The following is a 72,089-nucleotide window of genomic DNA, read 5'->3' as shown; positions in this document are numbered from 1 at the left end:
ATGATATTAAAAGCCAAGATCTCATTCAATTCCAATTCTTGATTATTCATATCCTAAGTTTGGCCAGCATTATTAATTAGAGTTAAAGGTTGAATAACTAGCCAGTTGGATTGATACTAATGATTTTATAAGATCTCTCATTAACTAATTTGAATTTTAGATTGTTGACTATGTTACAGTAGATTTTATAATAAAAAATTCCACAACCATGTTTGGTGCTAAAAGGTTATGGAACAAAAGTGTTGTTATACACAGGAGAAGTAATCTAATCCCTCCAAAAGTCTAGTTAATGGTAGAATGCATCTAAAGTATTAAGAAATATGAAACATTAAACTAAATAATTAGTAATATAATCATATCTTTACCTTTTTAGTGAAGCTATGACAGTCAATAACCTAATATCTCTTTATTTGTTGTGACATGAATATAATCTTGTTAACACCTAATTTAGACAATATTGAAAGGAAATTATGATCCAGTTGGATATTGGTGGCCACCTGCCAAGTCCACTTGGACCCCACCATTGTTTCTTTCAGTTTTTCAGTTTCCTTAATTGTAGCATAGTTTACTATGTTTAGCAGTTTTTTGGGTCCTGAACTTCCGAAGTCGTTTTGAGGCCCTAAACAATGTTTTTTGGTAAAATTGGGAGCAACATGGGTCTTCCAAAGTTGTAGTTCCCGGATAGATATTTCTAACGAGATATTGTGCGCGTCAAATGGAGATCGTATGCCAAAGTTACGACCCCGGGAAGTTGACGTACCAATTTACCCAAACGGGGCCCACAGTTTGGCGTTTCATCTTCTAGGGTTAGGTTTTTGGATGTTTAGGGTTTTCTATTGTTTTTCAACAATAAATAGGCCTTCGAGCCTCATTGTAACACATTTCAGAGGCATGTAGCTGCCACATCTCTTCTCAGAGATAAGCTACCATCACCCTAACTGGTTTATTTCCATTGCTATTTGTAAGCATATTTCAGTATTTTACATTAATGAAATGATGTATTATTTCCACTACATCTCTGTATTTATGGTTATCTCTATGATTTGTTGTGTTCCTATTTAAATCTGGATCAGTGGTACCAGAGCGGTTTGCTTTTTCTCTTTTTTTCTTTGCATGTCCCCAACGAGGTTAGGATATAAGGAGTTAGGGCTTGAACTGGTCGAACCTTTGCAAGACTAGCCTCGCAAATCCTGACGGCCTCCCATGGCGGATGAAAAGAAAGAAGAGAGGGCAGGAGATCCTATCAAAATCTTGCTCGAAGAAGCCCTCAAGCGACAAAGGAACGCGTTGATGGACAACTTTTCCTAGATCCTCCAGTGGCTACCCAGGGGCGACGCATTGGCTTCCAACAGCTACTCTGGAAACGCCACACCATTTAAGGTACAAGTTAATTTGGAAATCCCCATATTCAAGGGTTAGATAGACGCAGAAGTCGTCGATAATTGGTTAAATCCGCTAGAGGGTTATTTTTCTATTCATGATTTTTCCAATCGAGAAAAGATTATTTTCGCTGTTCTCAAAGAAACCCCCCACGTCAAGGACTGGTGGGAAACCTACTGCGAGCAAAAGGATGAAAGTACAGGTTCACTATTTTCAACCGCACCACTTGGGATTCATTCCTGGATGCCATCAAGGAGCAGTACTACCCTGTCGGAAGCTATGAGGATCAATACATAAAGTGGACCACACTGCGGCAGGGAAGGGACCAAGACGTGCTGGAGTTTACCAATATTTTCCATACCCTTCGCACAAAGTTGGGTATCAAGGATCCAGAGCAGCATTTGGTACTCAAATATTGTGGCTGCCTGCACAAGTACATCCAGGAAGAAATAGAATACCCGAACATCCCCCCGCTCGGCGCGGCATATCGATATGTCGTCAAGGTCGAGCAAAAGTTTAAATAGAAGAAGCAAGACTTTGGATCTGCGAATCTGAAGCAAGGGAAAGGTGCCCCCAAACTGTAGAACAAAGAAAAAAGCCAAGGCGGGGTGGCCCAAGACAACCCACCAAAGCTGCAAGCAAAGAACAGCGCAGTGAAGCCGAAAAAGGACATGGGAAAGTGGTATGAGTTCCATAAGAGCTCCACTCACAACACAAGTGAGTGTCGGGCCAAGCAGTCACGGGTGGCCGAGCTAAAGGTTTCAGGATTAGATGCATGTTCCGACTCTGAGTTAGAACCTGACAAGGGGAATGACAAAGGGAAGCAGATTATCAATGTGGAGCCCAATGCCACCGTTGCCACCACAAAGATCCGGAAGGAGGAACCCGAAGATCCAGAGGAGGAGGTGCATCTCTTCCACTCCCAGATGTGGGTAAAGGGCTCCCCGCTACAGTTCATCATCAACAACGGGAGCCAAAAGAACCTGATTTTGGCAAAGGTCATGAAGCGGCTGGGCTTATCGACCACAACACATCCACAACCGTACACCATCGGGTGCCTTCACCAAGGAAGAGATCTTTGCGTGAGCCATCAGTGTCGCCTTCCATACAACATCAAGCCCTTCAAGGATGAGGTATTGTGTGACATTTCTCCCATTGAATTTTGTGATGTATTATTAGAACAACCATACTTGTGGAAGCGACATGCTGTGTATAAATCAAGGCCTCGTGCTATTATTGTTACTTTGGGAATTAAGTTGTGCAGGATACCAGGTAGCACCGCCTACCGCCATCTCTTTGGTTACTGCAAAACAATGCAGTAAGCTCGTTTCCAAAACTGGGAAATTTGTTTTCCTGATGATACGCCCTTAAGGAAAGAAGAAGATGGTGGCCACGACCTCCAGATAGGGCCCCTCCGCACAACAACTACAGATGGACAAGGTCGTGGAAGAGTACGAGGACATCTTCACCTTCCCCGTAGGGGTTCCTTTGCACTGTCAGGTCAATCACTCCATCGATCTGGCCCTAGGTGTGTCACGGCCCAATGGACCAATCTATCGGTGCTCCGTTATGGAGAATGATGAAATTAAGAGGCAGATTCAAGAGCTGCTGCAGAAAGGTCACATCCATTCGAGTTCATCGCCCTGTGGGAGCCCGATCGAGTTGGTACAGAAGAAGGATGGGACTTGGAGACTCTGTATTGACTATCGGGTGTTGAACAAGATCATTGTCCGTAATAGGTACCCGATCCCATGGATTGATGACCTCCTGGACCAATTGAAGGGGGAAAAATATTTCAGCAAGATCGATTTGAAGTCAGGATATCACCAAGTACCAATCAAACCCTCCAATGTGTGGAAGACTACCTTCAAGGCTAAGGAGGGCCTTTTCGAATGGTTGGTTATGCCTTTCGGATTGACGAATGCTCCTGCAACCTTCATGAGGCTAATGGATGACATCTTGTGGCCATTCACCAACTCATTTGTAGTGGTATACTTGGATGACATCCTGATCTTCAGCCAGAGTTGGGAAGAGAACCTCCACCACATTCGACAAGTTCTCCAAACACTGCGGCAACACAAGTTATGTGCCAATTTCGAGAAATGCACTTTTGGCATGACTCAGGTTCAGTATCTGGGATACATTATTGATGAACAGGGGGTGCATGTTGATCCAGCCAAGATCCAAGTCATTCGAGATTGGCCATCTCCAACCACTCTGACAGAGCTCCACAACTTTCTAGGTCTTGCCAACTTCTACTGTAGGTTCGTGTTGGGATTTTCTCATATCACTTGGCCCTTGAATCAAGTTACCAAGGGAGGAGCGAAAGAAAAATTCTTTTGGTCTGAATCTCAATAGAAGGCATTCACAGAGTTGAAAGATCGCCTCTGCACGACACCATTGCTCGCATTACCAGACTTGCAACAACCATTTGAGGTCGAGACAGATGCCTTTGACTATGCTATTAGGGCAGTCCTTACTCAACACGGGCATCCAGTGGCATATCACAGTGAGACACTTTCAAACACAGTTTGGAAGTATCCCACTTATGACAAAGAGATGTATTCCATTGTGCAGGCCTGCCGACAATGGAAGCATTACATTTTGGGGAAGGAAACGGTCATCCAAATAGACCACCGACCCCTGCAGTTCATACAGACCCAAGGGAAATTGCAGAATGATCGCCATTAGAAGTGGTCCACATACCTGCAACAGTTCCATTTGAATATCAAGTATAAGAAGGGTAGCACCAATAATGTTGCAGATTGCCTCAGTCAACCACCGATCATGGCATTAACCACTGTGTTCAACTCTTGTAGGCACAAGACTTCTGATTAGCCACTTCTCTACAAAAACGACCTAGAATTCGGCCACACATACTAGACACTCTTGGAGGGTTAACATGTTCTAGCTTTTCACCTCAAGGATGTCATGTTATGCCACCTGGGTCACCTTTGTGTTCCTTCAAGCGAGCGTGCCAAGATGATTTGGGAAGCACACTACAGTCGAGCTGCTGGGCATTTCGGGGTCGAGAAAACGGTGGCAGTACTATAGAAGTATTTCTATTGGCTGAATCTTCGACAGGATGTCGGGAAGTACATCAAATCATGCACTACCTGTGCCATTGCCAAATCGACCATCAAGAAGCAAGGCCTTTATACCCCGCTACCTACCCCTAATCGACCTTGGGAATCCATCTCCATGGATTACATATCAGGCCTTCCTTCCACTAAGCATGGAAATGACTGTGTTTTTGTGGTCATCGACAGGTTCTCGAAGATGGCCATTATGGCGTCCTGCAAGAAGAATATCACAACAGAAGCCACTGCTAAAATCTTCTTTGAACGAGTGTGGGTACACTTTTGGATCCCACAGTCTATCATCTCAGATCGGGACAACAAGTTCCTCAGTACATTTTGGTCTAATCTCTGGTCGATGCTCGACACCAAACTCACTAAGTCCATAGCCTTCCATCCTAAAACTGATGGCCAGACAGAGGTTGTCAACGGGATGATCGTACACATTTTGCACATGTACAACTCAAAGCATCCACGCACATGGGACGAGAGCCTCCCCTATGTTCAATACAGCTACAACCGAGCTCTCCACAGCTCGACTGGCCACAACCATTTTCAGGTGGGCTTGGGATTCCAGCCACTATGTCCCATTGATGTGGCCATGCCATTTGCAGCTACTCACGCAGATTTGGCTCATGTCCAGTCCGAAACAAATAAGGCAAACAACTTCATTAAGCACATCCAACATATTCTCCAGCAGGTCCATGACATTCTAGAGAAATCAAATGCCAAGTACAAGCAACGACATGATCAACATCGGGTTCCACATAAGTTTCAGGTGGGCGACAAAGTCTGGTTGCATTTGCAAAAGGAACGCCTTACCTGAGCCTATCAGAAACTCAAACCACTCTGATATGGTCCTTACACCATTACCAAGGCTGTGGGAGACAATGTATTTGACCTCAGCATTCCCCCATTCCTTGGCCTGCACCCAGCGTTCAATGTGGACCACCTTCGGCCATACTTTCCACCATTACTAGACACATATGACATTGTAGAACAACTCACACCCACATAGTTAAATCCAGATTGCATGGAACAAGCTACAACTAATCGGATCATGGACACACAGATCAAGCACACTCGCCAGTAGAATATCCAACTGTATCGAGTTTTCAAAGCAGGCCAACTCCTTCACCAGGGCAAGTGGCTTACTAGGGACCAAGTTCAGCAAAAGTTTCCTCATCTCATGGAGGAACTCAATGCAATTGGGACCATTGCTTCCTAAGGGAGGAGGAATGATCTAGGTGGATATTGGTGGCCACCTACCAAGACCATTTGGACCCCCACCATTGATTCTTTCAGCTTTTCATTTTCCTTAATTGTAGCACAATTTACTATTTTTAGCAGTTTTTCGGGCCCTGAACTTCCGGAGCCGTTTTGAGGCCCTAAACAAGATATTGTGTGTGTCAAACACAGATCGTATGCCAAAGTTACGACCCCGGGAAGTTGATGTACCAATTACCCAAACGGGGCCCACAGTTTGGCGTTTCATCTTCTAGGGTTAGGTTTTTGGATGTTTAGGGTTTTCCATTGTTTCTCAACAATAAATAGGCCTTTGAGCCTCATTGTAACACAGTTCAGAGGCATGTAGCCGCCACATCTCTTCTCAGAGATAAGCTACCATCGCCCTAGCTAGTTTATTTCAATTGTTGTTTGTAAGCATATTTCAGTGTTTTACATTAATGAAATGAAGTATTATTTCCGCTACATCTCTGTATTTATGGTTATCTTTGTAATTTGTTGTGTTCCTGTTTAATCCAGATCAAATTAGTTAGAGATTCCTTTTATAAAATCAAATTTAAGATCTTGTCATAATCTTTGAAACTATTTAAACATAAAAAATTTCCAAATCCTTTAACATTTCTAAAATAAAATATCAAATAACTTAAAATTTAAATTATAAAAATGTAAATACCAAACTAAATAACCTAAAAATTAAATTATAAAAATGTAAACAACAAACTGGAATAATAATTCCTGCACTTAATCCATGCTAAAGAAAATTGAATATCTGGATTTCCCACAAAAGTAGATGATAGAAAAGATAGGCATTTAGTCGTGTAGATATGTCATGGAATCGATTCAAAGGCATCAAACATCATAATGATTATGAATATGATAATGTTGTACAATGATTTGATAGTTGGGTTTATATATATTAGATGGGTCTTGGAATCTATTTAAAAGCATTAAAGATGACAATAATTATGAATATTATAATATTGTACACTGATTTGATAGTTTGGGTAGTTATATATATAAGTTAATGTATTTTTTTTAAGTTGAGAAAACTATTTTAATTATTTTGAGAAGGGAATTTAAGTAAATTTTAAAATATTTAAAATATAAGATTAGTTAGTTTTAGAACTTTATATTTTCTTAATATAATCCATAATGATTTTCTTTCTGATAAAAAAAGATTAATTAGTTCCACAAATAAGTTTATTTTAGAATAAATTTTATAAAATCTTAATTTAATTATTAAATGAATAGTAGAGATTTAATCTTCATGAAACATTCTAAAATATTTTTAGAAATAGTGGCATATGAAATGTCAATATTTATCTAAAAAATAGTTATGTTTTTTCTATCTTTTTAATTAAATTAATTCTCATATGAACATGTGTCATAGAAATATTAATATTGTTTTTTGAATATTTAATATTGGTTCATGGTATTGTAACAAAGTTTATTTATAAGTTAAAAAATTTCCATAATAAAATAAGAGTAAATTTAGATAACAAAAAATTAAATAAAATTAAAACTTATAAAATAGATTATAAGAAAACCCTAAAAAAAAAAGTCATTTCTCCAACAGCCCAACTTTAAAAATCTTCATACTCACACTAATTTAAAATCAACAGAATGCCCAACTTTAAAAATCTTCATACTCACACTAATTTAAAATCAACAGAATTTATCTCGAGCAATTTTCATAAAGCTCTATATTCTATGTAAAGGTAAAGAATTAACGTTGCCTTGGTTCTCTCTTTACCAATTTGATAAATGTGGACAACAACACAAACTTCAAATTTAACGTGGTACAGCTCCACCGTTTTGTACGCAAACATGTCTCTGTGAATCTGATATGTGGCCCCCGGGGTTCCCTCAGTAACAACTTGCACCTCCTGACAAGGCGGGATGCAAGGTGGAAATTGAACGTTCATAGCTGTGCACCATATTTGAGGAGTAACTTTAGGAATTGAATTGTGCGGGAACGTACGTGAATGCAGTACACTGTACTGCATTTCTATCAGTAGGAGTAAATCCGTACTATCAAGTCTGTAAGAATGGTAATAATTAATTTAATACACAATTCAGTAACCAGAGCGCAATTTTTCTTAAATCATACCATTCGCCAAAAATTGGTGGCGAGTTCTTGAAAGTAATGTTTATAATAAATAATAATAAAAAAGATGATACTTCAAAGCACACGCACGTGCTTCATCTTTCGATCAGGGAGAGATGATCAAAACAATTGAGTGCTTGGCCTAGTGTGTACTTCTTTAAGTCAAGCGTGAAATTAGGACCATTTTATTTATTTTTTATCGCGTAGTTTAACGAGGTTGAGGTGTTGCTTGGTTAAGGAAATTCTAGTTATATTTAGAGAATCTGGTAAGGATTTTTGTAAATCCAAGTTATAGTTGTCAAACTTCAAAATTTTAGGTGTTCTAGATATTTTTGATGGTGCTGAATCTATTTCCACCATCAAAAACACAATTCAAACACTGTCTCTACAAGATTTTTTGAAATTTTTTGACCTAGATCCCTGCTACTTTTGACTGTTCAGATAATTCCTCCACCTCGTTAGAAAACTCTATTTTTTATTATTTGAATCGAATTTTCTACGCACATTGTTAACTCGAGGCATGTTAAAATTGTGAGTGATAAGCCAACATGCAATTAATTTAATGTAATACTTTGACCATCTCGTAACCGAGGGACTCCGTGACAGCATTAACCAGACCCACAGAAAAATTTGATGGGAAGTGGGGTCAACTACAAAGTTAGTTAAAGAGCGGGATATTTATAATTTATTTTTTTAGTCATTAGTTTTAAATTACTAGTCATGTAGATAAAGTAGGTCAAGCATATTTATAAAATGGTTTTCTAAAGGTAAAGTTGTAAGTAAATTATTTGTCAAAAACCGAGATGTGTTAAACTTTTAGGGATATCGATATTTTACCTTTTAGAAATTACCTATTTAAGCCCTTTAAAAAATCTTAAAATAATATTAATTATATACAGATTTTTAAATTACCTCATCAAAACCATTTTAAATAAACCAATAGCCAACAAGGACCAACTAACCTCATCAACTTGATGTCAGAATGGTACCTGATGACCGCAGAATCTGATACCACGGGATTTTTTTGGTCAACAACTTGCAGACAGATTAATAGTGTGGAATGTGGGAACCACAGTAGCTTTAGCGTTCACGGAAATGTTCTAGAAGCTAGCGTTAACGTGAGAAAAGTGGAGGGTTAACATTTATGTGAGATGGAGATCTTCGACTTTAACGTGGGGTCCAATTGATGAGATCGCAGACCAAGTTGCAAAACCTCCTTGTTGCCGTAATTTTATTTATATATATATATCTGTGTGTGGGGGCTCCATTCCAATTCCAATGAATTGAATGATAGGCCACCTACGACCGGAGAAAAATCTGCCTTTCGACAAAATGCCACTTACTACGAAATTTCGACCACACCTTCCAAATCCGAAGGTGCTTCTATTCTTCTGGTAGAAAATTACCCCAAAAATGTCCTATAAAATCTAAACGACCTTTGCACAAAGAGGTCAGTAAGCTCTGAGTTTTATTCACCTTTGGCACTGAGCAGCGTAAAACAAGAAGTCGAATAAGCAGATATGAGTGCCTTGGATCGGATTCAGAGCCATTTACTCAGCGATTTTGAACCCCTGTTCTTCGGTACGGGAAATTGGGTGTCTGATTCCACAAGAAATTGTAGCCCCTAAGAAGAAAACTTCATCCAGACTGCACTCGCAGCGGACTCAGTGGACGACAGCAGACGGGAAATAAAGACGGAAACTCTGATCGCGGCCGTTAAGTTGTTGGGTATTTTAAATGCAAAATACCAAAAACAAACAATATGTTTACCACAGAGCCAATGCTCTATTTACTCTGTCCAGGATCTTTTGACAGAAAACCTCTTAGAAACAAAATGACTCAGATCAAACCATTAAACTGACACAAAACATTTCTATTCACAAATATATTTCCTCATACATATTCATCCTCTGTTACTGAGAGGGATTCACCACAAGAAAAACATTCAACAAAAAAAATTCACTGTGTTTTCACCTGAGAATTCACTGAGCTGGGTTTACTGCTGTAAAATAAAGACTTACATAAGATTACTGCTGTGAAAAACAAAATTACACAGGCTTACAAAAATTCACGCTCCACCATTTCCTTTATCCACTACTTGTCCAAAACCACACATGGTTTTCCTTCACCTCTGTTTTTCAATTCCCACAAAAAACATTACAACATATTTGTGCACTGCTGTGCATACACCCTCTGTTTTACAAAATCAACACCACCACCATTACAACCCACGAGCATATTTCTCCTTGGCTCGTTCATCTTCTTTTTAACTTGTGTCAATATTCTTTTTACATACCATTGCCCAAAAAAAATGGTCAACGCGTGAAACAAAAACTTATTACATACGATTTATGTTTTTAATACGTGCCGTATAAAAACATATATAAAAGAACATATAATAAAGTTTGCCCATACCCATATTAAAAGGGCCTCACCAAAACTTCGTAAATGCATTAAAGACCACAGCGTTTCCTCCACGGCAGTCAAACTGGAAAACCTTTCACTCCACCCAATGCATTGATTTGCTGCAGGCCCGTATGCACCTTACGCGATCGACGGTGGAGGATGAAGAAACAAATCCGACGGCGGTAATGAATATCGGAGGGCAGTTTGCAGCAGGGCTTTAACCCCCGAGAAGATGACGTTGCGTTACGTCAGGGCAATGACACGCGTCTGCACCAAATCCCATCGGAGCCGCATATACGGAAACAGCTTTTCGCTGGTAGGCGGTCCGAGAAAATTAAGCAGGTTTCCGGTTTTGCTTTGGCGGTTTTGGGTGAGTTACGCACGGAGTTGAAATTAGATTTCAACACTCCCCTTTAATTTCAACTGCTGTGCATTCGGTCATACCGAGACACTTTCTCAAAAATTCAAAGCTCTTCTGATCAAGTGGCTTTGTCAAGATGTCTGCTACCTGTTCTTGAGTCCTGCAATGTTCTAGGACAATTTCTCCATTGTTCACTAATTCTCTGATGTAGTGAAACCTTGTATCAATGTGTTTCGTTCTCTTATGAAACACTGAATTCTTTGACAAAGCAATAGCTGAGCTATTGTCACAAAAAATCACTGTCGCTTTTGCCTGCTCTTGGCCTAAGCTTCTCAACATTCTTCTCATCCACACTGCCTGACATGCTGCTGCTGTAGCTGCTACATATTCAGCCTCTGCTGTAGACAATGCTACAATGGACTGCTTCTTAGAAGCCCATGAAATGGCTCCTGAACCCATATTAAAAACATAACCGGAAGTGCTCTTCCGATCATCTACACTTCCAGCCCAATCGCTGTCTGTGTATCCAACCAAATCTGAATGTTCTGAGGCATGATATAAAATTCCAAACATTTTGGTGCCTTTGACATACCTCAAGATTCTCTTTGCTGCCTGCCAATGTGCCTCCTTTGGCCTCTCCATGAACCTGGAAATTAAACTAACAGCATACATTAAATCAGGCCTAGTTGCTGTTAAATACATAAGGCTGCCCACAATACTTTTATACAAGCTAGGATCAAAATCCTTGCTGCTGTCCTCTCTGCTGAGTTTTAATCCCATTACTGTGGGAGTGATGGCTGCCTTGCATTCTTGCATGTTAAATCTGTCCAAAACTTGATTTACATATCTTGCTTGAGATATAAAAATTCCTTTTTCATTTTGATCTACTTCTATGCCTAAGAAGTATCTCAAGAAACCCATGTCAGTCATTTCAAATTCATCCTTCATGACTGATTTAAAATTTTTAATGAGCTGATCATCATTACCTGTGAAAATCACATCATCAACATACAAAACAACAATTAAAATCTTACCATCCTTTTCCTTGATGTAGACTGTGGGTTCTCCTTCACACTTGTCAAATTCATTATCCAATAGATATGAATCTATCCTGCTGTACCATGCTCTTGGCGCTTGCTTCAGCCCATAAAGAGCTTTCTTCAATTTGCACACTTTGTGCTCTTCACCTTTCTTCTCATATCCGAGAGGTTGTTCCACATAAACCTCTTCCATTAACACTCCATTTAGGAATGCTGATTTCACATCCATTTGGTAGACTTTCCATTTGTTTTGAGCTGCTATGGACAGCACTGCTCTCACGGTTTCCATTCTTGCAACCGGGGCGAAAGTCTCCTCATAATCTCTTCCATACTGCTGCTTGTAGCCTTTGACAACCAGCCTTGCCTTGTGCCTTTCTATCTTGCCTTCAGCATTGCTCTTGGTCTTATAGACCCATTTCACACCAATGACTTCTTTGCCTTTTGGTAACTCAACCAAATCCCATGTTTTGTTTCTCTCTATGGCATTCATCTCCTCATCCATAGCTTCTATCCATTTCTTATCTTTAATAGCTTCTTCAAAATGAATAGGATCATCAACATGACAATACAAGGCAAATAAGGAATTCATTCCTTCTTCATAAATTTCACTTAGATTTCTAAACTTCTTACCTCGTTCACTTGGTGTGCAAGTGCTTGAAGATGCACTTGAATTTCCTCCTTGTGGTGTGCTTGGAGAAGCACTCTCATTGATCCTCAATGGTGTACCTTGCTGTCCTTGTGTTGGCGCTGCTGTTTGGGGATGCATTTCAGCCACTTCCTCTTCATCTTCATCATGAGACAAACAGTTCTTGACATTAACTGTTTTCTCTATGCTTCCATCCCAAGCTTCCTCTTCAATGAATTGAACATCCCTGCTGACAAAGAACTTCTTGGTAGATGGAATGTACAACCTGTAGGCTTTGGATTCATCACTGTATCCAATGAAGATGCATTTCTCCCCTTTGCTGTCCAACTTCCTCCTTAGCTGATCTGGTATGTGTGCATAGGCCACACACCCAAAAACTCTCATGTGGGTGACTCCTTGCTTTCTCCCACTCCATGCCTCTTCTGGCACCTTGTTCATGACTGCTTTTGTAGGACACCTGTTCAATATATAAACTGCACAATGTACAGCTTCAGCCCAATACTCATTTGGCAAATGTTTTGCCTTCAACATGCTCCTCGCCATATCCATGATGGTCCTGTTCTTCCTTTCAGCAACTCCATTTTGCTGTGGGGTGTACCGAGTTGTAAACTGTTTATGAATTCCATTTTCTCTACAAAATCTTAGGAATTCCTTGGAGATATACTCACCTCCTCTATCAGTTCTCAATACTTTTATGTGCAGCCCGCTTTGGTTCTCCACAAGTGCTTTGAAATTTTGGAATTTCTCAAAGACTTCACTTTTGTTTTTAAGGAAATATATCCAAGTCTTTCTTGTAAAATCATCAATGAATGTCAAGAAATATAGGCTGCCTGCTAATGATGGAGCTTGCATTGGTCCACACAAATCTGAGTGGATAATCTCTAAGGGTGTCTTTGCCCTTATGCTCTTCCCTGATGGAAAACTTTCTCTGTGTTGTTTTCCCAAAATGCAGCCTTCACATAGGCTGTCCGGTTTCTCTATCAATGGTAATCCTCTTACCATTCCTTTCCTACTCAACAAGTTTAGACCTCCAAAATTGAGATGACCAAATCTCAAGTGCCACAACCAATTTTCATCCTTTGGCACGCTTTGGAAGGCCTCTTGGGTAACTGCTGCAATTTCATTTTTGATTTTCAAATCTGCCCTGATCCTCAAGGGGAACATCCTGTTCCTTGTCATCTTCACTTCAGCAATGCATCTTTTGCTGGGTGGTATATCCATGATAGTGCATACATCATTTTTAAAGAAAACATTGTACCCCTTATGGACAAGCTGTCCAACACTCAAGAGGTTACATCTCATGCCAGGGACATAGTATACATCTGCTATGGTTTTCTTTTCTCCTTGCTTTGAAAGTATTTTTATTTCTCCTTTTCCCATAACAGACACTTTACTATCAGTTCCTAGTGTGACCTCTGATTTCACATTTTTATCTAGGGCAGAAAAGAAGGCAATGTTTCCGGTCATATGGTTGCTGCAACCTGAGTCTAAAAACCATATGTCCTCACTATGTGTTTCAGCCATGTTACAAGCTAGCAGGACATTGTCTTGACTGCTGTTTTCTCTTGTAACATTTGCATTTTGTCTACTGTTCATATCATGTTGTTTCTTTCTACAATCACTTGCATAATGTCCATACTTTTTGCAATAATAGCATTGAACATTAGATTTATCATACCTTTGTCCTTGAGCATGATGTTGTCCTCCTTGTTGGCTGCTGCCTTGGCCTTGGTTCTGATTTGGATTGTTGCCTCTTCCTTGTGCATTTGATGAGTTGTTCCTTCCACCTCTGTTCTGGCTTCTGCCTCTTCCTCTTTTGTTTCCTCTGCCTTGACCTCTGCCTCTTCCAAAGGACATCTGGGTCTTGAAGGCTTGCTCAAGAGATGAGTTTTCATTCCTACTCAACCTCTGCTCATGTGTTATCAGTGATGCATGCAGCTCATCAACTGAATAGCTTGAGAGATCCTTTGTCTCTTCAATGGTGGTGACTATGGCATCAAACCTTGAGGGTAAGACCCTCAATATTTTCTCCACAATTCTTCTGTCTTCAATGGTTTCTCCATGAGTTCTCATTTGTGTGATTACACCAATCACATGAGTGAAGAATGAGTCAATGTTATCTGACTCCTTCATGTTCAAGTTCTCAAAATCCTTTCTCAGCATTTGCAGCTTTGCTGTCTTCACTCTCTCCATGCCTTGATAAGCTGTTTTGAGGGTTTGCCATGCTTCATTTGCTGTCTTAGCTGCTGCTAACCTTGGAAACATACTCTGGTCTACTGCTAGATACAACAACACACGGGCTTTTGAGTCCTTCTTCCTATTGTTCTTCAGCAGATCCTTCTCTCCCTGAGTTAATGCATTGAACTCAGTTTCATCTGCTGGTTCTTCAAAACCTTCTTCAACTATTTCCCATAAATCTTGGGAAGCAAGCAGAGCTGTCATAGTTATTGACCAGTAGTCATAGTTCTTCCCATTAAACTGTGGGAGCTGGGTGTTAAACAAACCCATACCAGTGCTTGTGCTGGCCATTCCTTGACTGTGTATTTAAAACACTGACTGTCTCTTCAATAACAAACAAGATAGCTATGAAGAATACTTGAATCCTTTGTTGTCTGAGTCTTCTGTCTGCCTGAGAAGTTTTGCTGCAGCAACAACCTTCTCCCTTCAGCTTCTTTAACTTTTTTTAAAGAGCCTAAGCCTGCTCTGATACCACTGTTGGGTATTTTAAATGCAAAATACCAAAAACAAACAATATGTTTACCACAGAGCCAATGCTCTATTTACTCTGTCCAGGATCTTTTGACAGAAAACCTCTTAGAAACAAAATGACTCAGATCAAACCATTAAACTGACACAAAACATTTCTATTCACAAATATATTTCCTCATACATATTCATCCTCTGTTACTGAGAGGGATTCACCACAAGAAAAACATTCAACAAAAAAAATTCACTGTGTTTTCACCTGAGAATTCACTGAGCTGGGTTTACTGCTGTAAAATAAAGACTTACATAAGATTACTGCTGTGAAAAACAAAATTACACAGGCTTACAAAAATTCACGCTCCACCATTTCCTTTATCCACTACTTGTCCAAAACCACACATGGTTTTCCTTCACCTCTGTTTTTCAATTCCCACAAAAAACATTACAACATATTTGTGCACTGCTGTGCATACACCCTCTGTTTTACAAAATCAACACCACCACCATTACAACCCACGAGCATATTTCTCCTTGGCTCGTTCATCTTCTTTTTAACTTGTGTCAATATTCTTTTTACATACCATTGCCCAAAAAAAATGGTCAACGCGTGAAACAAAAACTTATTACATACGATTTATGTTTTTAATACGTGCCGTATAAAAACATATATAAAAGAACATATAATAAAGTTTGCCCATACCCATATTAAAAGGGCCTCACCAAAACTTCGTAAATGCATTAAAGACCACAGCGTTTCCTCCACGGCAGTCAAACTGGAAAACCTTTCACTCCACCCAATGCATTGATTTGCTGCAGGCCCGTATGCACCTTACGCGATCGACGGTGGAGGATGAAGAAACAAATCCGACGGCGGTAATGAATATCGGAGGGCAGTTTGCAGCAGGGCTTTAACCCCCGAGAAGATGACGTTGCGTTACGTCAGGGCAATGACACGCGTCTGCACCAAATCCCATCGGAGCCGCATATACGGAAACAGCTTTTCGCTGGTAGGCGGTCCGAGAAAATTAAGCAGGTTTCCGGTTTTGCTTTGGCGGTTTTGGGTGAGTTACGCACGGAGTTGAAATTAGATTTCAACATAAGTCTTGCCGTCCCTCGCTCTCTGTCTCTGTTACTCGACATGGATCAGTTGAGTGTGAGCAAATTCCGTTTGACTGGGGACTCGAGAATTCCGTGATTCCGTCTGTTAGCCCTTGCTTATCTGCTGCCTGGACGAAGCTTCCGTTAAATGAAAACGATTCAGAGGACATGGTTTTGTACGGCATTCTCAAGGAGGCCGCCAACAAGGGATGGGTGCCCCGAACACCCAAAGAAGAGCCGGTGACGGAGATCAAGAAAGAAGCGGCTTTTCCCGTCAAACTAGAGGCAGATATCCGTCAAAAACGAGAGCCACGCCGCCGCCAAAGAATGTAAAGAAGAATGCGGGGAGGCATTACAGGGGTGTGAGGCAGCGGCCTTGGGGAAAATTTGCGGCGGAGATAAGGGACTCTGCGCGTAAGGGCGCTAGAGTTTGGCTTGGCACCTTCAGTACGGCCGAGGAGGCTGCGCTCGCATATGACCGTGCCGCTTACAAGATGCGGGGCTCTAGGGCTCTGCTTAATTTCCCCCTCCAAGTTGGCGCAGAGGACGTTAATACATGTAATAATACGTCCAGTTTGGAAAAGGAGGAGAGTAGTAGTGGTGAGAATAATTTGAATAGGAAGAGGCAGCATGAGGAAATGATGAGTGGCAGTGAAGTGCAGTGGGATAGACAATGTCGAATGAGATTGGAAGATAGAAAGAAGATGGGTAGCGGAATGGTTGAAGAGATGCTCAGTGGGAAAATGGCGACGCCACCACTCACGCCGAGGGCCACTGAGATGAGTTTCACTGGTTTCCTGTGCACTGGACAGCTCATTGTGAATTGAAGTCTTCTATGCATTATTTCATTCTTTCCCCGAGGGACAAAAATTTATATCCATTCTTTCTCCACAAGCGTATTCTTTCTATATGTACCAAAAGTTTGTATTCTTGTCTATTGGATCATTCATAAACCTGCATTTGTTGTGTGAACGCTGCTATATTGACATATAGAAGATGAAAAGGAAAATCATCTAATGACTTTAAGCTGTGGCTTTTTACATTTCTGTGATACATTTTCCCAGATATATGTAAAAAAACTAGTCACAAAATCTTTATTATGGATTAACAATTTCATCCTAGCGTGAGTTGATTCTCTCTTTTCCATCGAGAATCAGCTTAACCCAAAAACACAATATTTTGTGAACAATGAAATTTGGTTCGTCATTTTTAAATAAATGTTTAATTTATTAATTGTATAATTTTTTAAAACAGTGTTTCAAAGTGTAGATTTTTCAATTAATTTTAAATTTATAATTATAAATATTTAACAATATTATAAAATTATAATTATAAATATTTTATAAGAAGAAATATCTACATATTTTATATAATTATTTTAAATAGAATAAATTATTTTATATAAATTAAAACAAAATTATTAAAAATATAAGAATAAAAAAAATAATTAAATTTAATTTTTTTTAATATCCAATTAACTAATAAAACATAATATAAATTTTATCATTTAAATTAATAACGAAATAGTTAAATATAAAAAATAAGTAATTATTTATTTATTTAATTATAAAACAAATTTTATTAAAATTTAAACTATTAAAAAATAGAAGAAACATTGCAATGATGTTAAAGCAACTCACCAACAAAAACTTATGTCGGACAAACTCACTTCAACAAAAACCATTGTATCTTAAGTGCGACTCCACTCTCAAATATTGACTTAAATTGCCTTCTGCCATTTTAAAAGAAGCAAAAGATTATATTGCAATGGTGAGTTGAGTGGAAGAAAATAGGTTGGCCTAGCCTGCCTAGAGTATAATCTTTCTAGCATGTATATCCATTAGCATAAAAATGTTGGGAATTGGATAATCCAATCGCTGCATCCACAACATCTCTTTACAAGCTTCTGTTGTAGAGAGGGCTACTATTCTTTGTGGCCTTAACACCAAAGATACTGCTGCACCTGCAAATGTATACAAATAACTTGTAGTGGACTTTCTGGTATCCATATCTCCAGCCATATCCACATCTGTAAATCCTTCAAGCACATTGTCATCATGACCAAAACATAAACAATAATGACTAGTACCCTTGAGATACCTCAAAATCCATTTTACTGCTTGCCAATGTTGTTTGCCTGGATTGGCAAAGAACCTACTCACTACTCCCACTGAATATGCAATGTCTAGTTGTGTGCATACCATGGCATACATCAAACTGCCAACTGCTGAAGCATAAGGAATTTTGCTCATCTCTTCTTTTTCCTTGTCATCACTAGGACATAATTCAGTACTCAGCTTGAAGTGGGCTGCAAGGGGTGTACCAACTGGCTTGGCATCCTTCATATTAAACATGTCAAGCACTTTCTTGATATATTTTTCTTGTGATAGCCACAACCTTTTGTTTTTCCTGTCACACATAATCCGCACGCCCAATATCTGTTGTGTTGGTCCCAAATCCTTCATTGCAAATTTGCTACCCAAATCTTTCTTCAACCTACTGATCTTATTCTTATCATGCCCAACAATCAACATGTCATCCACATATAACTATAATATGATATACTTTCCTTGATCATACCTCTTGATATAGACACAATGGTCAGCTTTCAACCTCTGAAAACCATGTTCCAACATGAATGAATCAAATTTCTTGTACCATTGTCGAGGTGCCTGTTTCAACCCATAGATACTCTTCTTCAACCTACAAACAAGGCCTTCTTTGCCCTTTTCTATGAAGCCTTCTGGCTGCTCCATATAAATTTCTTCCTCCAATTCACCATGAAGGAATGCAATTTTTACATCTAATTGTTCACATTCCGTTGTTTTTATCTATTTCGTTGTTTCTGACCGAGTAATATTGTTGTTTCTCCATTTGTCTGTCTCTGTGAATTATTCTCTGCTATTGTCGTCTAAGTCTCTGAGTATAAATCCGTTGTGTGTTATGTATGCTCTGATCTAACAACTGGTATCGGAGCTAGGGTCGAATATCCACTATGCACGCTGCTTAGTGCCATTGCCTTGCTCTGGCAGCGTTCGTTAAAACATTGGCTATTACCTTTGGAGCTGTTGAAGGATATGTCCAGGAAATAGCTGAGGAACATTGGAACTAAAAGATAGTTGCTGCAAGAAAAACAAGGTCATGGATCTATTTTGAAACGTGTTGCTGGAGTTTGAAACGTGGAGATTCATGGAGTTTGGAGTTGAAACGTGGTGTTCATAAGTTTTTTTTACATCAAGCTTGCACGTATACGTGAAGTTTTTTCTCAAACCAACATATGTATGTGTGAAATGTGAAAAGGTTAAAACATTATATATGTTTTTATATTTATTATGAAACATATATAATTATATGTTGGAATTTTGAAAAGTATATTTTAAAAAGGAGAAGGAATTTTGAAAAGGGTATTTTAAAAGGAGGAAGGTCATTATTACTAAATTTTAAAGAGTAATAATTAAAGTTTTATTTTTAAGTGGAGTTTTTTGTGTTTTGGGGCGTGAATTTGATTGAAAATGGAGACAACAGTTACAAATATGGAGAAGTTGAGTGGGGCTAATTTTTCTCTATGGAAATCACAGATGGAGGATATACTGATTTTAAAAGATCAGTATTTGCCGATTGAGGGCACAACAAAGAAACCCTCATTGATGACAAATGAAGAGTGGAATAAGCTAGATAGAAAGGCGATTGCAACAATCCGCCAATATTTAGCAAAGAATGTGTATTTCAATGTGTCCGGAGAAAAGACGACTGAAGGATTATGGAAGAAGCTCCATGATCTATATGAGAAGAACATGGCATCAAACAAAGTGTTCTTGATGAAGAAGCTTTATAATCTCAAAATGAAGGAGGGTGCTTCATTTGTTGAGCACTTGAATGCATTTAATATTATAATTAATCAACTTGTCTCTGTTAAAATCATTTTAGATGATGAAATTAGAGCCATATTGCTGATGTGTTCTATGCCAGACAATTGGGAAAATTTAATTGTAGCTATGAGCACTTCAGCAACTACAGGGACCCTGAAGTTTGACAATGTCAGCAACAGTTTAATGAATGAGGAACTGCGACACAATTCAATTACGGAAAACCAGGGAGGAGAGGCTCTAGCTCTAGCTGATCATGGTAGGAGAATGGATCGAGGTCGGCAAGGGCAATCAAGATCGAGAGGCCAATCAAAATCAAGGAGAGGCAGAATCATCTACTTTCATTGTGGCAAACCGGGGCACATGAAGAAAGAATTTCGATTCTGGAAGAAAGGACAAAAGGATCAGAGACCATCCAGTACAAATCGTAAGTCATCTAGCACAAATGAAGGTGAGACTACTGCTGTAGCCACAGATGGTGATGTGTTGTTTACTGTTTCAGTAGAGGATGCATATGTATATACATCTAGCAATAGCTTTGATTAGATCCTTGACTCTGGGGCATCTCACCATGTAACCCCATGCAAAGATAGTTTTGTTTCATATAATCCCGATGATTATGGTAGAGTGCGTTTGGGGAATAATCATTTTTGCAGTATTGTTGGAGTGGGAGATGTCCAGATCAAGATGAAAGATGGACAAGATATATTGTTGAAACAGGTCAGGCATGTACCAGAAATGCGCATGAGTTTAATCTCTATGGGACAACTGGATGATGAAGGCTATTCGACAAGCTTTGGAAAAGGAGGCTGGAAAATTAGCAAAGGTGCATTGGTCGTGGCCAAAGGACCCAAGACAGGAACATTATACACATTGAAGACACTGATAGGAAAATCAGATTTGGATGCTGTCACAAAAGAAGAAAATTCAGCAGATCTATGGCATAAGCGTTTGGGTCACATGAACGAGAAGGGCTTAAAAATCCTTGTTGGTAAAAATTTATTGCCAGGTTTGAAATCCTACAATCTTGATCTTTGTGAGCATTGTATATATGGTAGACAAAAAAGGGTTTCATTCCTTAGAGGTGGCCATGACAGAAAGAAAAATGTGTTAGAATTGGTACACTCAGATGTGTTTGGGCCTGTTAACATCAAATCATTAGGAGGAGCATCATATTTTGTAACATTTATAGATGATGCATCCAGGAAGGTTTGGGCATATCCTATGAAAAATAAAAGTGAAGTGTTTGGAATATTTCAAAAATTCCATGTTGCTGTTGAAAGAGAGTGTTAGGCCCCTATACTACTAGTGTAACCCCTTATTGTTATTAATACAACCCCCTTATTATATTGATGTACCCATGTAGTGCCCATATTGTTACTATTGTGCTCCATAGAAGCCCACTATTGTTATTATTGTGCCCTTACATTATTATTGTTATGTTGGCTCTGATTATATTATGACCCCTTAGATTCCTATATATAGAAAGAAGGTCTTTTCATTTGTATCATCCAAGAATTGTTCTTTTGTGTAATGTAAAGGAGGTTTCCCCCTCGAAGAGGCTGAATTTAAAGGCGTTCAACTATCTTTTCTATCTTTTTGAGAGCTGGTTTCATAACATTTGGAATCAAAGCTTTGGATTCTAAGGTTTTTCTTCTCCAAATAGGTCATCGTGGCATTTTCACTATAACCTTTTTTTGCGACGTTTCAGAAGCGGAAAGAAAAAAACCCATTTGAGACGAAATCGTGTTGAATCTTGGGTCCAAATTTCAGAGCTTTTCACGCTATATTTGCAGAGATATGATCTGAGGAAATTGGTCTTTTTGCAAACTCCTGAATTACATTCCAAATAGGTGACCTTGGTAAAATAGTCATAACTTTTGTTTTGAGAATCAGATTGAAATTTCATAAGAAGTTATAGAACAAGGACAGGCTGTAGTTTCTTGTGTACATTTTTCAGATCCAAAGGTCGAAATAGTGACACGTGGCACGTCGTACAAGTTCGCTCTACTGAACTAGTCTATAATCAGGTCACCGTGGGAGATTTGGCATAACTCTTCCTTGGAGAATCCAATTTGGATCAGACTAGTGGCATTGGAAAGAGGATGTAGAGGGATACTACAGGTCGCAATTTTAGAACTGGAAGATCCGAAATTACAGAGTTACAATCGTTTCAAGATCGAGCTCCTAAAATCAAGAAAAAGCGATATGAGGAAGTTTGATGGCAAGGATCCGGTAAATTGGATACTACAGATGGAGAAATATTTTGATCTACATGGTGTACCACTGCTACAAAAGGTATGTATTGCATCTTCATATTTAGAACTGTATCAATTTTTATGGGATAAAGGGCTTTGTTCTCATAAACAACTTGTTACGTGGTCAATTTTCACAGAGGAAATGATAGCACATTATGAGGATACAAAGAACAACACCACAACAATTGGAAAGAGTAAAAGGGCTTTGTTACATAGTGGAAAGTAAAATTATGGCAACAAGGAAGTATACCCCTCACAACTATAAAGATGGAAGTGTTGTTTCTCCTAGCCTTCCACAACCTACAAGGGTTACACCACAATAATTGGAAGAAAAAAGAGAAAAAGGGCTTTGTTACAATTGTGATAGCAAATGCACTAAAGGTCATAAGTGTACTGAGAAGGAATTATTTTACATAGAGTATGAAGAGGAGGAAGAAAAGGATCAAGAAAAATAAAAAAAAGAGGATATATGCCAGGACCCAACCCGAGATAAAGAAGAAATGAATTAGACAATATCTTGTAAAGCATTGGCAAGAATTACCACTCCTCAAACTCTCAAGATAGAAGGACATATCAAGAAGAAAAAGGTGCAAGAAGTGAAAGATCACATTGAGAAAGAAGAAATGAATCCAACCATATCTTGTAATTCATTGGTCGGAATTACCACTCCTCAAACTATCAAGATAGAAGGACATATCAAGAAGAAAAATGTTCAAGAAGTGAAAGATCACATCGAGCATCAAGAAATGAATCCGACCATATCTTGTAAAGGATTGGAAGAAATTACCACTCCTCAAATTCTAAAGATAGAAGGACATATCAAGAAGAAAAAGGTTCAAGCAGTGAAAGATCACATCGAGCATCAACAACAAGTTCTCCAACTTTTAAAGGATAACGCCACTTTGGTGAAAAATCGAATGAAACAACAGGTAGATCAACATCGTAGTGAAAAATGTTTTGATGTAGGTGATTGGGTATTTTCACTGCTACATTTCAAGCAAGCTATTTATGAGAAGGAAATGTTGGAAATACTACATGCACTTAAGAAATGGCGACCTTACTGAATGGGAAGACACTTCAAGGAAAAAATGGATCATGATAGTCTTAAATACTTTTTAGAACAACTATTATCTTTAGAAGAACAGAAAAAATGTGTCACAAATATGTTGGGTTATGACTTTGACATCATTTATAGAAAATGGAAGGAAAATTTTGTTGTAGATGCACTCTCAAGAAAGGATGAGGATGTGGAAGCATTGTTTTGTGCTATTTCTATTATCCAACCAGATTTGATAAACGAAGCAAGGGATGAATGGAAGAAGGACGAAGAAGTATGGCCACTTATTCAAAAGTTTCAAAAGATCCCAATTCAGACAATATTGCCAGAAATTGAAGAGGAAGGAAAAATCATATTGGAACCTGGAGCAGTCACAGAAACAAGAACCCAACAGCTATGAAATCAATCAATTTCAGAGTATCTCATCAAGTGGAAGAACTTATCCGTTGAAGATTCCACATGGGAGGACAAGAATTTTATACAGAAGCATCAAGAACTACTCAAGCGTTGAGGACAACACTTTTTGAAGGAGAGGGGCATGTTAGGCCCCTATACTATTAGTGTAACCCCTTATTGTTATTAGTATGACCCCCTTATTATATTGATGTACCTATGTAGTGCCCATATTGTTACTATTATGCCCCATAGAAGCCCACTATTGTTATTATTGTGCCCTTACATTATTATTGTTATGTCGGCTTTGATTATATTATGACCCTTTAGACTCCTATATATAGAAAGGAGGTCTTTTAATTTGTATCATCCAAGAATTGTTCTTTTGTGTAATGTAAAGGAGGTTGCCCCGTCGAAGAGGCTGAATTCTAAGGCGTTCAACTATCTTTTCTGTCTTTTTAAGAGCTGGTTTCATAACAGAGAGACTAACAAATTGTTGAAGTGTTTAAGAACAGATAATGGTGGAGAATATTGCTCAAATGCATTTAAGGAATATTGTAATAGGTTTGGCATAAAGCATGAGAAGACTGTGCCTGGTACTCCTCAACAAAATGGTGTCGCAGAAAGGATGAATTGCACCATTATGGAAAAGGTGTGAAGTATGTTGTCCAATTCCGGTTTGGAGAAGAACTTTTGGGCTGAAGTAGTCAAGACCGTTTACTACCTCATAAATAGATCTCCAACTACAGCCTTGGATGGCGGTATCCTTGAAGAAGTTTGGACTGGTAAGAATTTGAATTATTCTCACTTGAAAATCTTTGGATGTGAAGCATTCGTACATATTCCCAAAGAAAATAGAACTAAGCTAGATGATAAATCTATGAAATGCATTTTTTGGGATATGCAGATGAAGATTTTGGTTATCGTCTATGGGATCTAGTCAAACATAAAATTATTAGAAGCAGGGATGTTATATTTAATGAGTCAGAAATGTTCAAGAGGACTGTAGGTGAGTTGGAGGTCAAGAAGGTTATTGACAGGTTTGAAGAGCAGCAGGGAAACATACCACGAATACAAGAAAATGAACAGCAAATTCAGGAGCATGAAGAACAACAAGTGGAAAATGATGAACAACAAGAAGAAGGAATATTGCAAGAAGCTTTACAGGAGATTCAACCTGATAATCACCACCATAGTTGGTTCGCAGATCTTCTAGGCCTCATAAGCCTTCACAAAGGTATCCTCCTTCAAACTATATTTTGTTGACTGATGAAGGTGAACCTAATTGTTTTCAAGAAGCTTGTAAAGTCGAGCACAGTAAAGAATGGAAGAAGAAATGAACTCTTTGCGGGAAAATAAAACTTGGGAGTTGGTAAACCTCCCAAAAGGTATAAAGGCTCTACAAAACAAATGGGTGTACAGAATTAAGCATGAAGGTGACGAAAAGAAGGAGAGGTATAAAGCAAGGCTGGTGGTGAAAGGTTTTGCCCAAAAAGCAGGTATTGACTTCACTAAAATTTTCTCACCTATTGTTAAAATGTCATCCATTAGAGTCATTCTTGGTCTGGTTGCTGCTTTAGACCTAGAATGTGAACAGTTAGATGTAAAAATTGCATTCCTTCATGGTGAATTGGAGGAAGAAATTTATATGGAGCAGCTAGAAGGCTTCATACAAAAAGGCAAAGAAGGCCTTGTTTGTAGGTTGAAGAAGAGTCTCTATGGGTTGAAACAGACACCTCGACAATGGTATAAGAAATTTGATTCATTCATGTTGGAACATGGTTTTTAGAGGTTGGAAGCTGACCATTGTGTCTATATCAAGAGGTATGATCAAGGAAAGTATATCATATTATTGTTATATGTGGATGACATGTTGATTGTTGGGCATGATAAGAATAAGATCAATAGGTTGAATAAAGATTTGGGTAAAAAATTTGCAATGAAGGATTTGGGACCAGCACAACAGATATTGGGCATGCAGATTATGCGTGACAGGAAAAACAAAAGGTTGTGGCTATCACAAGAAAAATATATCAAGAAGGTGCTTGACAGGTTTAATATGAAGGATGCCAAGCCAGTTGGTACACCCCTTGCAACCCACTTCAAGCTGAGTACTGAATTATGTCCTAGTGATGACAAGGAGAAAGAAGAGATGAGCAAGATTCCTTATGCTTCAGCAGTTGGCAGTTTGATGTATGCCATGGTATGCACACGACCAGACATTGCATATTCAGTGGGAGTAGTGAGTAGGTTCCTTGCCAATCCAGGCAAACAACATTGGCAAGCAGTAAAATGGATTTTGAGGTATCTCAAGGGTACTAGTCATTATTGTTTATGTTTTGGTCATGATGAGACTGTGCTTGAAGGATTTACAAATGCAGATATGGCTGGAGATATGGATACCAGAAAGTCCACTACGGGTTATTTGTATACATTTGCAGGTGCCACAGTATCTTGGGTGTCAAGGCTACAAGGAATAGTAGCCCTCTCTACAACAGAAGCAAAGTACATAGCTACAACAGAAGCTTGTAAAGAGATGTTGTGGATGCAACGATTCCTAGGAGAGATAGGAATAAAGCAAGACAAGTATGTGTTATATTGCGATAGTCAGAGTGCCATTCACTTGGCGAAAAACCCAGCATTTCATTCAAAAACCAAGCACATTGACTTAAGGTACCATTGGATCCGGCATGTGTTGGAGGAAGAACGGTTATCCTTGGAAAAGATCCATATAGATAGGAACCCTGCTGATATGCTCACTAAGATTCTACCATGAAATAAACATGAGTTATGTAGAGGAATGGTAGGACTCAGTGTGATTTGATGACTCTTATTTGGCTTCACGTGGGAGAATGTTAAGTGTGAAGCCAAATTCATGCAGGATTCTAGATCCTTCTACACCGCCAATAGTTTCTAGAATCACATGTAGGATTCTAGATTCTTCTACACCGCCAATAGTTTCTAGAATCACATGCAAGATTCTGGATTCTTCTACACTGCCAATAGTTTCTAGATCTTTCTACACTACCATTAGTTTCTAGATCATTCCAGATCTCCATCTGAATCACATACAGATTCTAGATCCTTCTTCTGCCTCTATAAATTTGTAATTTCTTTGGCCAAGGAAAGCAAGCAAGCCAAGGCCCAACCCTGTTATGTAATTTAAAGTGATTTATGTTCTCCAGTGATTGTTTTATCTATTCCATTGTTTCTGACTGAGTAATCTTGTTGTTTCTCCATTTGTCTGTCTCTGGGAATTATTCTCTGCTATTGCCATCTAAGTCTCTGAGTATAAATTCGTTGTATGTTATGTATGCTCTGATCTAACAAAAAATTGGACAGATAGTTTAATTTTATGATTTAATAATAAAAAATGGTTTCCTAAATTTCAACTTAAAACAAATAGATTTGTTGTATTTCTTTGCTTTGCTGCGTTTCTTTATTCTATATGGATTTGAGGTGTAAATAGCCTGTAAATAGATCAATTTTATATATGTGAATTGAGTTCAGGGTTTTTTGTAAAAATTTTGGTGTACGACCAAGGAAGTTAATTAATAAAAATAATGAACCAATTTTTTTTTTTATGAAAACTATGGCAAGTTAATTAATAAAAATAATTAACCAATTAATAAAAATAATCAACCATTAACCAGAGCAAGTGATTTTTATAAAATTCTTCCAGAAGATTGCATGTTCAACCTTGATTTGGCAACTATTAAAGTTATAAATTTCACTACCATTTCCATTGACGAGAAGCAAATTGCAGAGAATAAATTACACTAAGTCTTATTGCAGAGAAGCAAATTGTAGCCAACCTTGTGATGGACGGACCTTTGGCAGATACTTACATTTATGTCTGCACCTTTGAATTATGCTAGAAAACCATGATGGTGAGTCGTTGGCTGTTTATGTTCACCTTTTTCTCATCCTTTGACACTTAATTATGAGTACACTATTAAGTGTTTATGAAACTCCGGAACTTATAATAAATAGTACACCTATCAGATTTGCAGTTGTGGGTTTAATATTATATGTTTTCGAACCTCTAAAACTTATAATAAATAGAGTACAGTTATCTGATATGCGGTTGTGGGTTTGATATTGGATCTTAATTTTTTTTATATGATCATTATATATGCCATTGTGGGTTTGATATTGGATCTTCAAAATCTTTAAATGATAATTAGAAAGTGTAATTAAAAGTTTTATTATATATTTTTGAAAATTAAAAATTAGTTTTATTTTTGTTTGTTTGTTAAGTGGTTTCAGTTTATCAGAAATTACATTAACTTATTTGATGAAGTATGTGATGTTTTAGTATTGGATTTTATAAAATAGGCATTGGATGAGAAATTTTTGTGTAAGCTGGAAAAAGTTACAATTTATTAGGAAGTATGGAAGATCCTGGAAGGAGAGTTCAACATAAAGGATAGTAACATGTAGTAGCAATATGTGTCATAGTCTAGTTAGTCAACCACATATTTGAGAGTAGACGAGCAAGACACTAGGAAGACAATAAAGCTTGGAGAATCCCACTCAAAAGTGGATGATGGTCATGAAGACTATAAAAATAGAACCCAGTCTGTAGGCATGCATATGGATGAAGAAGATGCAGAAAAGATTGCAGAGAGAGAATTTGAAGCCTTTGTATGTGAAGTAGAGCAAGAGCATATACATGCTCAAGGACTTCACTATAACATGGATGGTGCAGATGTTGATGAATCCCACTGTGACAAAACACATGTGGATGATGAATGCAAAGTGAGATGTGCATTGAGGAATCTAGCTGCAATTGATGAATTTGGTGAAGTTGAATTTGTTAATGAGCACATGCATGCTCAGATAACCCACCATAGGGTGGATTAACATTATATTGATGATATGTGTGTGTGTGTGTTTTTTAAATAAGGATTGATTATGACAATATGGTAAGTGCTATGTTTGATGAAGAATTAAAGGTTGAAGCTGCCATTGTAATAGCAAGATAAGAAGCACTTGCAAATTCTCATGAAGCAGTATGTGATCTAACAACAACTAATGATCAAGAAGAGGATAAAGTGATTGAATATTTTTTGATGAGAATATCTACTAACAACATAATAGTGAAAGACAACCTCCATCCAATAGAAAAGAATGAAGAGAAGGAAGCTCTCACTAAAGAGCATAACAAAGATGTTTTTAACATTAATTTTGAATATACATGTGTTCAAAATAGCATGGGAGCTAAAGTTGAAAACAAATTTATTAATAAGTTTGATGCAAATTTGAAGTTCATTGAAGAATGGATTTAGAAGCCAATTGATGAGAGTCTTAAAGCAACAACTAGAATAAAATAATTAAATGAAATAGTGAACGAGAAAAATGAACATGATTATGATTTTACATGTAAGCCTAATGATGAGCTTGAGTGTGCAAACTACAAGAAGAAGAGAAAAGTAGTACTTGATGATGAAAGTGAAGAGAAGAACATGGAAGTTTTTTAAGATGAGGAATAATACATTAAAACCATGTTTCAGCAATTGAGTCAAGAAGAGATAAGATTCTGCCATCAAGAAATTTGTTAAAAACAATATCAAGAATATGAAGCACAAGAAGCAGAACAAAGAACACAATTGAAGATGAAAAGATGTGGCCGCAGTCCATGGTTGAACGAATCTTTGAAAATGAAGTTGTAGAAGACATGAGCATATTTCTTTTCATAACAAATACAAGAGAAGTCAAAGAAAACTTGCAGCAACAACAAGTGAAGAAATATGAAGCCTACAACAAGAACACATAATAGAGAATGAAGCAATTTCGAGGATATAGAATTTGGAAGAAATAAAATGAAACATTATCAAAGTTTTGAGTCATTGTAAGCCTAACTATGACATAGACTAGCAAGCATGTTTAATTGATGATTGAGTCAATTTTTATAGTAAGCCTAGCATGCATAGTTGAGTCATGTTTGAGTTATCTTGAGTCATACGGTCGTAATTAAGCGGGAGTGTTGGAGATTGTAATTAATCACACATGCAAAGCAATCTAGATTCAAAGTGTGAGATAATTGAGTCAAGTGTGAGTGAGTTCGAGTTTAGTCTCATTTTCGGACAAGTCAAATATAGTGTGTGTTTGCGTATTGAAGTTATTCTGAATGAGTCGTTAGTTGAAAAATGATAAATACCCCATGATGGGTTCATTGTAATCAAGTAGGTTTGTGTGGTCAATAGAAGAGCAACAACTCATATTATTTTGTGCGTGTGGAATTTTGTGTTTCCTCCTTTTCCTTTCCATCATTGGAAAAGATGCCAAATTCTTTAGAAAAATCGAACAACTAATAATATCATTTTGGACGACTCAAAGTGCTCTGTCATGAATTGTGACGAAGCATGTGGGGACCTTTTTTCGATTTGATTTACAATTACAATGACATGGAGTCATCATCTTCTCCTTCACTGTATACCTAGCAACATTGTAATTATTAGTCCCTGCCATCTGGCAATGGCATGGGACTATAGTAATAAGTTTTTAGGCATTTGACATTACTTTCTCTTCCCTTTTCGAAGTTTTTTGATTTCATATTCGTCATTTAACTTGTCATTCAACTTCACGGTCTTATTTGGCCTCTTCCCAAGGCGGAAGAGGTTGGAATATATGTTATTTTGGTTTTAGGCTGTTCATTTTTTAAAATGCTTTAGACTACATAACTAATGTTAACATTAGTTTGAGTTACTTGCTTGCTATGGTTACAGGTAGCTGCATTTTGTTTGCCTTTATTTGGCTTGTTGGTTTCAATTAGTTGCTCACAGTTGCTGGCAGGTAGTTACAAGTGTGTACAAAGATTACAGGGGTATGTGTGCATGCATTACAGGTGTATGTGTGTATGTGTTACAGGTGGATGGAAAATCTGCGCCTCTTCCTAAAACTATCTGAGAATTTCCTAGATGCTCTGGTCTTCCTCAGGTCTTCATAACAGTAGAGTTTGACAATATTCCTATGCCAAATCGTTCCGAGTGTCTCAAATTCTGCTTCAATTCTTGATTTATCAGGTTATCAGGCCCTGTCTGACATGGTGGCCATTTTTGCAGGTCCAGAGCTTTTTCACAGCAACAGACTCACGATTACTCAACTAAATTCGGTACACTATATCGGAGCCACCATGACCAATAACATGCTCCTCGTCCATGGATTCTAGAACTTCATGCTCATCAAAGTTGAGCTTGTGGAAGGATTTCATCTCTCAAAAAGTTCGGCTATTGACCTTATTTTGAATCTCTGCGATGCAACCTGCATCCTCCTCTGATGAGTGTGTCGAGGATCAAGAATGTAAATACAGTCCCACTAACAATCGACCCAGTTATCCATCTCTCGTGATAAACATCCCTTGTATGTAAATCACAGGGCTGCAAAGATTCCAGGCCTTGACCACAGAGGCCAGGGTTTCCAGAAAAGCTTCTGTTGTTGGTCTGGCTGATGAGCTCAATTGGCACTGGTCCTGTTAAAGAATTCCTAGAGAAATCTACAGAACTGAGCTTCAGAGCAGCCAAGGTGTTGGGTATTTCTCCAAAAAGCATATTGTTGGAAAGATTCAGAGAATTAAGGACTTCATTATATGCAAGATTAATGGAAGACACAAACTTACAGTGTCCAATCTAAGCTAGTATGGGTCATGAAAGATTATTTTCTAGCAAAGACATACTAATCAACGAGCTTAATTTCCCATATCAGGCCCTGTCCGACATGGTGGCCATTTTTGTAGGTCTAGAGCTTTTTCACAGCAACAGACTCACGATTACTCAGCTAAATTCAGTACACTATATCGGAGCCACCATGACCGATAACGTGCTCCTCGTCCATGGATTCCAAAACTTCATGCTCATCAAAGTTGAGCTTGTGGAAGGATTTCATCTCCCAAAAAGTTCGGTTGTTGACCTTATTTTAAATCTCTGCAATGCAACTTGCATCCTCCTTTGATGACCGTGCCTAGGATCAAGAATGTAAATACAATGCCACTAAAAATCGACCCAGTTATCCATCTCTCGTAATAAACATCCCTTGTATGTAAATCACGGGGTTGCAAAGATTCCAGGCCTTGACCATAGAGGCTGGGGTTTCCAGAAAATCTTTTGTTGTTCGTCTGACTGATGAGCTCAATTGGCGCTGGTCCTGTTAAAGATTTCCTAGAGAAATCTACAGAACTGAGCTTCAGAGCAGCCAAAGTGTTGGGTATTTTTCCAGAAAGCATATTGTTGGAAAGATTCAAAGAATTAAGGACTTCATTATATGCAAGATTAATGGAAGACACAAACTTACAGTGTCCAATCTGAGCTGGTATGGGTCCTGAAAGATTATTTTCTAGCAAAGACATACTAATCAACAAGCTTAATTTCCCAATCTTAGAAGTTCCCAATCTGAGAAGGTACAGATCAACTGTGACTGTGACTACGAAACTTGCCCAATTTCTGTTGGCAAGTTTCCAGAGAACCCATTTCTCTGCAGATATAGCTCAGACAAATTCCTCGCATTCCCAATTGCTAGAGCGATCTCCCCTTCAAAAGAGTTGAAGCTGAGATCTAGGATCGAAAAGCATACTCTTACAGTTCTCATGCGATTCAGGGATCTTACAGTTCCCATGCGATTCAGGGATTTGGCCTGTAAATTCGTTATGAAGAACAAGAATATATTGAAGCTTGCCTCCACTGCACAAATCCGAAGGAAGCGGGCCACTGAGCATGTTCCAATATTATATGCAAGCAATTGCTAAAGAACTTCACTACAGTCTGTTCAATCTTCGCCGACTCTGCACTTTGAACCTTGAGAACTATGGGCCAGACTGTGTACTACTCTCTGCAAAATCACATGTTTTCTGCCTTCACACCGATCTAGTTGTCACATTATTCAGTATGCATGTAGGTTGGCCTTCATCGAACGTGACAGAGAAGCCTCCCAATCTGGAAATTCGGTATGCACGTGGCTGTGTTGAGGTTTTCTTATAAAACAGGTGTATCAGTGACCATTTCATGTCGTTGTTTTACTGGACTAGTGATATTTCTTATCAATCAAAGCTCTAATACGGCCATATTTATATTAATTCATGAAAGCTCTCGCGGCTAATAATTCAAGGTGTATTACGCAACTGCCTAGTATTTTCCCTTGATATAATGTTTGTTAGATATAACATGGCTTAGACTATGTGTAATTTGATACTTGTCATGTGTAATCTGATACTCGTCACTTAGTTTATTAGAGTGTATAACGAGCTTTAGTACTAAACACGTGATCCCGAGCATGATTAGCAGTTTGTTAACTATGTTGAGCATGTCATACTCGAATACGCAGGTCAATTTATACATATATCTTTCAATCTTGTTTGATAATTTGATATGTAAATGAAATTCTAGATATATTTCTCTAGTAATAATATTTCACAACGGGCCATTTGCATGTTCTAAGTTTTAGGGACATTTTAAGCAATCTATGAAACTGTGCTGAATCACAAAATGACATAAATTTTATGATTGTGTGAGAATTTCATGAATGAAATATGGCAAGTCGAGCACCAACAACCTGCAAAAAAAAACTGTAAAGGTGTGAACGTGCTACTAATCACGTGAATTTATTGCAAAAGTTGAAGAGTTTTGGATGGGAACAAAAATTCCATGAAAAAACCACCTCAAACTTGATGGTCTACACACCACATCAGGACTCAAAAAATGTGATGTGCCTAAGCCTTCTCTACCGCCATTAGAGGTTGTTCTGGATGATATTAATCCTGGCCTTCGCACAGAATACAAACTGTTGTAGACAAGCTTGTAGATAGTACGCAAAAATGTCAAATGCTCAATCCTGATACTGTTAGATAAATATAGTAACGAGCAATCTTATAAGATCAAGCCAGTACGACACGAACGTACTAATTACAGTTGAAATCTGTTAACCTCTGAATAAGTAGCTAAGTACTATACTAGTATGACGTTAAGCCATGTACCTTTTTTTCATTAACTAGTCATACTTCACTCGTTAACTCCATGCAAGCTTCATAATCACTAACAGATTGCTGATAGACTTAATAAAAATTTTATGATATATGCACAAAATCACTTGCAGCATTCACTAGACCATGCTTCCGGGGTGGGTCTACTAATTCATGCAGTGATTTCCAATGAAAGCTCGACATCCATATGGATTGCCTTTTTAGTGCATCATCCTTTATGCAATAGGTCGCACCTTGGTGAGTTTCGTTGTCAACAACCTCCCTAATTGCTGGTGCAAGCTTCCTCCTGCCCCTAACATCTTGCTTTTGGACACCCAAATTGCACTGTTGAAAATTCTGGATAACTGCCAACGTGCCAAGGCAGTATTAATGGAGTTCTATCAGTGTGCTCTCCCCGAGTTAGTATAAATGTTTGGTGATATCCATTTCTAGTCAAACACCATCTTCTATTCAATGGTATAGTAGGCCGTGCAAACTCGCCCAAACCTGCTGCACACATTGTCTTCCATGACTATTCTTCTGCATCTATCATGTGTAAACATCGGCATGTTTGAAGAATCTGTCTAAGTTTGTCCCATATGAAGAAAGTTGATTGTCGTCGGAGCCTACTTGGTTCTTCCTGCAAAACTTCAAGCCAACGTCAAATCACTTGCAACACTGACCACTTTCTTGCTGCAACTAACAAGAGGATATGGCAGGGACTAGCTGTCGCGCAACCCGTCTTGTTAATTTAAAAATGTGAATGCAATGTTGAATTTAAAAGTGGTCATACATTTTTAATCAACTTAGGTATGCAATATATTAATTTAAGCTAGAAAAGTGAAATTCGTCACTGAGTTGAAGAGCTTTCATCATTTATATTTTTCTAAACCAATCAATGTTCATGTACAAATTTCACATTGCATATTTTGTAATATGCTTCTAATCGACTTTTGAACGTCAAATATAATAAGCCAATTAGTAAATTAATGTTTTATTAATAATAATAAAGTGGAACTGCATGGTTGATTATTTAACACCAATGTTATGCGTGTTTTAATGTTAAATCTCATTAAAAAATTAATGTTCTATTAATATTAATAAAGTGGAATTATTACATGGTAGATTATTTAATACCAATATTATGTTTGTTATAGAAAAATGGGGGAGGAATTTTAGTTGTTGAAAGCATTTAATTATACGTTGGTTTTCTATTATTTTTATTTTAATTTAGCTATCAATTATTTTTTGGATAAGAAATAGGTATTAAGTAGAATGTTGCATATCATACTTATTATAAATTTAATTAGAATTAAACTAAAAACTAAATAATTAGATAAATAGAACTCTTTAATTAATGTTAAATATTTCATATTGTCGTTTCATTTAAAATTGTTAAGTTCGAGAAATTTTTTAGTATTTTTAATTATTTTGAGAAGAGAATTTAAGTAAACTTTAAAATATTTAAAATACAAGATTAGCTAGTTCTTTAAATAAGTTTATTTTGGAATAAATTTTATAAAATTTTAATTTAATTTTTAATAATTATTAAATAGATAGTAAGAATTTAACCTTCATGAAATACTCTAAAATATTTTTAAAAATAGTCACATATGAAATGTCAATATTTATCTAAAAAATAGTTATGTTCTTTCTATCCTTTTAATTAAATTAATTCTCATATAAACATGTGTTATAGAAATATTAGTATTGTTTTTTGAACATTTAGTATTTGCTCATGGTATTGTAACAAAGCTTATTTATAAATTAAGAATCTCCATAATAAAATAAGAGTGAATGTAAATGACAAAAAATTAAAAGTTCCATATTTTTAAATAATAATAAACTTATAATTCAATAAAATTTATGAATTATAATAATAAAATTAAAATTTATGAGATGTATTATGAAAAAAGTGTTTAGATGTTTATCTTTGTTTATCCACATCATTAAATAACTATACTCCTTGTAAACTCAATATATTCTTTGTAAAAATTATAAGTCCATTAAAAAAAAATCATTTCTCCAACCGCTCAACTTTAAAAATCTCCATATTCACATTAATTTAAATCAAAAGAATTTGTCTTGAGCAATTTTCATAAAGCTCTATATTCTCTAGAGCAATTTTCGTAAAGCTCTATATTCTCTGTAAATATTATGAGGTAAAGAATTAACGTTGCCTTGGTTCTCTCTTTACCAATTTGATAAATGTCGCATCAACACAAACTTCAACTTTAACGTGATACAGCTGCACCATTTTGGACGCAAACATGCCCGTGGGGTTTCCTTACTAACAACTTGTACCTTGTGACAAGGCGGGATGCACGGTGGAAATTGACCGTTCATAGCTGTGCACCATATTTGAGAAGGGAGTTGTCTATAATGCGACTTTTTGAGATTCCGGTGACGGAATCCGGCGGAAGAAATTGAGATGAAATCCTGATTTGTTGCAGTTAAAATGGTTTTTTAACTGCATATTCGGATTCAGCACCCTGAAAAACCCCTGGGACGGTTTCATTGTGCAGAAATTAGCTATCAAACTTGGATTCCAATAAATTACTGCCGGATTTTCACCGGAAAAAATCGCCGGAAAGGCTTTCAAAAAGTCGCGTTAAAGACTACTCCTTTGAGAAGTAACTTTAGGAATTGAAACGTGAATGCACTACACTGTACTGCATTTCTATCAGTGGAAGTAAATCCGTACTATCAAGTCTGTATGAATGATGTATCTTTACATTTATTTTGAAAAGATGAATATGGTTATTGTTGGTATGCTATCATTTTTTTCATTCTATTTCCTTCAAAATATTAACTTGAGCATTTTCATTCTCTGATGCATATTCCCTTCAAATTCGAGAATAGTCGAGTCATTAATTTGCCTATACGAAAACCTTGAAGGGTAATCATTTTTGAAAGTCTAGTCATTGATTTACTTGTGGGAAAACCATGAATGGTGATAATTAATTTAGTACACAATTCAGTAACCAGAGCGCAATTTTTCTTAAATCATACCATTGGTCAAAAATTAGATGCGTGGCCTAAGTCTGTACTTCTTTTACGCAAGCGTGAAATTATGACTCCATTTTATTTATTTATATTATTTGAATCGAATTTTCTACGCACATTGTTTACTCAACGCACCTTAAAACTGTGAGTGATAAGCCAACATGCAATTAATTTAATGTAATACTTTGACCATCTCGTAACCGAGGGACTCCGTGACGGCATGACCCAGACCCACAGAAAAATTTGATGGGAAGTGGGATCAACTACAAAGTTAGTCAAAGAGCGGGAAATTTATAATTTAATTTTCAATCATTAGTTTTAAATTACTCGTCATGTAGATAAAGCATGTCAAGCATATTTATAAAATGGTTTTCTAAACGTAAAGTTGTAAGTAAAGTGTTTGTCAAAAACCGAGATGTTAAACTTTAAGGATATCGACACTTTACCTCGTAGAAATTACCTATCTAAGCCCCTTTAAAAATTCCTAAAATAATATTAATTATATATAGATTTTTAAATTACCTCATCAAAACCATTTTAAATAATACATTTTAGATAAACCAATTGCCAAAAGGACCAACTAACCTCATCAACTTGGTGTCAGATTGGTACCTGACGCCCGCAGAATCTGATATCACGGGATTTTTATGGCCACAACTTGCAGATACATTAATAGTGTGGAATGTGGGAACCACAGTAGCTTTAGCGTTCACGGAAATGTTCTAGAAGCTAACATTATCTTGAAACAGATCTTTGGATAATACCTCTAGAATATGATAGCACTGCATTGTTATCCTGATAAGTTGTACCCTATTCATAATGTAGTGGAGGGTTAACATTTATGTGAGATGGAGATCTTCGACTTTAACGTGGGTCCAATTGATGAGATCGCAGACCAAGTTGCAAAACCTCCTTGTTGCTGTAATTTTATTTTATATATATGTGGGCCATTCCAATTCCAATGAATTGAATGATAGGCCACCTACGACCGGAGAAAAATCTGCCTTCCGACAAAATGCCACTCACTACGAAATTTCGTCCACACCTTCCAAATCCGAAGGTGCTTCTATTTTTCTGGTAGAAAATTACCCCAAAAATGTCCTATAAAATCTAAACGAACTTTCCACAGAGAGGTCAGTAAGCTCTTAGTTTTATTCGCGTTTGGCACTGAGCAGCGTAAAACAAGAAGTCGAGTACGCAGATATGAGTGCCTTGGATCGGATTCGGAGCCATTTACTCAGCGATTTTGAACCCTTGTTCTTCGGTACGGGAAATTGGGTGTCTGATTCCACAAGAAATTGTAGCCCCGAAGAAGAAAACTTCATCCAGACTGCGCTCATAGCTGACTCAGTCGATGACAGCAGACGGGAAATAAAGACGGAAACTCTGATCGCGGCCGTTAAGTCTTGCCGTCCCTCGCTCTCTGTCTCCGTTACTCGACATGGATCAGTTGAGTGTGAGCAAATTCCGGTTGACTGGGGACTGGAGAATTCCGTGATTCCGTCTGTGAGCCGTTGCTTATCTGCTGCCTGGACGAAGCTTCCGTTAAATGAGAACGACTCAGAGGACATGGTTTTGTACGGGATTCTCAAGGAGGCCGCCAACAAGGGATGGGTGCCCCGAACACCCAAAGAAGAGCCGGTGACGGAGATCAAGAAAGAAGCGGCTTTTCCCGTCAAACTACAGGCAGATATCCGTCAAGAAACGAGAGCCACGCCGCCGCCGAAGAATGCGGGGAGGCATTACAGGGGTGTGAGGCAGCGGCCTTGGGGAAAATTCGCGGCGGAGATAAGGGACTCTGCGCGTAAGGGCGCTAGAGTTTGGCTTGGCACCTTCAGTACGGCCGAGGAGGCTGCGCTCGCATATGACCGTGCCGCTTACAAGATGCGGGGCTCTAGGGCTCTGCTTAATTTCCCCCTCCGAGTTGGCGCAGAGGACGTTAATACATGTAATAATACGTCCAGTTTGGAAAAGGAGGAGAATAGTAGTGGTGAGACTGATTTGAATAGGAAGAGGCAGCATGAGGAAATGATGAGTGGCAGTGAAGTGCAGTGGGATAGACAATGTCGACTGAGATTGGAAGATAGAAAGAAGATGGGTAGCGGAATGGTTGAAGAGATTGTCAGTGGGAAAATGGCAACGCCACCACTCACGCCGAGGGCCATTGAGATGAGCTTCACTGGTTTCCTGTGCACTGGACAGCTCATGGTGAATTGAGGTCTTCTCTGCATTATTTCATTCTTTCCCCGAGGGACAAAAATTTATATCCATTCTTTCTCCACGAGCCTGTACTTTGTATGTATTCTTTCTGTATGTACGAAAAGTTTGTATTATTGTCTACTGGATCATTCATAAATCTGCATATCTTGTTTGAGCGCTGCTATATTGACACATAGAGATGAAATGGCAAATCTCTGAGCCTTGCTACAGCTTAACATGGTAATGACTCTGAGCGGCTTAAGTTTATATTCTTGTCTACTTCTCTAAATGTTGTTAGACCGCTGCTATATTGACATATAGAAGATGAAAAGGAAAATCATCTGAGCAGAGACGAGATAAAATGGTAATGACTTTGAGCTGTGGCTTTTTACATTTCTGTGATACATTTTCCCACATATGTAAAAGGACAAGTCACAAAATCTTTATTATGGAATTAACAATTTCATCCTATGGTGAGTTGATCGTCTCTTTTCCATCGAGAATCAGCCTAACCAAAAAAAACAATATTTTGTAAACAATAAAATTTGGTTCGTCCTTTTTTAGATAAATGCTTAATTTATTAATTGTATAACTTTTTATAATTATAAATATTTAATAATATTATAAAACTATAATTATAAATATTTTTCCAAAATATTAGTGCAAAAAATTTGTTATCATTATATAACCAACTTTTCAGATTAATTAAGTGAATCCATTATCAGGGCTGTAATGTGAGTTTTGAGAAGAGAGAATGAGTAGTTAATAGAAAAATGAAATTAAGTGAATCCATTATCAGGGCTGTAATGTGAGTTTTGAGAAGAGAGAATGAGTAGTTAATAGAAAAATGAAATTAGACAGATATTTAGCTCTTGAGATTCTCATCTTCTCAAATAATTATAAAAAATATCCAAATATTTTAGATAATTATTTTAAATAAAATAAATTATTTTATATAAATTAAAACAAAAATTATTAAAAATATAAAAATCAAACAAATAACTATTTTTTGTTTTTTTTCTCTCATTAACAGATAAAACATAATATAAATTTTATTATTAAAATTAATAAAAAATAATAAAAAAAATTTAAATATATAAAACAAAATTTAATTATTTATTGATCTATTTATTTAATTGTTAAATAAATTTTATTAAAATTTAAATTATTAGAAAAAAAAACAGAAGCATTGCAATGATGTTAAAGAAACTCGCCTTATGTCCGAGAAACTCACTTCAACAAAAACCATTGTATCTTAAGTGCTAGTCGACTCTCAAATACGTGACTTAAATTGCCTTCTGTCATTTTAAAAGAAGCAAAAGATTATATTGCAATGGTGAGTTGAGTGGAACAAAACAGGTTGGCCTAGCCTGCCTAGAGTATAATCTTTCAAGCCTGTATATCCATTAGCATAAAAATTGGACAGATAGTTCAATTTTATGATTTAATAATAAAAAACGGTTTCATGAATTTCAACTTAAAACAAATAGATTTGTTGTATTTCTTTGTTTTGCTGCCTTTCTTTATTCTATATGGATTGAGGTGTAAATAGCCTGTAAATAGATCAATTTTATATATGTGACTTGAGTTTGTGAAATTTTTGGTGGACGAGAAGGCAACTTAATTAATAAAAATAATGAACCAGATTAAGCGATAAAATCTTAGTGTAAGCCATTAATAAAACTCATGAACCAGATCAAGTGATAAATATTTTGTGGGAAATCATTAATGAAACTCATAAACCAGATCGAGTGATAATTTTTTGGTGGAAGCCATGGCAAGTTAAATAATAATAAGAATAATGAACCAGATCAAGCGATAAATTTTTATGGAAATTATGGTAAGTTAATTAATAAAAATAATTAACTAATTAATAAAAAATTAATTAACCAGGGCAATTGATTTTTATAAAATTCTTCCAGAAGATTGAACGTTCAACCCTGATTTGGCAAATATTAAAGTTATAAATCTCACTACCGTTTCCCTTGACGAGAAGCAAATTGCAGAGAATAAATTACACTAAGTCGTATTGCAGAGAAGCAAATTGCAGCCAACCTTGTGACTGACGGACCTTTGGCCGATACTTACATTTCTGTCTGCGCCTTTGAATTATGTTAGAAAACCATGATGGTGAGTAGCTTGGCTGTTTATGTTTACCTACTTCTCATCCTTTGACACTTAATTATGAGTACACTATTATATGCTTACTAACCTTAGGAACTTATAATAAATAGAGTACACCTATCTGATCTGCAGTTCTGGGTTTAATATTATATGTTGTGAGCTTCTAAAACTTACAATAAATAGAGTACAGTTATCTGATATGCGGTTGTGGGTTTGATATTGGATCTTAAAATCTTTTATATGATCATTATATATGTCGCTGTCGGTTTGATATTGGATCTTCAAAATCTTTAAAAGTTTTATTATATATTTTTGAAAATTAAAAATTAGTTTTATTTTTTTTGTTGGTTAAGTTGTTTGAGTTCATCAGAAATTATATATGATGAAGTATGAGATGTTTTAGTATTGGATTTTATAAAATAGCTATTGGATGAGAAATTTTTGTGTAAGGTAGAAAAAGCTACAACTTCCTAGGAAGCATGGAAGATCCTGAAAGAGGAGTTCGGTATAAAGGATAATGACATGTAGTAGCGATATGTGTCATAGTCTAGTTAGTCAACTGCATATTTGAGAGTAGATGAGCAAGACATTGGGAAGACAATAGAACTTGGAGAATTCCATTCAAAAGTGGATGATGGTCATGAAGACTATAAAAGTGGAACCCATTATGTAGGCATGCATATGGATGAAGAAGACGTAGAAAATATTGCAGAGAGAGAAGTTGAAGCCTTTGTATGTGAAGCAAAGCAAAAACATATACATGCTCAAGGACTTCACTATAACATGGATAGTGTAGACGATGATGAGTCCCACTATGACAAAACACATGTGGATGATGACTACAAGGTGAGATGTGCATTTGATGAATCCAGCCACGATTGATGAATTTGGTGAAGTTGAATTTGTTAATGAACACATGCATGTTCAAATAACCCACCATAAGGTGGATTAACATTATATTGATGATATGTGTGTGTGTTTTTTAAATAGGGATTGATTATGACAATATGGTAAGTGCCATGTTTGATGAAGAATTAAAGGTTGAAGCTGCCATTGTAATAGCAAGATACGAAGAACTTGGAAATGCTCATGAAGCAGTGTGTGATCTAACAACAGCTAATGATCAAGAAGAGGATAAAGTGATTGAAGAGTTTTTCATGAGAATATCCATTGACAACATAATAGTGAAATACAACCTCCATCCAATAGAAAAGAATGCGGAAAAGGAAGAAGTAGAGAAGGAAGCTCTCATTAAAGAGCATTAAAAAAATGTTTTTAACATTAATTTTGAATATACAGGTGTTCAAAATAGCATGGGAGCTAATGTTGAAAACAAATTTATTAATAAGTTTGATGCAAATTTGAAGTTCATTGAAGAATGGATTCAAAAGCCAATTGATGAGAGTCTTAAAGTAACAACTAAAATAAAAGAATTAAATGAAATAGTGAACCAGAAAAATGAACATGATTATGATTTTACATGCAAGCCTAATGATGATCTTGAGTGTGCAAACTACAAGAAGAAGAAAAAAATGTACTTGATGATGAAAGTGAAGAGAAGAACATGGAGGTTTCTGAAGACGAGGAATAATACATTAAAACCATGTTTCAGCAATTAAGTTAAGAAGAGATAAGATTATGCTATCAAGAAATATGGCAAAAAGAATATCATGAATATGAAGCACCAGAAGCAGAACAAAGAATGCAGTTTGAAGATGAAAAGTTGTGGCAGCAGTCCATGGTTGAATGAATCTTTGAAAAGGAAGTTGTAGAAGACATGATCATATTGTGATAAAAATGCAATGTTCTGTATTAAATAAAATGAAACCCACTGGTCAGCTCTACGAAAGAGAGTCTGAACCAGGAGATTTTGGCTTTGCAGAACACTCTACACTGTTCATGTACATCACACATTATATAGTAATCACAGATTTAGGGAAGTTAGAACCATAACCTAAAAAATAGAAACTAACTCCTATCATGAGGTCTTGTGAACCAACTCACTATTCTTAGATATTCTCCATTATCTCTAACACTCCCCCTTAATGGAGAAGGGGTTCACAAATATGCCTAACATCTCCCTAAACATTTCAAACTTGATTTTGCCAAGAGGCTTAGTGAAAATGTCTGCAACATTATCACATGTATTACAATATACCAAATGGATTTCTTTTGGTCACACTTTTTCCCTGATAAAGTGGAATTGTGTATCAATGTGTTTAGTGTTTTGTGAAACATCGGATTATTAGCAAGTTTGATTGAACTTTGATTGTCGCATCTGATTGTTGTTGCATCTTTCTGTTCTTCCCCAACATCCTGGAGAAGTCTCCACAACCAAACTGCCTCACATGTTGCTGCACACATAGCTTGATACTCTGCTTCCGCTGAAGACAAGGAAACTGTGTTCTGTTTCTTGCTGCTCCATGTAATCACCCCGGATCCAATGCTGAATGCATATCCTGTTATGGATCTGTTATCGTCTACATTTCCAGCCCAGTCTGAATCTATAAATCCTATTAATCTAACATCAGAGGAATTAGTATAAATAATACCATAATCTACAGTACCTTGTAGATACCTCAAAACACATTTCGCTGCATTCCAATGACTTTCAAGTGGCTTGGACATGTATTGACTTAGCACACTAACTGCATAAGACAAATCTGGTCTAGTAGTGGTTAGGTATATTAAGCTCCCAACCAGTTGTCTGTAAAGTGTTGCATCTACCTCTTTAGAGCCATCCTCACTCTGCAGTTTGATGTTCTGCTGTAATGGTACTACTGTAATTTGATGTTCTGCTGTAATGGTACTGCTGTAATTTGATGTTCTGCTGTAATGGTATTGTTGCAGCCTTACACTAATCCATCATGAATCTTTCTAATAGTCCTTTGACATACTTTCCCTGGGACAAAAATGTTTGTCCCGAATCTCTCGAGATCTCAAGACCCAAACAATATCTTAATTCACCAAGGTGTTTCATTTCGAACACCTGTGACATCTGTTTCTTGATTTCTTTGATTAGATAAGCAGCATCACTTGTAATAATCAAATCATATACATACAAAGAAAAAAACACTATACATCCTTGTTCATCTTGCATGGTATATAGATTAGGGTCGTTTTACTTCTGTTGTAGCCAAATTGCAGAAAAAATGAATCAATCTTTTCATACCAAGACCTGGGTGCTTGCTTTAGTCCATAAAGAGCTTTCTTTAATCTACAGACTAAATGTTCTTTCCCTTTCTGGACAAACCCTTCAGGTTTCTCTAAATAAACCTCCTCTTTCAATTCTCCATTTAAAAATGCAGACTTTACATCTAGTTGGTGAATCATCCAATGTTTCTTAGTAGCTAAAGCAATCAACATTCTGATGGTATTTAGTTTAGCTACAGGGGCAAAGGTTTCTTCATAGTCAATGCCTTCTTTTTGTGAATACCCCTTTGCTACCAATCTAGCTTTTAATTTATCTATGGTTCCATATGCATTAATATTGGATTTATACAACCATTTGCAACCTATGGTTTGTTTGCCTTTAGGAAGTTCAACCAGTTCCCAAGTGTTGTTCCTAATTATAGATTCATATTCTTGTTCCCTAGCTGTTTTCCATTCACTACATTCATTTTCTTCCTTATAACTAGAAGGTTCAACAACATTCATCATACTAGTTATAAAAGCATTTTTCCTATATCTCGCAGGCAATTGAGCTTTCCTACTTGATCTCTTGAGTGGTGGGGTAGCTTCAAACCTTGTCTGATCATCATTTTCTTTTTCTTCCCACTGCTGCTGCTGCTGCTTTATTTGCTGTTGTTGTTGTTGTATCTATTGTTGTTCATCTTCTGCCTTTGTCTGCTGATCTTGATTGTTTCTTGTTTCTTCACTTTCTTCTTCCACCAAGAACGGAATATCCCATTCCTCATTGTGCTTATCAGATTCTTCATGATCCTGCTCATGGAATATGACATCTCTACTAACAAAAATCTTGTGAGTAGAGGGATTAAATAATCTATAAGCTTTATATTGTGAACAATACCCTATAAAGGTACATCTGATGGCTTTTGAATCTAGTTTTCTTCTGTCTTCCTTTGGAATATGGGCAAATGCTTTAGACCCAAATACTCTTAAATGTTTTATTGCAGGCTTAAATCCATATAATGCTTCATAAGGAGTTTTAAACTCAAGACTCTTTGTAGGACTCCTATTTTTCAAATAAATCACAATATTCAATGCTTCAGCGCAAAAACCATTCGAAAGATTCTTACCTTTCAACATGCTTCTAGTGCATTCCACCAATGTTCTGTTCTTTCTTTCCGTTATTCCATTCTGCTGAGGAGTATGGGGTACTGTGAATTGCTGTAATATCCCATGGTCTTTACAATACTTGATAAGCTCATCCTTCCTGTATTGTCCCCCTTGATCGGAGCGGAGAATTTTTATCTGCTTCCCTGTTTGATTTTCAATCATATTTCTGAACTGCTTAAAGTATTCAAATGTGTGACTCTTCTTACTCAAGAAATATACCCAAGAAAACTTTGTGTAGTCATCAATAAACAATAAAAAATACAGTGCACCTCCTAATGACTTTGTTTGCATGGGTCCACAAAGATCTGTGTGCACTAATTCAAGTATATCTCTCTGTTTCTTCTCTACTCGAACAGGGAATTCTTCTCTATGCATCTTTCCTAATGTACATGCATCACAATCATTATGCACTTGTTTTAACATAGGAAGATCTCTTACCATTTCCTTTTTCTGAAGTAACAACAAATCATTGTAGTTGATATGACCAAATCTTTGATGCCACAACTCTTCTGTAGTCAAACCCACTATTGTTAAAGCTCGAACTGGTGTTGGTCTTACATCCAATTTGTACAAACCTCCTGTTCGAATTCCTATAGCGATTTTCTTCATGCCATATAATATATCTTTAATATAACAGTTAGATTTTAAAAAATCAACTTTAAGATCTTGATATGTAATCATGGATACAGAAATCAAGTTCTTTGTTACACTGGGCACATACATGACATTATGAATTTGTCTTACATTACCATTAGGTAAAATGATAGAAATTTTCCCACACCCTTTGATCTGATGACTTCTATCATCACCTAGGTAGATTTGTGCTTCGTTGTTGATTTCTTTAAAATCTTCGAACCATTGCTTGTTCCCCATCATATGTGTTGATGCTCCCGAATCTACATACCAGATGTCTGCATCAACATTCTCATCAAAGTCTGCCATGAACAATCTAAAGTTCTGCTCATGATTATCATTCGCGAGATGACCTGCATGTCGTTTCTGCCTCTATTGTTCTTCATGATATTTCTTCTTCCTGCACTCCCTAGCTATATGACCAAGTTTTCCACAATAAAAACATTTAATTACAGAGTTGTTTCTATTCGGATTCATACCTTGGGTCGGATTTGGTCTTTTCTGTGAGCTTCCTTCGTTTTGTTGTTGTGGATTTCCTTTTCCTTTGAAGAAGTTCTTTTTCGCCATCAATGCAAGATCGACACTCTGGGGCTTCAGAGTCTATCTTCTTTCTTCTTCTTGCATCAGTATTCCTGTCAATTCTTCAAACTTCGAGATTTTCTCTCTCACATTTATCCCAGTGATGAACATTTGGTAGTCATCAGTCACATCATTCATGGTAATTGTTACAAGATCTATATCTGCAACTGTTTCGCCAATGTCTGACAATTTGTTCTTCAGATCCTTGATCCTTGCTATGAAGGAAGCAACTGTTTCATTCTCCTCCATCTTCAGGGATAAGATCTTGCTCTTCAGAAACAAAAGACGATTTGTATTCCTAATCTCATACAAATCCTTCAATATTCCCCAGATTTCGCTTGCTGATTTGCATTCTCTGATGTGTGGTATGATACAGTCTTTCACTGACATCTTCAACAGCGTCCTTGCTTTACCTTCTCGCTTCTCCCAGTCTGGGACTAATGCTGATCCAGCTGCTGGCTTCTGCTCATCCCCATTTGTAATCGTCCAAGCACTCTACACTTCTAGCGTAGTCTGCATCTTGAATTTCCAATTCGCATAATTGGAGCCATTGAGCTTGTTATGCTCATTCAAGCATGCTTCAAATATTTGATTATTCATCTTGGCGGTTTAAAAAAAAAAAATTGACAGGTAAAACAAAAAATGTTAGATTTACCCCAGATTTTTGTCAAAGACAGAGATCGCTGATCTCCAATATTGTTTGATCTCGCAGCACACACGCAGATCACCATGGCTTCCTTCACGACCTCTACCACGGCCTCCTCGGCAAACCTCGGCCTCCAGGCAGCCTTCTGTTGTCAACCTCTGCCAGGATGCAACGTTCTCTCGGCCTCCATGCAGCCCCTCACTTGTTTGCACAGTCGGCGCGAGTTAGCACCACAGACTCGCGAAGGTCTTCGCGACTGTACACTTAAAATCTGCGACGGTCGGCAAAATAAAAACACGCAAAAGGTCTACAGTGGGATCGTCGCGTTTGTGCACCTAAAACTTGCGACGATTTCAGCTTAGTTGCACCCTCCACTTAGTGTACAGGTTCCTCAGCCCTGACGCTCTAATACCATGATAAAAATGCAATGTTCTGTATTAAATAAAATGAAACCCACTAGTCAGCTCTACGAAAGAGAGTCTGAACCAGGAGAGTCTGGCTCTGCAGAACGATCTACATTGTTCATGTACATCACACATTATATAGTAATCACAGATTTAGGGAAGTTAGAACCATAACCTAAAAAATAGAAACTAATACCTATTATGAGGTCTCGTGAACCAACTCACTATTCTAAGATATTCTTCATTATCTCTAACATATTGCTTTTCAGGACAAATACAAGAGAAGTCAAAGAAAACTTGCAGCAACAACAAGTGAAGAAATATGGAGCCCACAACAAGAACACGCAATAGAGAATGAAACAATTTCGGGAATATAGAATTTGGAAGAAATAAAATGGAACTTTATCAAAGTTTTGAGTCATTGTAAGCCTAGCTAAGACATAGACCAACAAGCATGTTTAATTGATGATTGAGTCAATTTTTATAGTAAGCCTAGCATGCATAGTTGAGTCATGTTTGAGTTATCTTGAGCCATACGGTCGTAATTAAGGGGGAGTGTAGGAGATTGTAATTACTCGCGCATGCAGCGCAGTCTAGATTCAAAGTGTGAGATAATTGAGTCAAGTGTGAGTGAGTTCGAGTTCAGTCTCATTTTGGGAGAAATCAAATATAACGTATGTTTGCATATTGAAGTTACTATGAATGAGTCGCCAGTTGAAAAATGATAATACCCGATAATAAATTCATTGTAATCAAGTCAAATTTGCATGATCAATAAAAAAACAACAATTCATATTATTTTACGTGTGTGGAATTTTGTGTTTCCTCCTCTTCCTTTCCATCATTGAAAAAGATGCCAAATTCTTAAGAAAACTCGAACACATAATATCATTTTGGACGAGTCAAAGTGTTCTGTCACGGATTGTGACGAAGCATGTGGGGAACTTTTTTCCATTTGATTTACAATTACAATGAGATGGAGTCATCATCTTCTCCTTTTTAAAGTTACTGTATACCGCAGCAACATTGTAATTATTAATTTAAAAATGTGAATGCAATGTTGAATTTAAAAGTTGTCATATGTTTTTAATCAAACTTAGGTATGCAATATATTAATTTAAATTAGAAAAGTTAAATTCGTTGCTGAGTTGAAGAGCTCTCATCATTTATATTTTTCTAAACCAATCAATGCTCACGTACAAATTTCACATTTCATATTTTGTAATATGCTTCTAATCGACTTTTAACCGTCAAATATAATAAGCCAATTAGTAAATTAATGTTTTATTAATACTAATAAAGTGCAACTGCATGGTTGATTATTTAACACCAATGTTTTATTAATACTAATAAAGTGCAACTGCATGGTTGATTATTTAACACCAATGTTATGCGTGATTAAATCTCATTAATAAATTAATGTTTTATTAATACTAATAAAGTGGAATTATATGGTAGACTATTTAATACCAATATTATGCTTGTTATAGTAAAATTGAAGAGGAATTTTGGTTGTTATCTGTTTTTATAATAAAAAGGAAATATTCACTAAACAAAAAAATACAATGTGATATATATTAAAAAAAATTACATATTTGATTAGTTTTATTTAAAAATGTAATATAATGAGATTGTCTTTCAAATTAATCATAACTTAATAATGTGATTAATCTGAAAGACAATCTCATTATAATATGGATCATAAATCTCTAAGACCTAACAATGTAATATAACATTATTAACTTCACATTCACTATATTTATATTTAAATAAATTTATAAAATTTTTCATTAAAAAATTATAGTTTCAACCAATCAATTTTAAAATTGAGTATGTAATATTAATTAAAAAACTTAAATCATTTAAATTCCAAAAACAATCAAATAAAATTTTAATTTGTAAAAAAAACACATTAAAATAATATATATATATATATATATATATATATATATATATATATATATATATATATATATATATATATATATATATATATTTAAATCACTACTATAATTAAATTTTTTGTTCTTGTGCTACTCCACATACCATCCACTGATGCACCTCCTTCGTCGATTTCTGTAAAGTTGAACTTATGTTATACGAACTATTTCATAATATTACTTTAGATATAAGGAATTCAATTAAAGATTTCATTGCAAAGCAGGAATGCTTTGGCCCTTCTTATATACCATGGCATCTTCATTACACACAATTTGAGCTTTTATTGTAAACACAAACTCACTTACTCATGAAGCCCAACCTCCACAATCCATGGACCTCAATGAGTGGGAATTACTCTCCTCGTTGCACCCTACTAATGACATCCACCTAAATCACCTTGACATGCTTGACCTTCGTGATTTTTACAACAACTGCAATTAAGCTCACATGACTATCTCATTCAACCTACAAGAAATAGGCACACAATTCTTTGAAAATACTCACTCCATCCACCATATTTATCAAACATGGAACTACAATCTAACCCACCCTAACTCATTATCACCAATGCAAACCAAATCTCTCAGCATTATTTCCAATCATTTTGTAAAAAATGATATTTTTCATCTTTTATGAATGATTATACAAGGCATTGTTGGAACCAAAAAATTGTTCTTAATAAACTGTATTAAAAAAAGATTGCATTTCCTACTTGCTTAGGCCTTTCACTAATCATGTTTCTTATAAATCTTCAATGTTGTATATATTATGGCTCTCCTTATATTTATAACTAATAATATTATTTTTATCGATCTTCATATCTATATATTTATTTGTTTCAACTATATTACATCTTCTATTACTCCTTAATTCAACACTAATACAAACCATAAAAAACAAATATCCCAATTATAAAAATCATCTGACAACAATATTAAAATTTATCTGTATAGTTGTAGTTTGAGACACTTATATTTTGTGTAATTTCCTTGTATAGGATCCCAAATACTCCAATACAAAAGCATTCAAATTTGTCAAATAAGGCGAGCAAGTAGAATGTTGGTCATAGTTTGTTTGGATTTTACAAAAAAAATCTCTAATGGTTTATACCATTGTATCTCCACTCTATAGTTGTTTTCTTTACTCACTTACAAGCAATGTTGTTTCGTTGAAATTGAGGATACTCGTGTAAACCTTGCACCCATTAGGGTGTACCCATATTATGTGAATAGTAAAAATACCCATATATAGGGTGCACTCATATAGTAGAAGTACCTACTATAAATGTGTAGCAAATATTATCATTCCTATACACCATGGCTTCATTAATATGATATATATAAATTCATTGAGTCACAATCAGATGAACATGTTAGTTATATAGGATCATAATTCATCTTAAGCATGATCATGTTAATTTACATTTTTCATCTTCAACATCATAATGTTAATTTTTATAGTTCATCTTGAACATGATCATGCTAATTCTTATGATATTAAAAGCCAAGATCTCATTCAATTCCAATTCTTGATTATTCATATCCTAAGTTTGGCCAGCATTATTAATTAGAGTTAAAGGTTGAATAACTAGCCAGTTGGATTGATACTAATGATTTTATAAGATCTCCCATTAACTAATTTTAATTTTAGATTGTTGACTATGTTATAGTAGATTTTATAATAAAAAATTCCACAACCATGTTTGGTGCTAAAAGGTTATGGAACAAAAGTGTTGTTATACACAGGAGAGGTAATCTAATCCCTCAAAAAGTCTAGTTAATGGTAGAAGTCATCTAAAGTATTAAGAAATATGAAACATTAAACTAAATAATTAGTAATATAATCATATCTTTACCTTTTTAGTGAAGCTATGACAGTCAATAACCTAATATCTCTCTATTTGTTGTGACATGAATATAATCTTCTTAACACCTAATTTAGACAATATTGAAAGGCAATTATGATCTAGGTGGATATTGGTGGTCACCTGCCAAGTCCACTTGGACCCCACCATTGTTTCTTTCAATTTTTCAGTTTCATTAATTTTAGCACAGTTTACTATGTTTAGCAGTTTTTTGGGTCCTGAACTTCCGAAGTCGTTTTGAGGCCCTAAACGATGTTTTTTTTGTAGTTCCTGGATAGATATTTCTAACGAGATATTGTGCGCGTCAAACGGAGATCGTATGTCAAAGTTACGACCCTGGGAAGTTGATGTACCAATTTACCCAAACGGGGCCCACAGTTTGGCGTTTCATCTTCTAGGGTTATGTTTTTGGATGTTTAGGGTTTTCCATTGTTTCTCAACAATAAATAGGCCTTCGAGCCTCATTGTAACACAGTTCAGAGGCATGTAGCCGCCACATCTCTTTTCAGAGATAAGCTACCATCGCCCTTACTGGTTTATTTCCATTACTATTTGTAATCATATTTTAGTATTTTACATTAATGAAATGATGTATTATTTCCACTGCATCTCTGTATTTATGGTTATCTTTGTAATTTGTTGCGTTCCTATTTAAATTCGGATTAGTGGTATCAGAGCGGTCTGCTTTTTCTCTTTTTTTCTTTGCATGTCCCCAACGAGGTCAGGATATAAGGAGTTAGGGCTTGAATTGGTCGAACCTTTGCAAGACCAGCCTCACAAATCTTGACGACCTCCCATGGTGGATGAAAAGAAAGACAAGAGGGCAGGAGATCCTATCAAAATTTTGCTTGAAGAAGCCCTCGAGCGACAAAGGAACACGATGATGGACAACTTTTCCTAGATCCTTTAGCGGCTACCCAGGGGCGACGCATTGGCTTCCAACAGCTACTCTGGAAACGCCACACCGTTTAAGGTACACGTTAGTTTGGAAATCCCCATATTCGAGGGTCAAATAGACGCAAATGTCGTCGATAATTGGTTAAATCTGCTAGAGGGTTATTTTTCTGTTCATGATTTTTCCAATCGGGAAAAGATTATTTTCGCTGTTCTCAAAGCAACCCCCCACGTCAAGGACTGGTGGGAAACCTACTGCGAGCAGAAGGATGAAAGTACAGGTTCACTATTTTCAGCCGCACCCACTTTGGATTCATTCCTGGATGCCATAAAGGAGCAGTACTACCCTGTCGAAAGCTATGAGGATCAATACATAAAGTGGACCACGCTGCGGCAGGGAAGGGACCAAGATGTGCCAGAGTTTACCAATATTTTCCATACCCTTCACACAAAGTTGGGTATCAAGGATCCATAGCAGCATTTGGTACTCAAATATTGCGTCTGCCTGCACAAGTACATCCAGGAAGAAATAGAATTCCTAAACATCCCCTTGCTCGGCACGGCATACCAATATGCCGTCAAGGTCGAGCAAAAGTTTAAACAGAAGAAGCGAGACTTTGGATATGTGAATCTGAAGCAAGGGAAAGGTGCCCCCAAACCGTAGAACAAAGAAAAAAGCCAAGGCAGGGCGGCCCAATACAACCTGCCAAAGCTGCAAGCAAAGAACAGCTCTGTGAAGCCGAAAAAGGACATGGGAAAGTGGTGTGAGTTCCATAAGAGCTCCACTCACAACGCAAGTGAGTGTCGGGCCAAGCAGTCACTGGTGGCCGAGCTAAAGGTTTCAGGATCAGATGCATGTTCCGACTCTGAGTCAAAACCTGACAAGGGGAATGAAAAAGGGAAGAAGATTATCAATGTGGAGCCCAATGCCACCGTTGCCACCACGAAGATCCAGAAGGAGGAACCCAAAGATCCAGAGGAGGAGGTGCATCTCTTCCACTCCCAGATGTGGGTAAAGGACTCCCCGCTACAGTTCATTGTCAACAGCGGGAGCCAAAAGAACCTGATTTTGCCAAAGGTCATGAAGCGACTGGGCTTATTGACCACAACACATCCACAATTGTACACCATCGGGTGGCTTCACCAAGGACGAGATCTTCGCGTGAGCCAGCAGTGTCGCCTTCCATACAACATCAAGCCCTTCAAGGATGAGGTATTGTGTGACATTTCTCTCTTTGAAGTTTGTGATGTATTATTAGGACAACCATACTTGTGGAAGTGACATGCTGTGTATGAACCAAGGCCCCGTGCTATTATTGTTACTTTGGGAAATAAGTTGTGCAGGATACCGAAGGTAGCATCGCCTACCGCCATCTCTTTGTTTACTACAAAACAATGCAGTAAGTTCGTTTCCAAAATTGGGAAATTTGTTTTCCTGATGATACGCCCTTAAGGAAAGAAGAAGATGGTGGCCACGACCTCCAGACAGGGCCCCTCCGCATGACAACTACAGATGGACAAGGTCGTGGAAGAGTACGAGGACATCTTCACCTTCCCCGCAGGGGTTCCTCTACACTGTCAGGTCAAGCACTTCATCAATCTGACCCTAGGTGTGTTGCTGCCCAATGGACCAATCTATCGACGCTTCGTTATGGAGAATGATGAAATTAAGAGGCAGATTCAAGAGCTGTTGCAGAAAGGTCACATCCATCCTAGTTCATCACCCTCTGGGAGCCCGATCGAGTTGGTACAGAAGAAGGATGGGACTTGGAGACTCTGTATTGACTATCGGGTGTTGAACAAGATCATTGTTCGTAATAGGTACCTGATCCCATGGATTGATGACCTCCTGGACCAACTGACGGGGGGAAAAATATTTCAGCAAGATCGATTTGAAGTCAGGATATCACCAGGTACCAATCAAACCCTCCGATGTGTGGAAGACTACCTTCAACGCCAAGGAGGGCCTTTTCGAATGGTTGGTTATGCCTTTCGGATTGACAAATGCTCCTGCAACCTTCATGAGGATAATGGATGACATCTTGTGGCCATTCACCAACTCATTTGTAGTGGTATAATTGGATGACATCCTGATCTTCAGCCAGAGTTGGGAAGAGAACCCCCACCACATCTGACAGGTTCTCCAAACACTGCGGAAACACAAGTTATGTGCCAATTTCAAGAAATGCACTTTTGGCATGACTCAGTTTCAGTATCTGGGATACATTATTGATGAACAGGGGGTGCATGTTGATCCATCCAAGATCCAAGTCATTCGAGATTGGCCATCTCCAACCACTTTGACAGAGCTCCACAACTTTCTAGGTCTTGCCAACTTTTACTGTAGGTTCGTGTTGGGATTTTCTCATATCACTTGGCCCTTGAGTCAAGTCACCAAGGGAGGAGAGAAATACAAATTCTTTTGGTCTGAATCTCAACAGAAGGCATTCATAGAGTTGAAAGATCGCCTCTGCACGACACCATTGCTCGCATTACCAGACTTGCAACAAGCATTTGAGGTCGAGACAAATGCCTCTGACTATGCTATTGGGGCAGTCCTTACTCAACACGGGCATCCAGTGGCATATCACAGTGAGACACTTTCAAACACAGTTCGAAAGTATCCCACTTATGATAAAGATATGTATTCCATTGTGCAGGCTTGCCGACAATGGAAGCATTACATTTTGGGGAAGAAAACGGTCATCCACACAGACCACCGACCCCTGCAGTTCATACAGACCCAAGGGAAATTACAGAATGATCGCCATCAGAAGTGGTCCACATACCTGCAATAGTTCCATTTGAATATCAATTATAAGAAGGGAAACACCAATAATGTTGCAGATTGCCTCAGTCGACCACCGATCATGGAATTAATCACTGTGCTCAACTCTTGTGGGCACGAGACTTCTGATTGGCCACTTCTCTGCAAAAGCGACCCAAAATTCGACCACACATACCAGACACTCTTGGAGGGTCAACATGTTCCAGATTTTCACCTCCAGAATGTCATGTTATGCCACCTGGGTCACCTTTGTGTTCCTTCAAGAGAGCGTGCCAAGATGATTTGGGAAGCATATTATAGTCGAGCTACTGGGCATTTCGGGGTCGAGAAAACGCTGGCAGTACTGCAGAAGTATTTCTATTGGCCGAATCTTTGACAAGATGTCGGGAAGTACATTAAATCATGCACTGCCTGTGCCATTGCCAAATCGACCATCAAGAAGCAAGGCCTTTATACCCCGCTACCTACCCCTAATCGACCTTGGGAATCCATCTCCATGGATTACATATCAGGCCTTCCTTCCACTAAGCATGGAAATGACTATGTTTTTGTAGTCGTCGACAGGTTCTCGAAGATGGCCATTATGGCGTCTTGCAAGAAGAATATCACAATAGAAGCTACTGCTAAAATCTTCTTTGAACGAGTGTGGGTACACTTTTGGATCCCACAGTGTATCATCTCAGATCGGGATAGCAGGTTCCTCAGTACATTTTGGTCCAATCTCTGGTCGATGCTCAACACCAAACTCATTAAGTCCACAACCTTCCATCCTAAAACTGATGGCCAGACATAGGTTGTCAACGGGATGATCGTACACATTTTGCGCATGTACAACTCAAAGCATCCACGCACATGGGACGAGAGCCTCCCCTATGTTCAATACAGCTATAACCGGGCTCTCCACAGCTCGAATAGCCACAACCCTTTTTAGGTGGGCTTGGGATTCCAGCCACTATGTCCCATTTATGTGGCCATGCCATTTGCAACTACTCACGCAGATTCGACTCATGTCCAGTTCGAAACAAATAAGGCAAACAACTTCATTCAGCACATCCAACATATTCTCCAGCAGGTCCATGACCTTTTGGAGAAATCATTTCCAAGTACAAGCAGTGACATGATCAACATCGGGTTCCACATAAGTTTCAGGTGGGCGGAAAATTCTGGTTGCATTTGCAAAAGGAACGCCTTACCTGAGCCTATCAGAAACTCAGACCACTCTGATATGGTCCTTACACCATTACCAAGGCCGTGGGAGACAATGTATTTGACCTCAACATTCCCCCATTCCTCGGCCTGCACTCAGTGTTCAATGTGGACCACCTTCGGCCATACTTTCCACCATTACTAGACACATCTGACATTGCAGAACAGCTCACACCCACATAGTTAAATCCAGATTGCATGGAACAAGCTGCAACTGATCAGATCATGGACACACAGATCAAGCACACTCGCTAGCAGAATATCCAATTGTATCGAGTTGTCAAAGCAGGCCAACTCCTTCACCAAGGCAGGTGGCTCACCAGGGACTAAGTTCAACAAAATTTTCCTCATCTCATGGAGGAACTCAATGCAATGGGGACCATTGCTTCCTAAGGGGCGAGGAATAATCCAGGTGGATATTGGTGGCCACCTGCCAAGTCCATTTGGACCCCCACCATTGATTCTTTCAGCTTTTCAGTTTCCTTAATTATAGCACAATTTACTATGTTTAGTAGTTTTTCGGGTCCTGAACTTCCAGAGCCATTTTGAGGCCCTAAACGAGATATTGTGCACGTCAAACAGAGATTGTATTCCAAAGTTACGACCCCGGGAAGTTGATGTACCAATTACCCAAACGGGGCCCACAATTTGGTGTTTCATTTTCTAGGGTTAGGTTTTTGGATGTTTAGGGTTTTCCATTGTTTCTTAACAATAAATAGGCCTTCGAGCCTCATTGTAACATAGTTCAGAGGCACGTAGCCGCCACATCTCTTCTCAGAGATAAGCTACCATCGCCCTAACTGGTTTATTTCAATTGTTGTTTGTAAGCATATTTCAGTATTTTACATTAATGAAATGAAGTATTATTTCCGCTACATCTCTGTATTTATGGTTATCTCTGTAATTTATTGTGTTCCTGTTTAAATCCAGATCAAATTAGTTAGAGATTCCCCTTATAAAATCAAATTTAAGGTCTTGTCATAATCTTTGAAACTATTTAAACATAAAAAATTTCCAAATCCTTTAACATTTCTAAAATAAAATATCAAATAACTTAAAATTTAAATTATAAAAATGTAAACACCAAACTAAATAACCTAAAAATTAAATTATAAAAATGTAAACAACAAACTGGGATAATAATTCCAGTACTTAATCCATGCTAAAGAAAATTGAATATCTGGATTTCCCACAAAAGTAGATGATAGGAAAGACAAGCATTTAGTCATCTAGATATGTCATGGAATCGATTCAAAGGCATCAAACATAGAATGATTATGAATATGATAATGTTGTACAATTATTTTAATTATTTTGAGAAGGGAATTTAAGTAAAATTTAAAATATTTAAAATATAAGATTAGTTAGTTCCACAAATAAGTTTATTTTAGAATAAATTTATAAAATCTTAATTTAATTATTAATAATTATTAAATGGATAGTAGAGATTTAATCTTCATGAAACATTCTAAAACATTTTTAGAAATTGTGACATATGAAATGTCAATATTTATCTAAAAAATAGTTATGTTTTTCTATCTTTTTAATTAAATTAATTCTCATATGAACATGTGTCATAGAAATATTAATATTGTTTTTTGAATATTTAATATTGGTTCATGGTATTGTAACAAAGTTTATTTATAAGTTAAAAAATTTCCATAATAAAATAAGAGTAAATCTAGATAACAAAAAATTAAATAAAATTAAAACGTATAAAATGAATTATAAGAAAGCCATAAAAAAACAGTCATTTCTCCAACAGCCCAACTTTAAAAATCTTCATACTCACACTATATTAAAATCAACAGAATTTATCTCGAGCAATTTTCATAAAGCTCTATATTCTATGTAAATATTATGAGGTAAAGAACTAACGTTGCCTTGGTTCGCTCTTTACCAATTTGATAAATGTGGACAACAACACAAACTTCAAATTTAACGTGGTACAGCTCCACCATTTTTACGCAAACATGTCTCGGTGAATCTGATATGTGGCCCCCGGGGTTCCCTCCGTAACAACTTGCACCTCCTGACAAGGCGGGATGCAAGGTGGAAATTGAACGTTCATAGTTGTGCACCATATTTGAGGAGTAACTTTAGGAATTGAATTGTGCGGGAACGTACCTGAATGCATTACACTGTACTGCATTTTTATCAGTGGCAAGGGCTAACGAGCCTGCTATTGGGTATTAAATGTCTGCTTAGCTGCAAGTTCGATAGCCATATAACTTTCGGTGAGAACGGAGTGTTCGGAAAGCACCACGCGCTTCTATTTTATATGACTATCGAACTTACAGTTAAGTGGGCATTAAATGCCCAATAACAGGCTCGTTAGCCTTTTCCTTCTATCAGTGGGCGTAAATCCGTACTATCAAGTCTGTAAGAATGGTAATAATTAATTTAGTACACAATTCAATGGTAATAATTAATTTAATGCACAATTCAGTAACCAGAGCGCATTTTTTCTTAAATCATACCATTCGCCAAAAATTGGTGGCGAGTTCTTGAAAGTAATGTTTATAATAAATAATAATAAAACAAGATGATACTTCAAAGCACACGCACGTGCTTCATCTTTCGATCAGGAAGAGATGATCAAAACAATTGAGTGGTTGGCCTAGTGTGTACTTCTTTAAGTCAAGCGTGAAATTATGACCATTTTATTTATTTTTTATCATGTAGTTTAACGAGGTTGTGTAGTTTAACGAGGTTGAGGTGTTGCTTGGAAAGTTAAGGAAATTTTGGTTATATTTAGAGAAAATCTGGCAAGGGTTTTTGTAAATCCAAGTTATAGTTGTTAAATTTCAAAATTTTAGGTGTTCTAGACATTTTTGATGGTGCTGAATCCATTTCCACCATCAAAAACACAATTCAAACACTGCGTCTACAAGATTTTTTGAAATTTTTTGACCTACATTCTGACTATTTTTGGCTGTCCAGACTATTCCTCCACCTCGTTAGAAAACTCTATTTTTTATTATTTGAATCGAATTTTCTACGCACGTTGTTAACTCGAGGCATGTTAAAATTGTGAGTGATAAGCCAACATGCAATTAATTTAATGTAATACTTTGACCATCTCGTAACCGAGGGACTCCGTGACAGCATTAACCAGACCCACAGAAAAATTTGATGGGAAGTGGGGTCAACTACAAAGTTAGTCAAAGAGCGGGATATTTATAATTTATTTTTTTAGTCATTAGTTTTAAATTACTAGTCATGTAGATAAAGTAGGTCAAGCATATTTATAAAATGGTTTTCTAAAGGTAAAGTTGCAAGTAAATTATTTGTCAAAAACCGAGATGTTAAACCTTTAGGGATATCGATACTTTACCTTTTAGAAATTACCTATTTAAGCCCTTTAAAAAATCTTAAAATAATATTAATTATATACAGATTTTTAAATTACCTCATCAAAACCATTTTAAATAAACCAATAGCCAACAAGGACCAACTAACCTCATCAACTTGATGTCAGATTGGTACCTGATGACCGCAGAATCTGATACCACGGGATTTTTTTGGTCACAACTTGCAGACAGATTAATAGTGTGGAATGTGGCAACCACAGTAGCTTTAGCGTTCACGGAAATGTTCTAGAAGCTAGCATTAACGTGAGAAAAGTGGAGGGTTAACATTTATGTGAGATGGAGATCTTCGACTTTAACGTGGGGTCCAATTGATGAGATCGCAGACCAAGTTGCAAAACCTCCTTGTTGCCGTAATTTTATTTATATATATATATCTGTGTGTGGGGGCTCCATTCCAATTCCAGTGAATTGAATGATAGGCCACCTACGACCGGAGAAAAATCTGCCTTTCGACAAAATGCCACTTACTACGAAATTTCGACCACACCTTCCAAATCCGAACGTGCTTCTATTCTTCTGGTAGAAAATTACCCCAAAAATGTCCTATAAAATCTAAATGACCTTTCCACAAAGAGGTCAGTAAGCTCTGAGTTTTATTCACCTTTGGCACTGAGCAGCGTAAAACAAGAAGTCGAATACGCAGATATGAGTGCCTTGGATCGGATTCAGAGCCATTTACTCAGCGATTTTGAACCCCTGTTCTTCGGTACGGGAAATTGGGTGTCTGATTCCACAAGAAATTGTAGCCCCGAAGAAGAAAACTTCATCCAGACTGCACTCGCAGCTGACTCAGTCGACGACAGCAGACGGGAAATAAAGACGGAAACTCTGATCGCGGCCGTTAAGTCTTGCCGTCCCTCGCTCTCTGTCTCCGTTACTCGACATGGATCAGTTGAGTGTGAGCAAATTCCGTTTGACTGGGGACTCGAGAATTCCGTGATTCCGTCTGTTAGCCCTTGCTTATCTGCTGCCTGGACGAAGCTTCCGTTAAATGAAAACGATTCAGAGGACATGGTTTTGTACGGCATTCTCAAGGAGGCCGCCAACAAGGGATGGGTGCCCCGAACACCCAAAGAAGAGCCGGTGACGGAGATCAAGAAAGAAGCGGCTTTTCCCGTCAAACTAGAGGCTGTTGAATGTGTAATTTCAAATGCGCAGCCGTACCATCGCCAGAAACCGTTTACGAAACCCGCCTGAAATATTTCGCACCAGCCTTCCGGCGAAGGAATAATCCGGCAATCGACTCCGATACGATGTGGTGGTGCCGCGTGTCACTCGCCTGACATCAGCCAACGTAATTTTTCGGAGGCTAAAGTTCTGCAGCAAAGTGCCTCCCGATATCTTTGTCCGCCGTTCGATCTGCTCCACCATTTTCGTCCGTTGGTTGATTAAACCTGCATACGGCCAACATTAAAAGCTTGGCATGGAGTAAAATTTAAGTTTCATTGACCATACTTTTTATTTATGAATTGTCATATGCGTAGGTAGATTTTTTATGTTTTTTTACGGCACTTAATGTTTCCTTTATGCTGGAGGTATGGGCAAGTCAACTATGTTTTTTAAAAAAGTCCTTTTGTATATGTTTTCGTGCGTGCGTTCATTTTTGAAGAGAGCGAGCCAAATGAAAAGAGCTCGTGGGTTGAAATGTTTTTTTTGTGGGGCATTCTAAAACGAAGGTGCAGAAAAAGAAAACCATGTTTTAATGCACAACAGTGCATAAAGAAAATGGTGGAGCGCATGCCTTTTTCATGAGTATGTAAAAGAAGAGTTTTACACCAGTAAGTAAAAAGGATTTTTACAACAGTCTATGTTAAATGTTTTCACAGCAGTGAATGTAAATGAGAATTTTACTCAGCACAGTAAATTCTCAGGAGAAGACAGAGTTTTGTTGGATGAATTTTTTTTGGTGAATCCCTCTCAGCAAAGAGGAAGAAATATGTATCAGGCTTTATGTTTTAATGAATAGAAATGTTTTTATTGTGGTGAAATACTCTGTTCCTCAGTAATTTTTTTTTAAAGCTTCCCTGTGCACAAAAGATCCTGGAAAGGTAGAAACAGAGCATTACCTCTGTGTGTTTGTGTTTTATTTTTGTGTTTTTGGGATTTTCTCAGAAAAATCCCCAACAGTGGTATCAGAGCAGGCTTAGGCTCTTTGAAGGTGACAAAGAAGCTGAAGGGAGGAGTCTTTGTTGCAGCAGTAGATCTTCTCCAGCAAAGTAAAGTCTCAGGCAAAGGATTCAGGTATTCCAAAAGTTTTTTTATGTGTTGCTGAAGAAGCAGTGAGTTGTTTTAAACATACAGTCAAGGATTTAGAGGCATAGATCAGAATGCAAGGAATGGCCAGCACAAGCACTGGTATGGGTATGTTTAACACCCAGCTCCCACAGTTTAATGGGAAGAACTATGACTACTGGTCAATAACTATGACAGCCCTGTTTGCCTCTCAAGATTTATGGGAAATAGTTGAAGATGGTTTTGAAGAACCAGCAGATGAAACTGAGTTCAATGCATTAACTCAGGGAGAGAGAGATCTACTGAAGAGCAATAGGAAGAAGGATTCAAAAGCCCATGTGTTGTTGTATCTAGCAGTAGACCAGAGTGTGTTTCCAAGGTTAGCAGCAGCTAAGACAGCAAATGAAGCATGGCAAACCCTCAAGACAGCCTATCAAGGCATGGAGAGAGTGAAGACAGCAAAACTACAATTGCTGAGGAAGGATTTTGAGAATCTGTGCATGAAGGAGTCAGACAACATTGACTCATTCTTCACACATGTAATTGGTTTGGTCACACAGATAAGGACTCATGGAGAAACCCTCGAAGATAGGAGGATTGTGGAGAAAATATTGAGGGTCTTACCCTCAAAGTTTGATGCGATTGTCACCACCATTGAAGAGACAAAGGATCTCTCAAAATTTTCAGTTGATGAGCTACATGCATCACTGATAACACATGAGCAGAGGTTGAGTAGGAATGAAAACTCATCTCTAGAGCAAGCCTTCAAGACCCAGATGTCCTTTGGAAGAGGAAGAGGTCAAGGCAGAGGAAACAAAAGAGGAAGAGGCAGAAGCCAGAACAGAGGTGGAAGGAACAGCCCAGCAAATGCTCAAGGAAGAGGCAGCAATCCAAATCAGAACCAAGGCCAAGGCAACACCCAACAAGGAGGACATCATCATGCTCAAGGACAAAGGTATGAAAAATCCAATGTCCAATGCTATTATTGTAAAAAATATGGGCATTATGCCAGTGAATGTAAGAAGAAGCAGCATGATATGAGTAATAGACAAAATGAAAATGTCACTAGAGAAAACAGTAGTCAAAATAATGTGTTGTTAGCTTGTAACATGGCTGAAACAAACAGTGAGGACATATGGTTTTTAGACTCAGGTTGCAGCAACCATATGACAGGGAACATAGCTTTCTTTTCTGCCCTAGATAAAAATGTGAAATCAGAAGTCACACTAGGAACTGATAACAAAATATCTGTTATGGGAAAAGGGGAGGTAAAAATATTTACAAATCAAGAAGAAAAGAAAACCATAGCAGATGTATACTATGTCCTCGGAATGAGATGTAACCTCTTGAGTATTGGACAGCTTGTCCATAAGGGGTACAATGTTTTCTTTAAAAATGATGTATGCACCATCATGGATATAGCACCCAGCAAAAGATGCATTGCTGAAGTAAAGATGACAAGGAACAGGATGTTCCCTCTCAGGATAAGAGTAGATTTGAAAAACAAAGGAGAAATTGCAGCAGTTACCCAAGAGGCTTTTCAAAGCGTGCCAAAGGATGAAAATTGGTTGTGGCACTTGAGATTTGGACATCTCAATTTTGGAGGTCTAAATTTGTTGAGTAGGAAAGGAATGGTAAGAGGATTACCATTGATAGAGAAACCGGACAACCTTTGTGAAGGTTGTATATTGGGGAAACAACATAGAGAAAGTTTTCCATCAGGTAAAAGCATAAGGGCAAAGGCACCCTTAGAGATCATCCACTCAGATTTATGTGGACCAATGCAAGCTCCATCATTAGCAGGCAGCCAATATTTCCTAACATTCATTGATGACTTTACAAGAAAGACTTGGATATATTTCCTTAAAAACACAAGTGAAGTGTTTGAGAAATTCCAAAATTTCAAGGTATTTGTGGAAAACCAAAGCGGGCTGCATATTAAAGTTTTGAGAACTGATAGAGGAGGTGAGTATATCTCCAAGGAATTCCTAAGATTTTGTAGAGAAAATGGAATTCACAAACAATTTACAGCAAGGTACACTCCGCAGCAAAATGGAGTTGCTGAAAGGAAGAACAGGACCATCATGGATATGGCGAGGAGCATGCTGAAGGCAAAGCATTTGCCAAATGACTATTGGGCTGAAGCTGTAAATTGTGCAGTGTATATTTTGAACAGGTGTCCTACAAAAGCAGTGATGAACAAGGTGCCAGAAGAAGCATGGAGTGGGAGAAAGCAAGGAGTCACCCACATGAGAGTTTTTGGATGTGTGGCCTATGCACACATACCAGATCAGCTAAGGAGGAAGTTGGACAGCAAAGGGGAGAAATGTCTTTTCATTAGATATAGTGAGGAATCCAAAGCCTACAGGTTGTATATCCCATCTACCAAGAAGTTTTTCGTCAGCAGAGATGTTCAATTCATTGAAGAGGAAGCTTGGGATGGAAGCATAGAGAAAACAGTGAATGTCAAGAACTGTTTGTCTCATGATGAAGATGAAGAGGAGGTGGCTGAAATGCATCCCCAAACAGCAGCGCCAACACAAGGACAGCAAGGGACACCATTGAGGATAAATGAGAGTGCTTCTCCAAGCACACCACAAGGAGGAAATTCAAGTGCATCTTCAAGCACTTGCACACCAAATGAAAGAGGTAAGAAGTTTAGAAATCTAAGTGACATTTATGATGAAGGAATGAATTCCTTATTTGCCTTGTATTGTCATGTTGATGATCCTATTCATTTCGAAGATGCAATCAAAGATAGGAAATGGATAGAAGCTATGGATGAGGAGATGAATGCCATAGAGAAAAACAAAACATGGGATTTCGTTGAGCTACCAAAAGGTAAAGAAGTTATTGGAGTGAAATGGGTTTACAAGACCAAAAGCCATGCTGAAGGCAAGATAGAAAGGCACAAGGCAAGGCTGGTTGTCAAGGGGTACAAGCAGCAGTATGGGAGAGATTATGAGGAGACTTTCGCACCGGTTGCAAGAATGGAAACCGTGAGAGCAGTGCTGTCCATAGCAGCACAAAACAAATGGAAAGTCTACCAAATGGACGTGAAGTTAGCATTCGTAAAAGAAGAGGTGTACATTGAACAGCCTCTCGGCTATGAGAAGAAAAGTGAAGAGCACAAAGTGTGCAAATTGAAGAAAACTCTTTATGGGCTGAAGCAAGCGCCAAGAGCATGGTACAGCAGGATAGATTCATATCTATTAGATAATGAATTTGACAAGTGTGAAGGAGAACCCACCGTCTACATCAAAGAAAAAGATGGTAAAATTTTGATTGTTGTCTTATATGTTGATGATGTTATTTTCACAGGCAATGATGTTTATCTCATTGAGAATTTTAAATCAGTCATGAAAGAGGAATTTGAAATGACTGACATGGGTTTATTGAGATACTTCTTAGGCATAGAAGTAGATCAAAATGAAAAATGAATTGTTATCTCACAAGCAAGATATGTAAATCAAGTATTAAGCAGATTTAACATGCAAGAGTGCAAGGCAGCGATCACTCCCACAGTAATGGGATTAAAACTCAGCAGAGAGGACAGCAGCAAGGATTTTGATCCTAGTTTGTACAAGAGTATTGTTGGCAGCCTTATGTATTTAACAGCTACTAGGCCTGACATTATGTATGCTGTTAGTTTAATTTCCAGATTCATGGAGAGGCCAAAGGAGGCACATTGGCAGGCAGCAAAAAGAATTTTGAGGTATGTCAAAGGTACCAAAATGTTTGGAATTTTATATAATGTCTCAGAACATTCAGATTTGGTTGGATACACTGACAGTGATTGGGCTGGAAGTGTAGATGATCGGAAAAGCACTTCCGGTTATGTTTTTCATATGGGTTCAGAAGCCATTTCATGGGCTTCTAACAAGCAGTCCATTGTAGCATTGTCTACAGCAGAGGCTGAATATGTGGCAGCTACAGCAGCAACATGTCAAGCAGTGTGGATGAGAAGAATGTTGAGAAGCTTAGGCCAAGAGCAGGCAAAAGCGACAGTGATTTTTTGTGACAATAGCTTAGCTATTGCATTGTCAAAGAATTCAGTGTTTCATAAGAGAACGAAACACATTGATACAAGGTTTCACTACATCAGAGAATTGGTGAACAATGGAGAAATTGTCCTAGAACATTGTAGGACTCAAGAACAGGTAGCAGACATCTTGACAAAGCCTTTGGATCAGAAAAGCTTTGAATTTTTGAGGAAGTGTCTCGGTATGACCGAATGTTTAGCAGTTGAAATTAAAGGGGAGTGTTGAATGTGTAATTTCAAATGCGCAGCCGTACCATCGCTAGAAACCGTTTACGAAACCCGCCTGAAATATTTCGCACCAGCCTTCCGGCGAAGGAATAATCCGGCAATCGACTCCGATACGATGTGGTGGCGCCGCGTGTCACTAGCCTGACATCAGCCAACGTAATTTTTCGGAGGCTAAAGTTCTGCAGCAAAGTGCCTCCCAATATCTTTGTCCGCCGTTCGATCTGCTCCACCATTTTCGTCCGTTGGTTGATTAAACCTGCATACGGCCAACATTAAAAGCTTGGCGTGGAGTAAAATTTAAGTTTCATTGACCATACTTTTTATTTATGAATTGTCATATGCGTAGGTAGATTTTTTATGTTTTTTTTACGGCACTTAATGTTTCCTTTATGCTGGAGGTATGGGCAAGTCAACTATGTTTTTAAAAAAAATCCTTTTGTATATGTTTTCGTGCGTGCGTTCATTTTTGAAGAGAGCGAGCCAAATGAAAAGAGCTCGTGGGTTGTAATGTTTTTGTGGGGCATTGTAAAACGAAGGTGCAGCAAAAGAAAACCATGTATTAATGCACAACAGTGCATAAAGAAAATGGTGGAGCGCATGCCTTTTTCAGGAGTATGTAAAAGAAGAGTTTTACACCAGTAAGTAAAAAAGATTTTTACAGCAGTCTATGTTAAATGTTTTCACAGCAGTGAATGTAAATGAGAATTTTACTCAGCACAGTAAATTCTCAGGAGAAGACAGAGTTTTGTTAGATGAATTTTTTTTGGTGAATCCCTCTCAGCAAAGAGGAAGAAATATGTATCAGGCTTTATGTTTTAATGAATAGAAATGTTTTTATTGTGGTGAAATACTCTGTTCCTCAGTAAATTTTTTTTAAAGCTTCCCTGTGCACAAAAGATCCTGGAAAGGTAGAAACAGAGCATTACCTCTGTGTGTTTGTGTTTTATTTTTGTGTTTTTGGGATTTTCTCAGAAAAATCCCCAACAGAGGCAGATATCCGTCAAAAAACGAGAGCCACGCCGCCGACAAAGAATGTAAAGAAGAATGCGGGGAGGCATTACAGGGGTGTGAGGCAGCGGCCTTGGGGAAAATTCGCGGCGGAGATAAGGGACTCTGCGCGTAAGGGCGCTAGAGTTTGGCTTGGCACCTTCAGTACGGCCGAGGAGGCTGCGCTCGTATATGATCGTGCCGCTTACAAGATGCGGGGCTCTAGGGCTCTGCTTAATTTCCCCCTCCAAGTTGGCGCAAAGGACATTAATACATGTAATAATACGTCCAGTTTCGAGAAGGAGGAGAGTAGTAGTGGTGAGAATAATTTGAATAGGAAGAGGCAGCATGAGGAAATGATGAGTGGCAGTGAAGTGCAGTGGGATAGACAATGAAGAATGAGATTGGAAGATAGAAAGAAGATGGGTAGCGGAATGGTTGAAGAGATGCTCAGTGGGAAAATGGCGACGCCACCACTCACGCCGAGGGCCATTGAGATGAGCTTCACTGGTTTCCTGTGCACTGGACAGCTCATTGTGAATTGAGGTCTTCTCTGCATTATTTCATTCTTTCCCCGAGGGACAAAAATTTATATCCATTGGTAATGACTCTGAGCGGCTTAAGTTTATATTCTTGTCTACTTCTCTAAATTTTGTTAGACCGCTGCTATATTGACATATAGAATGAAAAGGAAAATCATCTGAGCAGAGACGAGATAAAATGGTAATGACTTTGAGCTGTGGCTTTTTACATTTCTGTGATACATTTTCCCACATATGTAAAAAGACAAGTCACAAAATCTTTATTATGGAATTAACAATTTCATCCTATGGTGAATTGATCATTTCTTTTCCATCGAGAATCAGCTTAACCCACAAAAAAAACAATATTTTGTAAACAATAAAATTTGGTTCGTCCTTTTTTAGAGAGTTTTTTCTTTTTCAGAGAGTTGGTTCGTCCTCTTTTAGATAAATGCTTAATTTATTAATTGCATAACTGTTTATAATTATAAATCTTTAATAATATTATAAAACTATAATTATAAATATTTTTCCAAAATATTAGTGCAAAAAATTTGTTATCATTTTATAACTAACTTTTCAGATTAATTAAGTGAATCCATTATAATCCGAGTTTTGAGAAGAGAGAATATGAATGTTTAGAGCAATTAGTAGTTAATAAAAAAATGAAATTAGACAGATATTTAGCTCTTGAGATTCTCATCTTCTCAAATAATTATAAAAAATATTCAAATATTTTAAATAATTATAAAATAAATTATTTTATATAAATTAAAACAAAAATTATTAAAAATATAAAAATCAAATAAATAACTATTTTTTTTTCCAATTAACTAATAAAACATAATATAAATTTTATCGTTAAAATTAATAAAAAATAATAAGAAATTCTTAAATATATAAAAAATCTATTTATTTAGTTGTTAAATAAATTTTATTAAAATTTAAATTATTAAAAAAAAAACAAAAGCATTGCAATGATGTTAAAGAAACTCGCCTTATGTCCGAGAAACTCACTTCAACAAAAACCATTGTATCTTAAGTGCTAGTCGACTCTCAAATACCGACTTAAATTGCCTTCCTTCATTTTAAAAGAAGCAAAAGATTATATTGCAATGGTGAGTTGAGTGGAACAAAACAGGTTGGCCTAGCCTGCCTAGAGTATAATCTTTCAAGCCTGTATATCCATTATCATAAAAATTGGACAGATAGTTCAATTTTATGATTTAATAATAAAAAACGGTTTCATGAATTTCAACCTAAAACAAATAGATTTGTTGTATTTCTTTGTTTTGCTGCCTTTCTTTATTCTATATGGATTGAGGTGTAAATAGCCCGTAAATAGATCAATTTTATATATGTGACTTGAGTTCAGTGGCCTTTGTGAAATTTTTGGTGGACGACAAGGCAACTTAATTAATAAAAATAATGAACCAGATTAAGCGATAGAATCTTAGTGTAAGCCATTAATAAAACTCATGAACCAGATCAAGTGATAAATATTTTGTGGGAAATCATTAATGCAACTCATAAACCAGATCGAGTGATAATTTTTTGGTGGAAGCCATGGCAAGTTAAATAATAATAAAAATAATGAAGCAGATCAAGCGATAAATTTTTATGGAAATTATTGTAAGTTAATTAATAAAAATAATTAACTAATTAATAAAAAATTAATTAACTAGAGCAATTGATTTTTATAAAATTCTTCCAGAGGATTGTACGTTCAGTTGAAAATAATTAATATTATTTTGTATTAATGGAGAAATGGTTACATAAGTTGTAACGTGTCTCCTTAGTTTATGATTTGTTCCTAGAGTTTAGGAGTTTGTTTGTAACTACCTGATTTCTAGTGATGTACTTAATAATGTAATCTTTCATTCATGAAGAGTAGAGTGTACGGAGAGAGTTCTCTTTGTATGAGTGAAGTCTCCAGGTGCAATACTCACCTATGAGCTGTAACTCCTTTTTAATTCAAATCTGATTTTTATCTTGGTATCAGAGCACAGAGTAGGGATAGCCTTAACTTTTTTTTAGGATGCATCATTGATTACAGAACTGTAGTGGCGCATTTGTAGTGGATTGCAGTAACACCTGGAGCATAGGTCTCACATGACTGATCATCTCTGAGCGCAAGAAAGTGTTGGCGCGGTTTTGACATGAACAGTCGCGCCATTTTTGAGTGAAAGAAGAGCTAGCGCGGTTTTTTAAGGAACAGTTGCGCCACTTGGCGCGGTTCTGAGGGTGATAAGCGCGCCAGCGCGCCAGAAAGTACAGTTGGCGCGGAAAATCAAGGATTAATCGCGCCAATTTCGTGCCTCGCATCGATTTTGTTTCTGGCGCGGGCATTTCGCTGTCGAAGGAGCGCCAACCTCTTTCTCTTTGAAAAATCTGCAATTTTTTGCAGATCGGAGTTGCTCGGTGGTGGCACTTTGAATTTCCGGCTCTGTTCAGTGGCAGTAGAGTGGAGTAGCCCGGTGGTGGCGTATTGGAGTTCTTGATCTACTCGGTGGTAGCAGATCGGACTTGCCTGGTGGTGGCGCGTTGAAGTTCCTGATCTACTCGGTGGCAGCAGATCGGACTTGCCCGGTGGTGGCGCATTGGAGTTCCAGATCTGTTCGGTGGCAACAGATCGGACTTGCCCGGTGGTGGCGCATTGAAGGTACAATTTTTTATTTTATTTTTTTTATTTTTTTTCGCAAAACAGAGGTTTGGATCTGGTATAAGTCAATATGAATAACAGTTTAGAATCGTATCTCCACGAGTCTGGCAAACTCGATGGATCAAATTTCAACAACTGGAAATTCAAGATGCAGACTTTACTTGAAAGTGCAAATGCGTGGTCGATCGTGACAGGAAATGAGCTGAGATCGGGATCAGCCACACAAGAACAAGATTGGGATAAAAGGGAGACAAAAGCAAAGGTCATATTGAAGATGTCCGTCAAGGACAATGTTATCCCACATATTAGAGACTGTAAATCGGCCGCTGACATTTGGACGACCATTAAAAACCTATACCAGACGCAGAATTCAAACCGTGTCTTGTCACTCAAAGGCAAGCTGTTTGCATTGAAGATGGAGGAGAATGAATCCGCTGCTGGATTCATTGTGAGAGTCAAAGACCTGAAGGACAAATTGGGAGATATCGGAGAGAAAGTTTCCGATTCAGATCTGGTCACGATCACATTGAATGGAATGATTGATGATTACCAGACATTTATCACAGGGCTGTCAGCAAGGGAGAAAGCCCCTTCATTTGAAGAGCTGATAGGGATTCTGATACAAGAAGAAGAGCGACGACAAAATTTGAAATCTCAGAGCAATGACCTTGCTCTGATGGAAAAAAGGAGACAGTTTAAAGGGAAGCAACATCAGCAACCGCAGCAGCAGCAGCAGAGAGGAGCCAACACATTTCAGAAGAGACCGTTTAAAGGTATGTCTGCTAATAATTTTCCCATCAAGAAATGTTTTTACTGTGGAAAACCTGGACATGAGATTAGAGATTGTTATAAGAGGCAGGCAGACGAAGGAAGAAACAAACAGAGAAAACATAAGGGTTACTTCGTTAAGGAAGAGGAGGATCATAGCCATGAACTTCGACTATTTATAGTCGATTGTGCTCTTTCAGCTTCAAAGGAAGATGAGGACGACATATGGTATGTCGACTCTGGCGCATCCTCACATATGACTGGTAAGAAGGATTGGTTTGAATTTCTTGAAGAAACTTCATGTGGGTCGAAAATCTATTTAGGATATGATAGTGGACATGAGATCAAAGGATATGGTGACATTCCTATAAAATTACCTAGCAGAGACATTAGACACCTTAAAAATGTATTGTATGTTCCAGAAATTAAGAAAAATTTGGTCTCTGTTTCAATGATTACTGATCAGTACATGCAAGTTCAATTCTTTAAGACTAACTGTGTCATTAAGGATATCCAGATGGAAACAGTTGCAACAGGAGTGCGCATGGGGAGCCTGTGCAGACTAGATGTGAATGCCACAACAAGCAATGGTTGCAGCTGGATCGACAGCCGCAAATCTCTGGCATCAGAGATTCGGCCATCTTAATCTGCAAGACCTCATCCTACTTCAGAGAAAATGTATGGTCGATGGACTCCCTGTTTTCCATAATGTTAAGCTGGATTGTGATGGATGTGCATTAGAGAAAATGCATAGAGAAGGGTTTCCTTTACATGTTAATAGAAAGGAAAGAGACATTTTAGAACTGGTGCATACAGACATCTGTGGACCCATGCAAACCAGGTCATTAGGAGGAGCATACTACTTTCTCTTATTTACAGATGATTGCACTAGATTCTCATGGGTATACTTTCTGAGTAAAAAGAGTCAAGCTTTTCAGTATTTTAAAGAGTTTAAATCCATGGTAGAAAACCAGACAGGAAAAAGGATAAAAATTCTCCGCTCAGATCAAGGGGGAGAATACAGGTTGGGAGAGTTCATGGATTTCTGCAAGCATCATGGGATTGTGCAACAGTTTACAGTGCCTCACACTCCACAGCAG

General features: G+C 37.5%; 2 protein-coding genes and 2 pseudogenes across 2 annotated transcripts; all 4 read left to right on the top strand.

Annotated features, from left to right (window-relative positions):
* Positions 1 to 15,891: 15,891 nt before the first annotated feature.
* Positions 15,892 to 17,236, top strand: LOC149225349 (ethylene-responsive transcription factor 2-like; annotated as a pseudogene).
* Positions 17,237 to 37,733: 20,497 nt separating this feature from the next.
* Positions 37,734 to 39,033, top strand: LOC149225348 (uncharacterized). Its single transcript, XM_089377059.1, has one exon. The coding sequence runs from the start codon at positions 37,802 to 37,804 to the stop codon at positions 38,813 to 38,815; it is 1,014 nt and encodes a 337-aa protein (XP_089233185.1). The 5' UTR covers positions 37,734 to 37,801; the 3' UTR covers positions 38,816 to 39,033.
* Positions 39,034 to 41,704: 2,671 nt separating this feature from the next.
* On the top strand, positions 41,705 to 67,632 carry LOC149225347 (uncharacterized; annotated as a pseudogene).
* A 2,659-nt stretch (positions 67,633 to 70,291) lies between these two features.
* On the top strand, positions 70,292 to 71,743 carry LOC149225346 (uncharacterized). The gene is made up of 2 exons (XM_089379914.1): positions 70,292 to 70,914; positions 71,731 to 71,743. Exons 1-2 carry the CDS (start codon positions 70,292 to 70,294, stop codon positions 71,741 to 71,743), a joined length of 636 nt encoding a protein of 211 aa, XP_089236040.1.
* The last annotated feature ends 346 nt before the right edge of the window (positions 71,744 to 72,089 follow it).

Source organism: Pinus tabuliformis, chromosome J, assembly GCF_031772625.1.
Source record: "Pinus tabuliformis cultivar Carrire ecotype Pingquan chromosome J, CPIR1, whole genome shotgun sequence".
Taxonomy (NCBI): domain Eukaryota; kingdom Viridiplantae; phylum Streptophyta; class Pinopsida; order Pinales; family Pinaceae; genus Pinus; species Pinus tabuliformis.
The sequence above is the reverse complement of the archived record's forward strand: the minus strand, read 5'-3'. Positions and strand labels throughout refer to the sequence as shown.

Coding starts and splice junctions, on each gene's coding strand:
- LOC149225348 (XM_089377059.1), top strand. CDS start 37,802: ATGAGTGCCTTGGATCGGATTCGGAGCCATTTACTCAGCGATTTTGAA.
- LOC149225346 (XM_089379914.1), top strand. CDS start 70,292: ATGAATAACAGTTTAGAATCGTATCTCCACGAGTCTGGCAAACTCGAT.